The sequence below is a fragment of the Thermobia domestica genome, chromosome 4 (assembly GCF_964235325.1).
Source record: "Thermobia domestica chromosome 4, izTheDome1.hap1.1, whole genome shotgun sequence".
NCBI classification, from domain to species: domain Eukaryota; kingdom Metazoa; phylum Arthropoda; class Insecta; order Zygentoma; family Lepismatidae; genus Thermobia; species Thermobia domestica.
The window spans coordinates 36,168,523-36,240,611 of record NC_137457.1 but is presented as its reverse complement, the minus strand read 5'-3'; the positions used below and the strand labels follow the sequence as shown (position 1 = coordinate 36,240,611).

The following is a 72,089-nucleotide window of genomic DNA, read 5'->3' as shown; positions in this document are numbered from 1 at the left end:
GAGAACGCCAATTCAAATCGCTAGTAGAGGTTCAATATGCACTTGATACCTTCTTCACTTCTCTTCCCACCAAGTTCGACTGCGATGGAATCCATGGCCTTCCAGAACGTTTTCAGAAGGTCGTCGAGGCTGATGGAGACGATTTTTGATATTCCAGGTACGTCTTAGGTTACATACCAATGTTCGAAGGTGTTGGTGAAAAGGCGGCGGAACTTTCTTGGGCACTCTTAAAGTTATAATAATAATAATAATAATAATAATAATAATAATAATAATAATAATAATAATAATAATAATAATGTGTCCTGCCCAAAGGCAGATGTTTGACCCGAAGGTCCATGGGTATTGATTCCAGCTCGTACCAAGTAAGTTTTCTGGTAAACAAACCCCATGTGCATGGGTTTTTTCGGTGTTCTCCCATTTCCTCCCACTTTCTTCATTCAACCACTTCAATTATTTCTCATCATCACTGTCTCTCTTAGCGTTGGTGCATAACGTGGGACGTTAACTAGATATTTCCTTTCAATTTCACTTAATGTGACATTTAACTTGACATAGAAACGCAGAAAGGAAAAAGTCAGTAGTAATATTAATTACAATACCAATTAGTTAATATAGGGTAAAATTAAAATTTTATTACTATTTCACCTTCAATTAGTCACATTTATCATTCATACACCAACTTCGAATTGAATTCTACAACAAAGCTCTTTATAGTATTCCGTGTAGAAAATAAGTGAAGAATGTGACGACCCGACCCGAGTGACCCGATACGAGCTAACCCGACTGACCCGACCCGACAACCCGACCCGTAACCCGACCCGTTTGAGAGCACTATCAGAGGGGTACTATTTACAGTACAATTTATTTTGTATGGTTTAGCGTACTTTAAGGCTACCATACTTTTTGAAAACAGAAAAAACGGGACGTCTTACAAATTAGTAGTAAATATTGCATTTTGCATTAATTTTATCTTTCGAATTTTACTACAGTATCGCACTAGTTATACAACTTAAAATAATGTATTAATATAGTCCATACTCAGTGGCGTATTTAGGGGGAGGGCTTCCGGGCTCAAGCCCCCCACCGAAATCTTACTTACTATAGTAAAGTATATGAAATATCTTGCAGAATTTTCATATTTTCAGGCAAAGCATTCCCGGAAGTTAGCAAAGCCCCTCCCGAAACAAAATCGTAAATACGCCACTGTCCATACTTAATCAACAGTGCTAAACATTATTATAGAAGCTAGAAGCTGTTATACAATATAAACGCAATCAGTGAACATACAATATTTAGGCAAAAATTATATTTTCAATATTATTACGCATACCACCTTTATATGCTCTACATGTCTATAAAGAAAAATATCCAGATTTATGAAGTTGTTTCAAAATTTCAATAGGCTGATTTATTTTTGTTAACCTAAAATGCGAATTAAAAGAAAGCAATTTGCATAATTGTTTTTCTGAAGCAGAAAAAAATGTGTTTTCGGGGCTGGTCTGCAACGTCACAAGAATTTGTTGCCACCTCGGGGTATACATTCTTACTTTTAGTGATAAGAGTGCTACTTAGGAGGATTTAAACATTGCATGTTATATCCGGGGAAGCAGCGATTGCAATAATAATAAAGATTAGAATGAAGTTGTTCCTATAGTATTGTCGGAATTAAAAGCAAAAGGAATAAGTCGATTTTATTATATTTTCAGAAATTTTGATATGTAATTAATAATAATAATAAAGAAAAAAACAGGACAAGAAGGAAACTTTCTGCACACCGGGACAAATTTTAAGAAACCGGGGCGTATGGTAGCCTTACATACTTATTTGCATGCGGAGTGTCAGTACGGAGCCACTACGTAGCAGAGTTGAAACAAAAACCTCGTAAATAGGTTGCCAACTCAGGAAAACAAAATTACCGGCACACCCTCAAAATTCTCTGTACAAATGAGAAACTGAAGACTGTATTGATCGTTATTGTATTTACCAGATTGCCACTTGTTTAAAATTATCGAAAAAGATGAATAATACTGGATATTAATCTTTATGTAACAATAGTTGATTCATAAAATGAAATTTACTCTTCACTTCAAACAAAGGAAATTGCTTTAAAAAGTCATTTTCTACTCTCAATAAATGAATAAAATTCTTTTACAATAAAATATAAGTGTTATCAAATTTGTTATATTAAATAAATAAAAAAAAACTGCCATACATTAAAAAAATATCGATAATGTATAATACAACGAAAATTTGTGTTTGTAAAGGCACTGTTGAAAAATTTCGATGTTCAATGTTATATTCTGGATTGCAGATTCCAAAATACCGGTCAGAAGGGGTCTAATAAGAAGTTTGTACCGGTCACGGCCTTAATCAAAATCACAGCAAATACCGGCCAGTTAGCAACTCTACTCGTAAATCAGAATGCTGAATGCACCAAAATACTTCACCATGCATTCTATAGTTTCTGCAAAATGAATTTAATGAAGATGATCAAATAAAACAAAATACTGTGTTATAATTTTCCCTTTAACAGTCTACTTTGTGAATTTGTTATATCTTCCACTTATCAATTTCCTGTACGAGATGAGAATAACGGTTTCTGCGCAAGATAGAAAGAAAAAAATTTTTTTTTCTCATAAGGATTCAGTTCACGTAAGAAATAATGAATAAGTTTAATAATAAGAGCCGAGGAGTGATAAACTAACTCAGCAATAATGATTGTAAGTATAAATATAAATATAAAAAAAACAAAAAAAAACATTTAATTCCATCATCGTTAGGATGGATGCCATTAATTGTGTACAAACAAAAATTACGCATGCATATTTCTGTACAAACGATGTACAATCCGCGGCAAAAAACCTGCAACATGAGCATATAAGTTTATTGTGAAATGCCGAAGCCTTTTGCTCCAAAATAAGAGTGCACGGGAGGAGGTCGAGGTTTATCCTGGCGTGATCCGTACCACTTAGACATTATGTTCATTCCCTGTGCTGTTAAGCGTAGTTTCACAATAAACTTACATCCTCATGTTGCAGGTTTTTTGCCGCGGATTGTACAAACGATTACGAAAATTTGTGATTCAATTGGACATGTTGGTGGGAAGCTACCACTTAGAGAACCCCCAGTTTGTTTTCGTTCTGGCGGCGCCCCTAATTGTGTACAAACGAAAATTTTGCCTGAACATTTCTGTAAAAACGACGTACAAACGATTGCGACAATTTGTGATTGAATTGGACATGGTCGGGGGCTACCACTTAGACAGCCCCACTTTGTTTTCGTTCTGGCGGCGCCCCTAATTGTGAACAAACAAACATTTCGCCTGCCTGTTTCTGTACAAACGAAGTACAAACGATTGCGATAATTTGTGAATGAATTGGACATGGTGGGGGGCTACCACTTAGACAGCCCACTTTCTTCTGTTCTGGCGGCACCCCTAATTGTGTACAAACGAAACTTATGCCTGTGTAACCGTCCTCAGTTCGTGGTCCATTTATTTGTAACCGGCGTGGTTCTGTTCGCTGTCCTTGGCTCGTGGTATTACCAATAAGTATACTCCTGATACTTTAACTTACCTGGACAGGACGACGAAGACCTCTCCAAAGAAGATTACAAACTGTTTCCCAAAAAAGCTCGTCGGTCTCAATAATGAGATGAGCATTAGGCGCCGAGAGGTTCGGGTGTCTCGTCTCGAAAACCTCACGGACGATCAGACGGTCATCCAGACCATAACGCACACAGACATCACTCATACACACAACGAAAACACACTGGATTAATTGACACTATACTTATTTATTAGAACACTATTTTGAAAAAAAAAATAACGAAGAGAAATGAATACAACACTGGACACTAATGAATTTTGCCGCTGAAATTACGTTTTGCCCTATTCGGGAAATATAGCCCTTTCTATGTATATATGATTATAATTCAGGTATCACTATAAATACTTTGCTCACACCATGAACACACTTGGGGGATTCGCACTGGGGAAAAGTTGTCTGGATCGTCCCACGATGAATCCAGTTGTTACGCTGAACAGTCCTGCAGCGTAAAAGTAAATCTTGAGTAAATAAACGAAAAGAAGGTCTTCACAGTTGAATTCTGATATTGGAGGGCGCGAATATAACTTTTGAAACGCACAAGGTCTGAGGACCTAGGATTTCACTGATTGGGGCTAGCCGTAAGAAATCGTCCTTCACCGGCTAAATAGCTTGTGCCCCTTAACACAACTTATGTTTGAAGTTCAACGCGAGATGCGTGGTTGCATCTTCCAGACCTGGAGTCAAACTCCCTGAGCGTCCAAGCTCAAGCTACGGATTGCAATGGTCAACAGAAAAGTGTTGGCAGTTCATTTCAAAAATTACTCAGTTAACTCACCTGTATGCACATACAAACAGAATATAGAAAACAATTTCTGTTAATTTTAGTCAACTGCCTATAATGCACTAGACACGGCGATAACACTGGCGTGAGAAAGTACAGATAACGAACTGGAATACAACGCAGTCGGCGCCACTTCGGCTACTGGAACATCTGGTCAGTCCGTATTTCTCCAATCTATTATAATGTTTCCATAAGCGATTAAAGAAAACACTTAATTCAGTTCCCATTAACTATAGAATATATACTGTGCATATAATGAGTCAGGGAGAAACACTGAAATGGTTAGTCACTAACTGAAATGTTCTCAGCGAAAACAACGTTTTAAATATATATATGAAAAAACGATGAAAGACTTCTTTGTCCAATTGTGTGGGAAAGAAGCAATTCCCACCAAAGAAAGAACTTATATGCGTTGCAGAATAAAGTACAAATCGAAAATAATAATCACTGTCTTCACGAAATATACAGGGCGTCCACAAAAAAATACTTCTATAACCTGGTGGCGGTTATAGATTGGTGTCCGAAAGTGGAACGACCTGTCATGTGCACACGTAGACAGGTTGAGAACCCTTGGCCGTCTGACGAAGTATGAATAAAATTAGGTTTTTCACCTGAAAATTTAAAATAAGTTAGTTGGCAACACTGTCATATGGTGTGAGACTTACGTGCATAAACGATGAATGGTTTTTCACCTGAAAAAGAAAAAGGGCTATTTAAAATAGTTAAAGAACTAGTTCACTCACGACAACATGATGAGGTTCCTGCATGAGCAATGTCCAATCCAAATGTTCCATGAAGTAATAAGATCCTCTTGAACAATTGGTGCAGTTGGGTTTCCTTATCTTCCGTTTCCTCACATGTTGAAACCATGCTGTCTTCCTGTGTGAGTATCCTCCATGATTCTCCAACGATGAGTTGATGAGGGGAGAAGGGGATTTTTTTTTTTTTTTTTTTTTTTTTTAACACTGGTGTGAGAAACGAAGTACGGTTACAACACCTGTATGATAACTTTTTTTTTTTTTAAAGTTCGCAGAAAGCGTTTATAGGGCTATTTAATTCTTACTTTTTTTTTTTTTTTTTTTAACACACAAATACTTTTCGTAAAATGTTTAAGTGTTCCGTTTCGATCACTTTATTTGATATAATATGAAGTAAATACGTTATAGGGCTATTTAAATGTTTTTTTTTTTTTTTTTTTTTAACGCTAATAAATTCTTTTCGTAAAATGTTGAAGTGTTCCGTTTCGATCACTTTATTTGATATAATATGAAGTAAATATACACACACAATAACTATTCATGAAAACATCGACTTAAAGAATTATCTAATATCTCAATAAAATTAGTAAATATACTGATATCTGTATTTAAAATATAATAATATGAATGAATAAGCAAATAGCAAAACATGTTAAAGGTACTAAAATATTAAAATCATTATTAAAGTTTCGATATCACTCTAATATATTTGAAAAATATGAAAATCATTCAAAAAGTAAAATGAATGGAAATGTAAACTCATAATAAACTGACAATACATAAACAAAATAAGATTTTCACCTGTATGTCCCTTTTTTTTTTTTTTTTTTTTAACTGTGCCTCGTGTTGTTTGGCAGAAAAGAACGAAAAATCGTTTTTCAAAAATAAAAAAAATAAACTTAAGTGTCAAAATTGACGTTCATAGTAATTCCAACAAATAAGCATGATTCTGCATATCAAAGAAAAGATCGTGATTTCGTTGACATGTACGAAGAAAATTTGGCACGCCATAAGATCAAATGCCATCTGCTCGTCGAGACTTTAGTTCGATAATGCTCAATACAACAAATGATTTTATTCTGAAACAAAGTTATTATTAGCTTAAGCCTAAAATAATGGTTGTTGTTCACTTCCAAAAACGTAAACATTGTAGGGTTACCAGAACATATGGGTATTATCTGCAAGAGAACTTATTAATGCAGCGTTGAAAACTATACGGTGTTGATCCAAGTTTCTCAAAGGTCTGAATCAAGGAAGTTGACTCACTAGTCCAAACATTCCTGAAAATAAATGGTCATTACGCCATGAATTGACCAAAACCATAGGTGGGAAAATGTGTAATACTACACGTACTTACACACACAATATGCCATCGACACCTGCGAGGCAAAAAAACTAGAAACGAGGAAGGCCTGCAACCATAGGCACTTACAAAATGTTTCTATACATAACTGAAATATCAACACTAATATTCAGTAAAATACACGTATGTTCCCTGGAACATAACGTACATCATCCACCTGGAAAAAAATGTGTAAACACACAAAATGCAAATGCTCTCGTAGCATCGTAAAGATATGTCTCTATAAGACAAAACACGTGAGACCTATTAAAAGAAAAACATGGGATACAAACAAAAATATAGTCAACGACATTACAACTTTTTGGTCAGTCTAAAACATTAAGATTAACTTCCCTACAAAACAGCTGTAATAAGCTTCCTTAGGCATCTTCGCTACAAAATATTTAAACTGGTATTATTAACGCATTAAAATTCAGTCATCGAGCATACGAAATAATTGACAAATTAATTTTTCATAAAACATTATGGCTTCATGCTGTTGGAAAGAAAGAAAATAAGTTTATTTATCGGGATCTATATCAATATCTCAGAGACGGCTGAAACCTCATAAATAATGGGCCATGTCGATTTTTGAAGAAAATCATCCGTCATTGGCAGTATGGCTGAAACCTAAAGGTTTGTATTCCAAAACCTTTGGCCATGTTGATTTAAAAAAAAAAATCCTCCATAACAATAACAATTTTACTACTAAATCCCAAATAGTTTTGGGACATACTGTGACTAAAATATAATTTTCTGAAAATTAATGTATGAACTAAACATTGTAACGCATTAGCATACAAATACACATAATAAAATTACGGTTCATAAACATTACGATATTCACTAGAATATTATTAGACAAATATACTCAAAAAATCTAACCTAAGAATACGCATGCTTAATTACGGGTTACTATCAAAATGAAAACGAAAATCTAAGATTAACATTGAAAAGAAATTCGAGATTGATTATAAATGTAGAGTTTCATATTCTACGCATGAGATTACATACTAAGTTTCATTTACAAATACAGAAATATATACGTAACTAACAACTAAAAATTTTCTTATCCTGGGCATCTCGATACACATTTTTTTTTTCTAAAAGAAAATCAAACATTAATTCTAAATAACATGTAATAACATATTTAAGAATTTCGAAAGTGGGAAAGGATCCTAAAAAGGGATTTAAAATTTAAAACATTTAATAAAAATATGTTATAAGGCCAAAATATCTTCCCACTGGCTGAAGGTACGGATATCTCGCCAAGATATCAAACCGTTTTTGGATAAGTACGGTCCCTCTACGTATGTGATTACGTTAATTATTTACTAAAAGATCTAAATTCAAACATCTGAAATGAAAACAAGAAAAATTAATGACAGTGAACTAATAGTAAGTCAGTGATAAGGTTTGCAACACTCATACACAGCTGACTGAGGTATGAAGTGCTACACGGAGCAAAGACAAAAAGAGGAAAAGAATTAATCAGCTGTATATCACCCGTTATTCGTAACCATAAACACAAGTGGTTCTACAGTCTGGCGACTGCCTTATCGAAACAAGAAAAAGAAAGAAAAACCTGTTATCTGCTCATTGCCGAACGGTTAAAAGCTGGAAGCAAAAAGGAGTATTAAAAGAAATGCGTAATTCTTCCTTTCGTATCCAGGTGTTCTATCAAAAACTAAAAGCAAAAGGAAAGAAAATGAATACATGTTTATCGCTTAGAAATGCGTCGCTTTTCTGAAAGAAAATTCGTATCAGTGTAAGATTTTTTTTTTTTTTTTTTTTTTTTTTTTTTTTTTTAAATGACACTCACTTAACATCTGTTTTAATTCCAGCTCTCTGCATAGCTTCTACGTAATTGTAGTCCACCGGTAAGGTTAGGTGTGATTAATGGGATACACGTAGGCTCCCAATATGTTGAATTGAAGTAATAATGTAACCAAGGATCTCCTAAATAAAGAGATAGCAAACGGGTGGTTGATAAGTTATTAACCTGTAAAGGAGTTGAATTATTCTCATCGGACTTGTCGTTTCCGGATTTTGACAAGTTGACTTCTCCACTAGGTGAAAAGGAAATTGGTTCTTGAGTTTCATTAACAGGTGACAAATTAAGGTCATGCAAAAGATCTTCTGGTAGTTGGCGACGTGCCAAGGCCATCCAAATTTCACGGGTTTCAGGGGTAGGTTCCCATAACTTAGTCCTGTCTATCGAATGAAGTCCTAAATATTCACCTGAAGAAGGGTCAACAAGTTCAACAACACGGTCATTAATGACCTTAACACATAAAAGGGGTCCTCGGTACAAATCAAAAAATTTTGATATTTCACCTTTCAATAGACTACTGATGTTGCGCTGTTTGAGAAAAATCAAACTTCCTTGTTTTAAACGTCGTCGCTGTTGTTGACTATCGTTCCATCGTGCGTTCCTTTTTTCAATGATGGCTTTTCGTCGGTGGTCTGCCATAAGTAATTTATTCGACCAACTAATCCCGTCTTCCTTATCAAAATCTTCAGATACCTGTAAACCAAAATGCTTAAAAATGGGACGAGAAAAATGAATATTAAGATACAAACTTGCTGGTGAAACACCAAGACTTTCAACGATGGAGTAGTTATGTAACAGAACTGCTTGCGTCAGGTTCTCGGCCCATTTATTATGTGACTGACAACATAATAACCTAAGAGTAGATACAAGAATTTTATTAGAGTGTTCTGTGATGTTACTCATTGGGTGATACGGTGTTGTATGATGGACTTTAATATTGTACTCTTGCATTTTAGATAGAAACTTTTTGCTATGAAACACTGCAGCATTATCTGTCAGCACCGCCTGAACGATACCTAGATGTAGCATGTATATATCAAATAAACACTTGATGACTGAAGTAGCAGTGGCGTTCTTCAAGGGGTAAGCTGTACAATATTGAGTAAACACATCAACAGTAACCAGTGCGAAACGCGCACCATTTTTGCCTGATGGGTATGGGCCTAAAAAATCAAGGGCTAATAAAGCTCTAGGTTCTGAATAAGGATTAGTAGACAAGAAACGAGCTGGTGGGTGGTGATCGGATTTAAATTGCATACATTTCACACAATCCTTTAAATGTTTCTTCACATCTGATCTCATTTTGCTCCAATAAAATGATTTTGAAATGATCCGAAGCGTTCTGTCTACTCCCGGGTGGTCTAAATCGTCATGGTAAGCTGTAAGAACGTTATTCACTAATGACCTGGGAATGCAAATTTTATATGAGTCTGGGAAATGAAAATCTCTGTACAAAAGAATACCATTATCGAGTTTGAAAAATTTTTCCCAATTGCGTGAATTCCTTGGGAGCTCTTCTATCTTCTCGCCTGCTAAGAAGGAAATAATGGGGAGATAATCAGGATCTTCCTTTTGTGCGTTCTGTAACTCATCAACTGAAATATTTTTGATTTTGTCTTGAATAGCCTGTAAAAGATGAACACGTTTAGTTGGTAATTCTTTGGAAGGGAAGAGACGTGAAAGCGCATCTGCACAAAGGTTCTCGGAACCTTTCTGGAAACGTATTTCGTACTCCAGCTGTTGTAATTCCAGGGACCATCTAAGAAGACGAGTGTTCCAAGGCTTGGCCTTATCTAACCAACTGAGATTTTTATGATCTGTAATAAAAATAACATGGTGACCAATTAGCAATTGACGCCATTTTCGGACCGCAAATACGATTGCAAGACATTCGATCTCACTCACACTATAGCGAGACTCAGCAGGCGTTAAAGTCCGGCTAGCGAACTGGATTACCTTTTTCTGTCCATCACTGTACTGATATAGGACTGCACTGACTCCCAAGCGGGATGCATCCGATTCTAAGTAATAAGGTAAATTCAAGTCAGGGTGCGACAAGAGAACATCTTTACAAATATCTTCTTTAACTTGTTGAAAAGATTGTTCATGTTCTTCAAGCCATTGCCACCGTTTTCCCTTTTTGAGAAGCTGAAAAAGAGGTTGCATTTTTTCTGAGAAATGAGGAATAAAATTTCGTGACCAATTAAAAAGACCAATTACAGATTGTAAAGATTTAATATTGGTGGGTCTGGGTAAGTTACGAACCGCTTCTATGGTTTTTGGATCTTTTTTGATGCCTTCGGGAGTAATCAAGAAACCTAAAAAAGATATGGAATTAGTGCAAAACGAACATTTTTCAATGTTAAGAGTAAGATTGTATTCTCTAAACTTTTCAAAGATTTGTCTCAGCAATGCAAGATGTTCTTCGAAACTATCTGTAAAGCAAGCCAAATCGTCAATGTATCGTAAGATTTTAGCATGTAACTCTGGTCCCAATACTTTTTGGAGCATACTGTTTAAAACACTGCTACCATTTTTGTAACCAAAACATGTGACTCGATATTGGTAATGCTGGCCTTCGAAATTGAATGCTGTATATTCCTGGGACTTAGGAGTAAGCAAGGCCTGATTATAGCTACTTACAAGATCCAGGGAGCTAAGGAAAGGTTTACATTTTACTTTTAATAATAAGTCCTGTATGCCCTCAGATTTTGTTTGACGAAGTTCCACAAACTGGTTCGGCAAGCGAAGATCAACACATATTCTTGGTTTCCCGTTTTTCTTGGGAACTACAAGGATAGGATTGCTGTGAACAGAATTTGAATGACAAATTAATCCTAATTCTAATAACTTATGAATCTCATCTCGTACATCTTGGAGATACTTATGAGGGATGGGATATTGTTTACGTACCAGTGGCTTGTCAGTTTTCACCTCCATCTCATAAACAAAGTCTTTACAGAGACCTGGATAATTCGTAAAAATATCCCTATATTGTGACAAAAGAGAGTATAATTGCCTTTTCTGTCGGTTGTTTAAATTAAAAGTGCGGTTAACAGCATCTCTAATCTGCTCGTCTGTAGCACATTGTTTTACAAAAGTGGTAGCTGAAATAGAAAAATTGTTGTCTATCGTATCTCTCTCTTCATCTTCGGAGATTTCCTGAAAGTCAAAATTTTCTGGTAAAAGATTAATAATGGTTTTCAAATTATTATATTCCATGGAAATCGTACCATCCGAAAGATTAATTTGGCTTCTCAAAGCAGTAAGTGCATCAAGTCCTAAAATAAGATCCTGATTAAGAGATTCTGTGACATAAACTTTTACATAAACAGAAATGTTATCAATTTGAATAGTGACCAATGTGTAACCTCTTACTTTTCTTCTGGTTGACCCACTGAAATCCACTAAAAGTACATCATCAGCTGGAGTGAGTTTGGGTGACGTCACATCTGCGCTAATGCGTTTCCAAAGCGCTAAAGACATGAGGCATGTATCGGAGCCTGTATCCGCCAGACATTCAACTTCAGTATTACAAACTAAAACTTCAAGTTTAGCAGAGATAGGGTTGGGTTGCGCATTAATATAATGGTCTAGACAGTCTGTGTCCGATTCGCAATCACTTCTAGCTAAATCAGGATTATTTACACTACAAATGTGAGTATGCGATACCAGAAAATGCTTAGTTGGACCTACAGTGGGATAATATGTATTGGCCGGTACCCGGTCCTCAGTACCGCCTTTTAATTGTTTTCCGAGTGGCCAGAATTCCATTCATTACGTCGGTTTGACCGGTTTGAGTTGTTCCTATTGTTATGATTTTGCCTATTGTTGTTATTTCTACTATTATTATTCCTCCTTTCATTATTGGTACTATTATTTCGCCGATCCCTAGAATTATTGTTCTTTCGTTCAGGTCTAGTCTTAGAATTATCGCGCGAGTTTTGATTCCTGTTCCGTTCCTCACTATTTCTCTGATCACGTGATCTCGAGGGTCGGTTTCTATTATTTCTACTATGGTCACGTCGCGTACTACCTCGGTTCTGATTCCGATCAATTCTCATATTATTTACACGCTGATCCTGGTACCTTTGATTATTATTCTTATTATACGGAAAATTTCGTTGGTTACTTTGGAAACCGAAATTTTGATTACCATTATAATTATTACCCTGCTTGTATCTTTCTTCTCTACGGCTTTGCTGAGCCTGTAAAGTTTCTAATTTTTGAATTGCGGCCAAAAACTCCCTAATATTATTACATGAATGAAGAAAGAGTTCAGTTTTAAATCTATTAGGCAGAGTCTGTATTACATCTGTAAGTATGAGAAATTCAGGCAATTGCGGTGTCAATTCACGAAGTTTATTGAATTGATCTAGCGCGAAATCGTGTACGGAACTATGTACCTTGGGATCGAACCTAGTACTCTTACAGGTTGATAGCCTGTGTTGTACTGTAGCTTTTCCCGCGAAAGCTTCAATAAGTGCTTGTTTGATTTGCTCATAGTTAGTAAAGTCGTCTTTCCTGATATTGTACCAACTTAATGAAACTCCTTGCAACAAATGTGGAATGAGTTTAAACAGAGCTTTATCAGAAAGGTTGGCTAATTGAGCTGTAAGCTCTAGCTTTTGCAAATAATTGTGAATTGATTCACTGGAAGGATCACCCTGAAATTTAGGAAAACACTGTATTTCCTTAAGCATGACATCGTCTTTTAATTTCGTATTTTTTCTCTGGCGATTAGTGAAAGTAACATTTTTGTCGCGCTTGCGCCTTCGGTCACATACAACCTTGATTTCTGAATCATCACTTGTGCTATCACTACTACTGGTGTTCTTACACTCCGAATAGGCCGAATCACTATAATGCCTAACTTGTCTAGGAGTATCTGTTTCTACTCGGGGTTCAAATTCTGACGCTCTATTTTCGGTACTTTCTACTCTCTGGGCGAGCTCTACCATATCACGTCTAATTTCTTTTATGTTCTTATCTATTGCCCGTATTTCGGCGCGACATTCTGCATTAGATTCATTTTTTACCTTCATATTGTAATCTATCAGTTTCGCCTCTTCATATACCATTTTAATGTCTTTACCTTGCCTTTCTACGCGTTCAGAAATTTCCTCAATACGGTCATGCATCTCATCTAATTTATCAATTGTGTCTATATGTAAACTAACGCAGCGTTCCTTATTAGCCTGACACACATCTCGGGCTGATTCCAACTGCCCTTGGAGGGATTGTGTGTAATCGTGCAAGCCTCCTAAATGATTCTGAATTTTACAGACTTTTGTTTCTATTTGTTCTATACGATGACATGTTTCTTCAGTCTGTTGCCTAACTTCGACGCTGGTCTGTGTGGCGAGTTCGATTGCCTGTTTAGTACTATGACTGACTTCGTGAAGCTGGTCATGAATTTTAAGTGTTATGCCATCGTATTTTTGTTCGAGGATTTCGTTCCTTCGTTTACTTTCGACCTCCACATTCCTAATACTTTGTTCTAATCTTTGGTTATTTTCGCGACATTCCCTTTGTACAGCGTCTAACTTCTGACCTAACTCACTCTTTAGTTCTTTTTCTAATCTAGCTAGGTTTTCTTTATTCTCAGCACGAGACTCTTTACTTTCTTTCTCTAATCTAGCAAAATTCTCATCGTTTTTATCTACTTTTTGTTCTAATCTATCAAAATTCTCTTTATTTCTTTGTTCTAATCTATCAAAATTCTCTTTATTTCTTTGTTCTAATCTATCAAAATTCTCTTTAAATTGAGCAAAATTCTTTTTATTGTCTCTCATCGATTCTTCGAGAAGTGAACTCATTCTAGTTATAATATCTACTTCCTGATGTTCCATTATGGACAAAAGTAAAATTTAAAACGTATGATTAGAATAAAATATATTATCACCAAAACATATGATTAAAATCACCTGAAAGAGATTTTTTTTTTTTTTTTCAGATTACTGGTACTAAGCTGAAAGAGAAATGATATATTAAAATATTAATCTTATATGTATATTCGAGCACCAACGGTCTCGATTCGGGTCGGTAGTTCGGGCGTCATTTATTTGTAACCGTCCTCAGTTCGTGGTCCATTTATTTGTAACCGGCGTGGTTCTGTTCGCTGTCCTTGGCTCGTGGTATTACCAATAAGTATACTCCTGATACTTTAACTTACCTGGACAGGACGACGAAGACCTCTCCAAAGAAGATTACAAACTGTTTCCCAAAAAAGCTCGTCGGTCTCAATAATGAGATGAGCATTAGGCGCCGAGAGGTTCGGGTGTCTCGTCTCGAAAACCTCACGGACGATCAGACGGTCATCCAGACCATAACGCACACAGACATCACTCATACACACAACGAAAACACACTGGATTAATTGACACTATACTTATTTATTAGAACACTATTTTGAAAAAAAAAATAACGAAGAGAAATGAATACAACACTGGACACTAATGAATTTTGCCGCTGAAATTACGTTTTGCCCTATTCGGGAAATATAGCCCTTTCTATGTATATATGATTATAATTCAGGTATCACTATAAATACTTTGCTCACACCATGAACACACTTGGGGGATTCGCACTGGGGAAAAGTTGTCTGGATCGTCCCACGATGAATCCAGTTGTTACGCTGAACAGTCCTGCAGCGTAAAAGTAAATCTTGAGTAAATAAACGAAAAGAAGGTCTTCACAGTTGAATTCTGATATTGGAGGGCGCGAATATAACTTTTGAAACGCACAAGGTCTGAGGACCTAGGATTTCACTGATTGGGGCTAGCCGTAAGAAATCGTCCTTCACCGGCTAAATAGCTTGTGCCCCTTAACACAACTTATGTTTGAAGTTCAACGCGAGATGCGTGGTTGCATCTTCCAGACCTGGAGTCAAACTCCCTGAGCGTCCAAGCTCAAGCTACGGATTGCAATGGTCAACAGAAAAGTGTTGGCAGTTCATTTCAAAAATTACTCAGTTAACTCACCTGTATGCACATACAAACAGAATATAGAAAACAATTTCTGTTAATTTTAGTCAACTGCCTATAATGCACTAGACACGGCGATAACACTGGCGTGAGAAAGTACAGATAACGAACTGGAATACAACGCAGTCGGCGCCACTTCGGCTACTGGAACATCTGGTCAGTCCGTATTTCTCCAATCTATTATAATGTTTCCATAAGCGATTAAAGAAAACACTTAATTCAGTTCCCATTAACTATAGAATATATACTGTGCATATAATGAGTCAGGGAGAAACACTGAAATGGTTAGTCACTAACTGAAATGTTCTCAGCGAAAACAACGTTTTAAATATATATATGAAAAAACGATGAAAGACTTTGTAATCAACTGGAGGTCGGGTCACTGTTCGGGCAGCTATTTATTTGTAACCGGCTGTAGTTCTGTTCGCTGTCCTTGGCTCGTGGTATTACCAATAAGTATGCTCCTGATACTTTAACTTACCTGGACAGGACGATGAAGACCTCTCCAAGAAAGGTTACAAACTGTTTCCCAAAAAGCTCGTCGGTCTCAATAATGAGATGAGCATTAGGCACCGACAGGTTCGGGCGTCTCGTCTCGAAAACCTCACGGACGATCAGACGGTCATCCAGACCATAACGCACATAAACATCACTCATACAAACAACGAAAACACACTTGATTAATTGACACTATACTTATTTATTAGAACACTATTTTGAAAAAGAAATAGCGAAGAGGAATGGATACAACACTGAACACTGAGGATATATATCGATTTTAGTCGCTGAAAGCACGCTTTGCCCTTTTCTGGAAATATAGCCCTTTATATATATATGATTATAATTCAGATATCACTATAAATATTTTGCTCACACCATTAACACACTTGGGGGATTCGCACTGGGGAAAAGTTGTCTGGATCGTCCCACGATGAATCCAGTTGTTACGCTGAACAGTCCTGCAGCGTAAAGTAAATCTTGGGTAAATAAACGAAAAGAAGGTCTTCACAGTCGAATTCTGATATTGGAGGGCGCGAATATAACTTTTGAAACGCACAAGGTCTGAGGACCTAGGATTTCACTGATTGGGGCTAGCCGTAAGTAATCGTCCTTCACCGGCTAAATAGCTTGTGCCCCTTAACACAACTTATGTTTGAAGTTCAACGCGAGATGCGTGGTTGCATCTTCCAGACCTGGAGTCAAACTCCTTGAGCGTCCAAGCTCAAGCTACGGGTTGCAATGGTCAACGGAAAAGTGTTGGCAGTTCATTTCAAAAATCACTCGGTTAACTCACCTGTATGCACATACAAACAGAATACGGAAAACAATTTATGTTAATTTTAGTCAACTGCCCATAATGCACTAGACACTGCGATAACTTTGGCGTGAGAAAGTACAGATAACGGGCTGGAATACAACGCAGTTGGTGCCACTTCGGCTACTGGGACATCTGGTCAGCCCGTATTTCTCTAATCTATTGTAATGTTTCCATAAACGATTAAAGAAAGCACTTAATTCAGTTCCAAATAACTGCAGAATATATACTGTGCATATAATAAGTCAGGGAGAAACACTGAAATGGTTAGTCACTAACTGAAATGTTCTCAGCGAAAGCAACGTTTTAAATATATATATGAAAAAATGATGAAAGACTTCTTTGTCCAATTGTGTGGGAAAGAAGCAATTCCCACCAAAGAAAGAACTTATGTGCGTTGCAGAATAAAGTATAAATTGAAAATAATAATCACTGTCTTCACGAAATATACAGGGCGTCCACAAAAAAATACTTCTATAACCTGGTGGCGGTTATAGATTGGTGTCCGAAAGTGGAACGACCTGTCAAGTGCACACGTGGACAGGTTGAGAACCCTTGGTCGTCTGACGAAGTATGAATAAAATTAGGTTTTTCACCTGAAAATTTAAAATTAGTTAGTTGGCAACACTGTGATATGGTGTGAGACTTACGTGCATAAACGATGAATGGTTTTTCACCTGAAAAAGGGCTATTTAAAATAGTTAAATAACTTGTTCACTCACTACAACATGATGAGGTTCCTGCATGAGCAATGTCCAATCCAAGTGTTCCATGAAGTAATAAGATCCTCTTGAACAATTGGTGCAGTTGAGTTTCCTTATCTTCCGTTTCTTCACATGTTGAAACCATGCTGTCTTCCTGTGTAAGTATCCTCCATGATTCTCCAACGAGGAGTTGATAAGGGGAGATTTTTTTTTTTAACACTGGTGTGAAAAACGAAGTACGGTTACAACACCTGTATGATAACTTTTTTTTTTTTTTTAAGTTCGCAGAAAGCGTTTATAGGGCTATTAAAATTCTTACCTTTTTTTTTTTTTTTTTTTTTTTTTTTTTTTTTTTTTTTTTTTTTTTACAAATACTTTTCGTAAAATGTTTAAGTGTTCCGTTTCGATCACTTTATTTGATATAATATGAAGTAAATACGTTATAGGGCTATTTAAATCCTTTTTTTTTTTAACACTAATAAATTCTTTTCGCAAAATGTTTAAGTGTTCCGTTTCGATCACTTTATTTTGTGTAATATGAAATAAATACACACACACGATAACTATTTATGAAAACATCGACTTAAAGAATTATCAAATATCTCAATAAAAATTAGTAAATATACTGATATCTGTATTTAAAATATCAAAATGTGAATGAATAAGCAAATAGCAAACATGTTAAAGGTACTAAAATATTAAAATTATTATTAAAGTTTCGATATCACTCTAATATATTTGAAAAATATGAAAATCATTGAAAAAGTAAAATGAATGGAAATGTAAACACATGATAAACTGACAATATATAAACAAAATAAGATTTTCACCTGTATGTCCTTTTTTTTTTTTTTTTTTTTTTAACTGTGCCTCGTGTTGTTTGGCAGAAAAAAAACGAAAAATCGTTTTTCAAAAATAAAAAAAAATAAACTTAAGTGTCAAAATTGACGTTCATAGTAATTCCAAGAAATAAGCATGATTCTGCATATCAAAGAAAAAGATCGTGATTTCGTTGACATGTATGAAGAAAATTCGGCACGCCATAAGATCAAATGCCATCTGCTCGTCGTGAAAATCGAGACTTTAATTTAGTAATGCTCAATACAACAAATGATTTTATTCTGAAACAAAGTTATTATTAGCTTAAGCCTAAAATAATGGTTGTTGTTCACTTCCATAAACGTAAACATTGTAGGGTTACCAGAATAGATGGGTATTATCTGCAAAAAATTTATTAATTAAAATGTTGAAAACTATTCAATATTGATCCAAGTTTTTCAAAGGTCTGAATCAAGGAAGTTGACTCACTAGTCCAAACATTCCTGAAAATAAATGGTCATTACACCATGAATTGACCAAAACCATAGGTGGGAAAAATGTGTAATACTACACGTACTTACACACACAATATGCCATCGACACCTGCGAGGCAAAAAAAAAAAAAAACTAGAAACGAGGAAGGCCTGCAACCCTAGGCACTTACAAAATTGTTTCTGCACAAAACTGAAATATAAACATTAATATTCAGTAAACTACGCGTATGTTCCCTGGAACATAACATACGTCTTCCACCTAGAAAAAATGTGTAAACACACAAAATACAAATGCTCTCGTAGCATCGTAAAATATGTCTCCAAAAGACAAAATACATGAGACCTACTAAAAGAAAAACATGGGATACAAACACAAAATGTAGTCAACGACATTACAACTTTCTGGTTGGTCTGAAACATCCAATTAAGTTCCCTACAAAACAGTTATGTCACTCCACGACAATTAAACTTTCTTAGGCATCTTCGCTACAAAATATTCAAAATGGTCTTATTAACACATTAAAATTCAGTCATCGAGCATACGAAATAATTGACAGAAAATAATTTTCATAAATCATTATGGCTTCATGCTGTTGGAAAGAAAATAAGTTTATTATTCGGGATCTATATCGAATTCGAATAGTTTCTAGGACATACTGGAACTAAAATACAATTTTCTCAAAATTAACATGAAAAATAAACATTACAACTCATTAGCATACAAGTACACAATATAGTTACGATTCATAAACGTTAAAATATTCGCTGAAATGTTACTAGACAATAACATACACTAAAAAAAAAATCTAACCTAAGAATACACATGGTTAGTTACGGGTTACTATAAAAGAAGAAGAGAAATGAAAAACTATATTTTGCGATTGATGGCGAAAATACAGTTAGCTATGGAATATCCAATGGATTAGCCACATCCATTTTTGCAAGAGATCTGCAATTCCAGGAAATATTGCCTCCCTGAAAAAAAAATATTTATCCCCATAAAATATCCTACCCGAAGAAGTTCCCCTACGGTCGTTCAGTGGTCTAGAGAAGACAAAAAAAACTGTTAATTAGAAATTACAAGAAAATATAGAAGTTAAACATATTTCCACATACATATTAATATGTGGGGAAAAACGACCGTTCACCATCAGAATATCTGTTCATATAGTTCCTTCTACAATAAAAAGATTACTGCTTTCGTTCGGAGAATTATACTATTCACACGACATTCCTGCACATTCTATTACCAACAAGGAAATGTCTGTTATCACTTGTTTAAGGCTTAGCCTACTTTCCGTTCTAAACTTTTCTCTTCGAACAAAATATATCATGTCACATCCTGGAAATTCAAATAAAGTCAAAATCGGGTAAATGACGTAAATGAGGTTCAATCAAATTACAGTAAACACTTCAAAATGAAAACGAAAATCTAAGATTTACACTGAAAAGAAATTTAACGTTGATTATAAATGTAAAGTTTCATATTCTACGCATGAGATTACATACTAAGTTTTAATCATAAATATACAAGTGTACATATAATGAATAACTAAAAAATTTCTCTTCCTGGGCATCTCGATATTTTTTTTTTCTGAAAGAAAATCAAACATTAATTCTAAATAACATGTAATAACATATTTAAGAATTTCGAAAGTGGGAAGAAATCCTAAAAGATTTTTTTTTAATTTTAAAACACAATAAAAATATATATTATAACGCCAAAACATCTTCCCACTGGCTGGGGGTACGGAAATCTCGCCAAGATTTCAAATTGCTTTTAAAATGCAATTCCCCTACGTATGTGATTACATACTAAATTTTAATTATAAACATACAACTATATATATAAGTAACAACTAAAATTTTTCTGATTCTGCGCATCTGGATACATTATTCTTTTTTTTAAAAAAAAGAAAATCAAACATTTGTGAATAACATGTAATAGCATATTTAAGAATTTCGAAAGTGGGAAAGGATCCTAAAAAGGGATTTAAAATTTAAAACATTTAATAAAAATATAAGGACAAAATATCTTCCCACTAGCTGGGGGTACGGAAATCTCGCCAAGATATCAAACCGTTTTTGGATAAGTACGGTCCCTCTACGTATGTGATACGTTAATTATTTACTAAAAGATCTAAATTCAAACATCTGAAATGAAAACAAGAAAAAATTAATGACATTAAACTAATAGTAAGTCAGTGATGAGGTTTGCAACATTAGTATTCAATTGTGAGGCGCGACACGGAGTAAAGACCAAAAGCGGAAAAGAATCAGCTGTGTGTCGTTCGTCATTCGTAACCATAAGCACAGGTGGTCGAGAATGCAGCGACTATCTTATCAAAATAAAGAAAGAAAAACGTGTTATCTGCTCATTGCCGAACAGTTAAAAGCTAGAAGCAAAAATAAGTTTGAGAGAAATGCGTAGTTCTTCTTTTCGTATCCAGGTGTTCTATCAAAAACTAAAAGCAAAAAGAAAGAAAATGAATACATGTTTATCGCTTAGAAATGCGTCGCTCGCCGAGGAGAAAAATTTGTATCAACACACAAAGTCTCGGTTACTTTTTTTTTTCTTTTTCTATGATTACTGTTTCTACTTTGATAATTACGGTTTGTTCGTTTATTTCTACGATGGTTACTTCTACGTACAAATCTATGCTTAATGTCACACAAATTGCGGTTCCTGTCTCGTTTGTGAGAACTCAGGTTACGTGGCCGTGATTTACGACTCCTTCTGTTTCTGTTACTACCTTTTCGAGTGCGGTCTTGGTTCTGATTCCCTTTGAATTTCGTATTGTTTACGATCTGAACTTGGTATCTTTGCTTATTACAATAACTGTAACTTCGTTTACGCTTTTTCTCTCTGTAGTTTGTGGTAGTTTGTTTTGTGCGCTTACGACCTCTGTCGTCTACAATCATATGTTCGTGGATTTCACTACTTCTGATACTACAAGTGGTGTTGCTAGATACTGAATGAATAAAATCATTGTCAGATTTCTTACGAGGTTGGTTTAGACTACCTGTCTCTGGTTGGAGTTCAAATTCCTGCGTTTCCTTTTCATTAGGAGTATTAGTTTCTAGCTCAGATTTCAATTCCAATATTTTGTTTTCACTAGGAATATCAGTCACTAACTGAGGCTCAAATTCCGGTGTTTCGTATCCAGTAGGAACATCTGACTGTAACTGGGGTTCACATTCCGGTGTTTTGTTTTCAGCGCTCTTTCTTTCTTGGTCATTTTCACGAAACACGTCCCGTAAACCGTCTATCTTTTGCCCTAATTCGACAAAATTTTCTTTATTTTTATCCAATTTTTGCTCTAACCTAGCAAAATTATCTCTATTTTCAGCACGGTACTCTCTATTTTTATTTATATATTCCTCAACATCCTCTTTCATTGCTTTCTTTAATCTGTCAATATTCTCTTTAAAAAGTAAGCTTATCTTAGTAAACAAATCTGCTTCGTTGTATGCCATCTTCAACAAGATAAAGCTTAGAACATACAATTAGAATAAAATATGCTATCACAAATCAATATGATTAAAATCACCTAAAAGAGAAGTTTTTTTTTTCTAGATTACTGGTACTAAGCTGAAAGAGAAATGGTATATTAAAATATTAATCTTATAAGTATTCGAGCACCAACGGTCTCGATTCGGGTCGGTAGTTCGGGCGTCATTTATTTGTAACCGGCAGGAGTTCAAGTCGCTGTTCGGGCGTCCATTTATTTGTAACCGGTCCTGAGTTCGAGTCGCTGTTCGGGCAGCTATTTATTTATAACCGCCTGGAGGTCGTGGTCCATGTTCGGGCTGTCATTTATTTGTAACCAACAGGTGTTCGAGTCCCTGTTCGGGCGCCATTTATCTGTAATCAACTGGAGGTCGGGTCACTGTTCGGGCAGCTATTTATTTGTAACCGGCTGTAGTTCTGTTCGCTGTCCTTGGCTCGTGGTATTACCAATAAGTATGCTCCTGATACTTTAACTTACCTGGACAGGACGATGAAGACCTCTCCAAGAAAGGTTACAAACTGTTTCCCAAAAAGCTCGTCGGTCTCAATAATGAGATGAGCATTAGGCACCGACAGGTTCGGGCGTCTCGTCTCGAAAACCTCACGGACGATCAGACGGTCATCCAGACCATAACGCACATAAACATCACTCATACAAACAACGAAAACACACTTGATTAATTGACACTATACTTATTTATTAGAACACTATTTTGAAAAAGAAATAGCGAAGAGGAATGGATACAACACTGAACACTGAGGATATATATCGATTTTAGTCGCTGAAAGCACGCTTTGCCCTTTTCTGGAAATATAGCCCTTTATATATATATGATTATAATTCAGATATCACTATAAATATTTTGCTCACACCATTAACACACTTGGGGGATTCGCACTGGGGAAAAGTTGTCTGGATCGTCCCACGATGAATCCAGTTGTTACGCTGAACAGTCCTGCAGCGTAAAGTAAATCTTGGGTAAATAAACGAAAAGAAGGTCTTCACAGTCGAATTCTGATATTGGAGGGCGCGAATATAACTTTTGAAACGCACAAGGTCTGAGGACCTAGGATTTCACTGATTGGGGCTAGCCGTAAGTAATCGTCCTTCACCGGCTAAATAGCTTGTGCCCCTTAACACAACTTATGTTTGAAGTTCAACGCGAGATGCGTGGTTGCATCTTCCAGACCTGGAGTCAAACTCCTTGAGCGTCCAAGCTCAAGCTACGGGTTGCAATGGTCAACGGAAAAGTGTTGGCAGTTCATTTCAAAAATCACTCGGTTAACTCACCTGTATGCACATACAAACAGAATACGGAAAACAATTTATGTTAATTTTAGTCAACTGCCCATAATGCACTAGACACTGCGATAACTTTGGCGTGAGAAAGTACAGATAACGGGCTGGAATACAACGCAGTTGGTGCCACTTCGGCTACTGGGACATCTGGTCAGCCCGTATTTCTCTAATCTATTGTAATGTTTCCATAAACGATTAAAGAAAGCACTTAATTCAGTTCCAAATAACTGCAGAATATATACTGTGCATATAATAAGTCAGGGAGAAACACTGAAATGGTTAGTCACTAACTGAAATGTTCTCAGCGAAAGCAACGTTTTAAATATATATATGAAAAAATGATGAAAGACTTCTTTGTCCAATTGTGTGGGAAAGAAGCAATTCCCACCAAAGAAAGAACTTATGTGCGTTGCAGAATAAAGTATAAATTGAAAATAATAATCACTGTCTTCACGAAATATACAGGGCGTCCACAAAAAAATACTTCTATAACCTGGTGGCGGTTATAACTTCTTTGTCCAATTGTGTGGGAAAGAAGCAATTCCCACCAAAGAAAGAACTTATATGCGTTGCAGAATAAAGTACAAATCGAAAATAATAATCACTGTCTTCACGAAATATACAGGGCGTCCACAAAAAAATACTTCTATAACCTGGTGGCGGTTATACCTGCACATCTCTGTACACACGAAGTAGAAACGATTGCGATAATTTGTGATTGAATAGAACATGTTGGTGGGGGGCTGCCAGTTAGAGAGTCCCCCACTTTGTTTTCGTTCTAGCGGCGCCCCTAATTGTGTACGAACATACATTTTGCCTGCACATTTCTGTACAAATGAAGTACAAACGATTGTGACAATTTGTGATTCAATTGGATATGACCCACACAGCAAGGAATATTTTCTCAACCAAAAGAAAATATTTTCCTTGGTTTCCAAAAGGTTTTCCTTCTCTGGAGATTTCCATGCTGGTTTCCCTAATGTATTCCGAATATTTCAGGAAAATATTTTCCCAAAAATGTTTAGAAAACATTTTAGAAATTACCGAAAGTACATTTTGAGAATGCTAGCCGGAAAGTATATCCAGGAAAATATTCACAAAATATATTAGAAATATTTTATTGGATGTAATCTAATATGTTTTCACTATTGAGAAGGAAAATATTTTCGAAATGATAATAAAAATGTTTTCAATATATGATACGGGAAACAACGAAAGGAAATATATTCCATATATTTGAAAAATGTTTTCTAATAGGTTATTTGTAATATTTTCTATTTTTACAAAAAAACATATTGAATATATATTTTTTAAAACGTTTAGAATATTTTAAAAATAAATTCTTTCGTAATATAAGAAATATTTTTCAGAAATGTTTTAAAAAGGTTTACTTAATTTTAACAAAAGTATTTTGGTAACCTTCTGTTATAACTTAAATGGAATATTTTCGTACAATATTTTAGTCTTATTTCCAGAATATTTTATCGGATTTTGAATATAAAACTCTAAAACAGGGAAAAGTAAACATATTAAAAATGAATAGAAAATGTTTTCCGTTATGTTTTCGAAAATATTTTGTGTTTTTAGTGAACAACATTTTCTGATATATTATAGAAATATTTTTACATTGTTTTCAGAATATACTCTTCCGTTACTGGAGAAAATATATTTCTTGCTATATCTGAGAAATATCCCAAATACTTACCGGAAATATTTTTAGAAAATGTTTGGAAAACATTTTATGAAGTACAATAAGTATATTTTTAGAACGTTAGAAGGAAAATAATCTAAGGAAAATTTTCACAAATTCTACTATTGTGTTGAATGTAATGCAATATGTTTTCAATGTTGAGAGAGAAAATGTTTTCAAAGTAATACTGAAAATGTTTTACATACATGATATAAAAAACAGAATAGGAAATATATTCCATAGATTTTACCAATGTTTTCCAACGTGTTACTCGCAATTTTTTCTATTGTTACGAGAAAACGTACGAAATATAATTTTAAAAATGTTTCGAATATTTTAAAAATAAATTCGTTCGTAATATGAGAAATATTTTCCAGAAATATTTTTAAAACACCTATTAATTTTGTATGGAAATGTTTTTGTTACCTTCTACTGTAAATTAACCCTAGAAAGTCCAAGAATTTTTTTTTGTCTCAAGTAGGTCCAAGGGGGTAGGGGCTCCTCGAACCCACAGTATAACATACTATAACTCACATAATGCCATCTAACAAGAAATGAATATAGAATAAGCATTCAGAACTTACTCGTGGCTGATATGTTGTTTCCCAACATAAAAACACAATCCTTGTTAAATACAAACGAAAAAATCTAAGTTCAGGAAATATACTTGTAGAAAATATGTCACATGGAAGTCCAAGGAGGGGGTTCGATGAGCCCACTACTTAAAAATAATTTTTAATTTTCAAGTTACTAAATAATACCGCACATTAATGATGTGGATTTAACAAAGAAGTAATAATAGACAACAAATAAAATTCTCAATATTTTAATCAAGACTTACGACGGAGTTTCTCAGGAAATATACTTGTAGAAATTATGTCACATGGAAGTCCAAGGAGGGAGTTCGATGAGCCCACTACTTTGAAATAATTTTTAACTTACCAGTTACTAAATAAAAATGCACATTAATGATGTGGATTGGATTTATCAAAGAAGTAATAATACACAATAAATAAAATTCTCAATATTTTCATCAAGATTTACGACGGGGTTTTTTCAAGAAATACAAACGAGCTTGGACTTCCTAGGGTTAAATAAAATATTTTCATACAATATTTTAGAATTATTTTCAGAATATTTTATCTAATGTTTAATTAAAAAAGTTAAAACAGATTATTAAAAATGAATATAGTTTGATGTTTATGAAATATAGTTTGTGCTTTTAGCTAATAGTATTTTATTATATATCAAAGAAATACTTTTACATTATTCTCATAATATATGCTTCTGTTACAATAAAAGTACATATTCCTTGTTATATCTAAAATGAATTTTATCGGAAATGTTTCTGAAACATTTTTCTAATTTAAATATGTTGGAGAAAGAATATATATATATATATATAAGTGTGTGTGTGTGTGTGTGTGTGTGTAGAGAGAGAGAGAGAGAGAGAGAGAGGCAAGTTACCAATACCAGCCCCCTATCCCTAATCCGGCACCCCAGTCTCTAGCGTCTCTATGAAGCATAAACAGCCAAGTGTTGTGCTGGGCACATTACTTACTCCGATTAAGAAAAGGCGCTGTCATTAGAAAGTAATCCTACAAAGTTTGGGGGCTGAGAATCAGTAGGCATTGTGATTTCAGTGACTTGCAAGTTTTGGTAGTGCCACAAAAATCTGAAGTTTCACGATAAAGGAGTATGGGTAGGCAAAATTTTCATTATAGTAGCTAATTAAGGAACTACAAAGTAAGTAAATACGTGTTTAGTAATACATTATAAGCTTTAATTGCGAAACTATTACGTTTGTTTCCGCTACAGTTTAAAGTGGTATAACAACTACATGAGCTCCCAGCGGAAATCGAACCATGGTCTCCCGTGCTCAAGGCGTATATGCTAACCATACAAACGCGAAGAAATTCACAAAAGCTCACACACACACACACACACACACACACACACATATATATATATATATATATATATATATATATATATATATATATATATATATATATATATATATATATATGCAGGGTGTCTCAAAAGTCCCTTACCACAACTATTAAAATCCGAATGGATGTACTTTCAGCAAATTTGATATGGTAGGTGAACTTGAGGGTTAGGGGGACACTTTCTGGCGTAGGGTACGCGGACGGTCGCCATCTTGAATTTAACTTTTTTGTTACAAACGCTACGTGGGTCATGTGATACATGACCATAGGCTAGAATTTCACAAGAAAACCGAATCTGAAGTCAAAATGGATTTATCTTTATGCGGTAAACAGTTATCCACAATTGCAAGTGTGACTTTCGTATTACATACTGTGCTCAACATGTTGTCCGTGCTGGGCAACGCACGTGTTCAGACGCTTCTTCCAATTACTATGGACACGTATTAAGGTTTCTGAGGATATTTGTTCACAGGCAGCCATGATACGTTGTTCCAGATGGCGAACATCACGAACTTTCACAGCCTACACCATAGCCTTCACAGGTCCCCACAGGTAGAAGTCAAGGGGGGTTAAGTCGGGTGATCGGGCAGGCCATTCCACTGGTCCATGTCGACCAATCCACGTCCCAGGGAATCGTTCATTCAGGAACTGACGCACCTGGATGCCATAATGGGGAGGTGTACCATCTTGTTGGAAGAACCTGGGGAAGGTACCATCTTCGGACATCAGAGCTGGCATTATGTTTTCCTGCAACAACGCGAGGTATCGGTCTGCATTTAACGTTCCTGGAATGAAAAACGGACCGACGATCTTTGTTCCCCATATGCCTGCCCATACCATAGTTTTCCCTGCACCGGTCATTTTCGAGGGATCTGTCCAAGCGGGGTTGTCACGGGACCAATAGCGCATGTTTTGCCTATTGACCTCACCATTTACGTAGAAATGGGCTTCATCCGAAAAAAGTATCTGCATAGCGAACTGCGGATTTACCCTCAATTGCTCAATAGCCCACTCGCAAAACTGAACGCGACGATCGGGATCGTCCTCCTACAAATGTTGCTGCAATTGCATTTTATATGGATGCCACTTATAACTTTGGAGCACTCTGTGCACTGAACTGTGACTCACGCACACTGCATTGCTAAACGACGTGTGCTTCGCTGCGGCGACTTCGAGAAGGAGGCCAGCACGGCAGTAGCTGTTTCTTCGTCCGTGGCTGTCCTTGGCCGTCCACTACGGAGTCTATCCACAACTTTTCCCGTTTCTTCGAATTTGGTCAATAACCGTCTCACTGCAACATGCGATACAGGTGTTCGTTGTGGATGACGCGCATTGAAATCGGCAGCCACAGCGCGGGCACTTCTCGCGTCCCATATTTTGATGATCTGGATGCGTTCGTCCCTCGTTAAGGGCATGATTCACAACCTGCAAGACAAAAGAAACGCAGTCAAATTCACAACTTCAATTGTGGATAACTATTTACCACATAAAGATAAATGCATTTTGACTTCAGATTCGGTTTTCTGGTGAAATTCTAGCCTATGGTCATGTATCACATGACCCACGTAGCGTTTATAATAAAAAAGTTAAATTCAAGATGGCAGCCGTCAGGTAACCTACGCTAAAAAGTGTCCCCCTAACCCTCAAGTTCACCTACCAGATCAAATTCGCTGAAAGTACATCCATTTGGATTTTAATAGGGGTGGTAGGGGACTTTTGAGACACCCTGTATATATATATCAGGGGCGTCATTTAAAGGGGGCAGGAGGGGGCAATTCCCCCCCCCCCAAGATTTTGAGGAATACATACGCTTTAATCGATTGTCTACTAATGTACTAGTACAATACGAGAAAGTCTTATGTTGGTGGTGCACTTGCACCCCTCAAGCAAAATCTGAAATGACGCCCCTGATATATATATATATATATATATATATATATATATATATATATATATATATATATATATTGTTGAGTTGATATTGAGTTAACGTCCCTTTTAGCAGCGAGGCGTGGACCTACTGATTAACGTGGAATCCGAACTAAATGTGGATGTCTTTTAGGCCGCGCCTCTATTACTTCCGAATGCGATTGCGAATGCGAATTTCCCAGCACGTGTAAATAAATTGGAGAGGCCTCGACTAGTTCCGACCAGCAAATTGTGAAAAAACCGACGAAAAGATACGAATGATCCCAACCTGTTGGGATTGTTCGTCCGAATACGTGCGAAGGAGATTTGTCTGCAGAGGAATTGAGCGCTACGAGAGAAATAAAGTTTGTTTTGCGTGAAAGCAGACGACGTTGCAAGGTGCGGAGATAAACTAAAAAAAATAATAATAATAATAATAATAAAAATTAAGATAGAAGTAGATGTTCATCGTTTAATAAATTGTGCTATTGATAAAATTGCATTGTGGAACCAAGCTTATCCAGATTATCACAAACGACACGTCGTGAACAAATTATGGGCAGATGTAAGCAAGGAACTTTGCGTGGAAGGAATGTATATTTTTCTTTGTTTTGTCTTTAAAATATGAAGATTTAATCAATACATGAACTCCAACTTTTTATTCAATTTATTTTTCCTTTCTGTTCCTTAAATAATGATTTTAGGAATATATGTAATTATTGACAAATATGTTTGAAATAGCAAAAACGGGTTCCTTTTACTCATGGAGAAAAGTTACTTAGAAAGTAGATTGATTCTGTAATCTCTAATTTTATTTAGTTAATTTATTTTAAAGTGAAAATAGTAGCGGTTACCACGAAAGCATAATAATAAAGGGAGCGACATTCAGTCTATTTTGCACACAAAGGAAATGCCATTCATCCTTTGAATGTGCAAAATATGTCATTTATCCGCATTCGTCTTCTTCGTGCTCTCAAGATTTTAAGGTACGAATTTTGAAGCAAAAATATTTCACATTGAAGGGTTGAAAGAGACATTGCAACTTGATTCTCATTCGCAATCGCATTCGGAAGCAATGGAGGCGCAGCCTTATACGTCATTCTATTACCTGTAGTATGCAGCGCCAGGGGAAAGTGGAGCTCCTTCGTGGCTAAGCGATTAGCGTACGCGCCTTTGGCGTGGGAGACCCGGGTTCGATTACCGGCGGGAGCTCATGTGGTTCGGATTCCATGTTAATCAGTAGGTCCACGTCTCATATAGCCTCGCTGCTGAACGGGACGTAAAACCCAAAATCACCTCACCGCCAGGGGAAAGTATATGAACCAGCGTTGCCAGATCTAGCATAATGATGCTAGATCTAGCATAATTTGCATTTCTTGGGATCTAGCATCTTGCTTTTAGCATCCTACCCAAATCTAGCATAATTTCAGCAAGTTTATCAAAAAGCCGTAAAACCTGAAGATGAGAAACAAGTTGGTCGTGGGAAGAAAAAGAACGGCAGAAATGTATCCTCTTTCATCGATTCATATAGTCGGTAAACCATACAGGCAGTCTTATTTTCCGAAGTAAGTTAAAAATGGCTTTGGGCTTTTTTTTTTTTTGTGGCTTAACCCACGGTTTACTAATTCTTTAACTGCGAGGCATGGTCGGAGCTATGGGGGCCATTATCCCCTGCCAACTTTTTGACAATTTCACCATCTTTATTTCTGACTTCATGACCACCTTTTTTCCTGAAATGAAAGGTCAGGGACCGACCAAAAATTTGCCCCCCGCCAGCAGACAATTCCCAACTCCGTTTATGCTGCTAGGTAATTTTCTTTCCAAATATGTAAACAAACACTTTGCATTCATTTATACGATATATACGCCATTGAGTCTGGCAACGACTGCACTAGTTTAGTTGAGTTGAAGCTTTGGTGCGTGAAGTATTGAGTTCTATCCACGCATTCTTGAGCTCTGCGTATTTTAAGTTACGTTATCGTATCTCAACTTCGTTCTTTTTTCTTTTAAAACTCCTGATATAGTAATTATGAGGATCTAGCATAATTTGACCGAGTCTAGCATAATTTCGATCAGGTTTTGGAATAATTCCGAACTGTCAGTCTGGCAACGCTGATTTGAACCAGCGAGTTTTGAAAACAAATGAGTGTTAGATACTGGTGCATCATTCATTTGTGAAGATGAATACAAATAACTTGCTTGAAATATTCCTTCCATTGAAGAAAATAGTAACAAGTCAAAATGTTCAATAGACATCCCATAACGAATTTAGCATTTGGAGCCTACTAAGACTACATTTAAGTCGGAGGCGAGAAAAACACTGTTAATAGTGATGAAGAAAGAAAGAAAGAAGCTAACATTTGAAACAAGTAAGTTTTTATTTATTTATATATTTATAACATTTGACAAATTTCTTCCATTTTCAGGTTAGGGTAGAGCTTTGTATTTCTGTTAACGGCTTAAGTTTAGAGTTGCCCCTCAACCCCAAACTGGTTTGTGATTTATGCACGGGTTAATTTACAACGCCCGCTCCAGCAGATACTCTCACTCAGAAAGGAGAAATTACACATTAATAATTTTATGAAAAAGAATCAAAACTTACCTAACCTTAAGCTAAACCCTACCCTACTTATTTATATCTTACTCTACTTTACCATACCCTACTCTACTATATTTTTTCAAAGGGCCCTACTTATCGATGCGTAGTTGGGGCGTGACTTACCCTTATGCACTGTAATTTTTATGTTGTACGTCCATACCGTCCTTATACTGACCTCTCCTTATGTCAATCTGCACCGCTTTTTATAACAATCAGGAAAATTTACAGGAGAAATGAGGTAAGAAATGATAATTTGAAGTTTTTATTTGATGTTTAGGAATTTAAGTTCGGTATGAGAGTTATGTTTAATACGAGAAAAGATATGTGGAAGTTAGTACTATTTGCCGGATGCGGAAGCATTCGCGGAAGGTTTCAGCAGCATGGTAGTTGTAAAATATGGCGAACAGGTGTAATGAATGCTCAAAAATAATGAAGAAAACCTTTTAAATTTTTGTAAAGCCAACGGAGTACTAAAGTTAAGTGAAATGTAATAACTTTTAATACTTTAAGCACTGTTTTTTGTATGTTGCAAAGTCCAAGGGTACCTACAGACTGGAGGGGCAACTCTAAACTTAAGCCCCAGTTTGTGCTAGGTAGCCACTGAAAAGCGCGAGTGCTATCTAACTGAGTCAGGGCAGAAGTGCAGCACGAAAGCCCGAGTGATAAGGGTGCGCCGGTAGGGAGCAGGTGCGTCATCGACGGGGGTTACGCGCATAAACGATGATAGTGGAATAGCACACTAACAACTATTTATTCCGAAGTTGGTCGTCGCCTACTTTTTGGCTAGAAGTGTAATAATTGGTTTCTTTCTTTACCAAAGTTTTACATTTAATTCACATAATAATGCCGAGTGAGCGTTAGCGAGTGGAGACGGGTTAGTGCCCCGCAGGGCACGTTGTTTTCTGTTTTTATTACTGCTAAATGGGAAGACGGGCCTGTGTTCTAGAAGATTGCTGCCTTCTTGGTTATGTCACTAACCGTTACAGTAGACAATATAACTTTCTCCACGTTTCTTTATATTAGTATATATAAGGGTTGGCGAAAACCATGGTTTTTATTGAAAAAAAAAAACAAAAAAAAACGTTTATTTTTGGTTTAAACCAGGTTTGTTTGATTTAAATAATTTGCTCTATATATTCATATCATATATGGACAGAAATAAGTTTGTTTCATCTTGATGTTATTATGCAAAAATCGCTTCTCGAGTTACATCCGAGAGAAATTGTCCTCCATTTGAACTCGGAACCCGGACTAATTAGCCACAAATGCGATACGTCTGCCGACTCACTCACGAAGGAATCCTCATAAAAATACGTTGAACTGATCTTTACATGCTTCTTGATATAATTGTCAAGAGTAATTTCAGAAGAGCAAAAAGATAAACAGCTGCACAAGTGAAACTATTATACAGAATTACATATGGACAATTTCAAAGTACTACGGAGTACAGAAGAACTAATTTAGTTCAAGTTAGTTAACAATGACTTTTATTGATCGAAATTAAAGAAATACAACAACTTAATTTGCATATCAGTAAGAAAAGTGAATAAAGATACGAATTATTTGAGTCCACTTTGGCTCAGACTCATTTATACATAAATAGATACCAGAAATACTTCTTATTTCACTAACTGCCTCTCGTGGGGTCTGTATGACCCCCCCCACACACACTCACACTAAGTACGGCATTTCGAAGTATTTTATCAATAGTAAACATTGAAACGAAACAATATTTAGTATTTTTCTTTGATTGCAATTACATAACAATAATAACAACTACAAAAAATTACAAACATTTATAAGCTTAAAAAGAAGTTGCTTTTGTAGTATAATCTTTTTGAGTAATGCATGGGGAATTTAGGTTTGAATATAACACGAATAATGGGAGTGAAACGTGATAACCCACAAATGTCTGTTCATCAAGATTTTACAAACACTTACACTTTTACGAACATTTTTCGTTTTTTTGGTTTAAACCAGTTGTTTTTTTTTGAAAAAACCAGCTGGTTTAAACCAGCCAACCCTGGTATATATATATAGGATGTAAGAAAATTTAAAGCATCAAACCTACAGAGGTTATTTGCCATATCAGAGCAAAGAAATAGTTCATATGGACCTGTGGTCAAAAGTCCATACTTCCGAAGCTATAGACTGTCGAAGACATAAGAAAATAAACTTTAAAAATCTATAGCTTCAGTGTGGGACCGAGCGCAGTCAAGGAAGACATCACTTAAGAACTAGTATGTGCCCTATTCAAATACCCATGTTTCAGAATTCTGCGGTGCTTGCATATCAATGGACAGTTTATGAGCACTTCAACTTTTCTGAGTATTCCTCAACTGGCTCTATAAAAATTAATGTGTAAGTGCCACAAGATTCTGAAATATGGATATTTGGATAGGGCACGTAGTAGCTCTTAAGTAATGTGTTGACTCGACTGGGATCGGTCTCACAGTAGTGGAACTCTGGACCTCTAAATTTCCTTTTCCCACGTTTTCGGTAGCCTGTAACTATAGACGTTTGACCACGGGTCCATATGAACTTTTTTTTTCTTTTCGTGTGCAGAGTAAGAATTAAATGATAACTTAGCTGCTGGTAGTCGAATTTCGGTTAAAACTACGCTATAAGTCGTGTAGCCGAATAGTAATCGAGCAGTACTCAGTGAAACTACACTTTGCCTTTTCCTGGATTACTATGGTACGGAAGGTATAATCGTTGCTTTCCCGTGAAAAGTTGTAGTGACGTTTATGGGGAGTTGCCAGCTTGGTTACTCGTGGCTCGCTGAGCGCAGTGAATGGTGGCTGGTGATTTGCTATCCTCTTACCACACCCCCAGTGACGAGCAGGTCCAAGTGCGGGAAGCCAACGACGCTATACCTTCTAACCTTTAGTTACCAAGAAAATTGTCAAAAGGTGTTAACCAACTTACTTAGTTACATTAAGCAAAAGGAATAACAGCTGTACAGTTTTGCGGTAAAAATAGCCGTCTCGTCTTTGTAATTGCTCATTGCACTTAATTATTGCCGGTACTTGGGCTGTTATAGACAATTAGTTATTTGAACCCCTCTTCCTTGGTTGCAGGACTCAGTTATTCAGGATAAATTAACACGTCTCAATTGATCTTTCTTTTCGAGTATCAAAATTCTTATATAATATTAAATTAGCTGCAGTATGGGATATTTCGAAGTAAAGTTTTCTGGTCACAGTATGAAACATCCTCAGATATGCTAGTTGTCATTGTCATGTACGCGATGCACTAACCAATTAAAGTAGCGTCTACTAATTACGGCTCTCGATTAATTTAATCGTGTGGTTGGCGTAATCATAAATATATTCATCTTTAATAACAATTAGTTGCTCTCGTATAAGCGAATTTTAAAGGGAAATGTAGACATAGTAACTCCCACAGGATTTTTTTACAGGGGGGAGTGGGCAAAAGGACCGACATACAAGCAAAGTCACGGATACAAATACCTAGAACCACATAATATTTAATGTAAAATACAATTATTACAACTCACTGCTAACTTTACTAACTGTTGTGTGTGAATAAAAAATTTAGCATATTTTAATACTAATTAGGAAAATCCATTGTTAAAGCAAGTGCTCCCTGCAGCGGGCGGCTATGGTTACAGAATACAGTTTTAGTGTTATTGATACTTCGTAAGTGAAATCCTCATTTAGTTGGGTGAGGAATCTAGAATACGATAGTGCTATGATAAAGAAAAGAGTAAGTTTTTATATTTTTTAGGTATGTTTTGTATTTGTAACCTGTTCTTCTTTCCGAAAGTATATTCTCCTTTAGAACAACTTAACTCTGTGCATCAGAAGTGCAGAAGTACAACTCTTATGTAAATCAGGCGCAAATATATATGTATTAAAAAATTGCAAGTAAAGATTACCATAAAAAAAGCAATGATAGAACGACAGTGCCAAAAAATACGAACCAACCAGTGCTAGATAGCCACTGAAAAGCACGAATATTATTAACAGAGTGAGCACAAGGGCGTAGCAGGATGAGCTTAATGTGCTTCCGTATGGAGCGGGCATGTCAGCGACGGTGGATATGCACGTAACCGAAGGTAGTGTAAAAATTTTATATCCCATACAACTATGCCTTACATATAAATAACATAAATAATGGTTTGCGCCTTTCATTTCAACTCAGCAAAAAAAAAAAAAAAAAAGTAGCATCACCATCTCAGATATTGTTGGAACTTTTTTATATAGCAACTAGACATGTTTTTTAAATGACACGTATTTTTTGTTGTCGGAAAAGATTTTCCCGCCAAGTAATGGGCCATCAAAACGGGAAGTACAATTTACGAATTTTAGAGGACGTGGAAAATTGTAAACTTCGTAGCCTCACCATTCAGCTATGGAGACAGATAGTTATAATTCTTGTTTTGGTATGTACACTCATGACAAAAAATATTGTCGCATGTCTATAAATATGTTGTTCTAGGAATATAATTTGATAACGAATTCGTCCGGTATTTCTTATAATGTAGTGTGTGTATAATCGGGAAGGACGATGTATGTGGCAAATTTCATGTCAAAAGAGCAGTAAATAAGAACAATAAAACGAAAATAAAACTTTCTTGTCAATTTAGCAACATTTTGTTTTACTCATTCTAATTTTCGTGTTTGTAATTCTTTTCTTCTGAAATTTACTACGAGTATACATTTCCCGATTATACATGTAGTATCAGTATCTATAGTACCCTGCAACATCATTATCAAATTATATTCTTACAAGAAGACAGTTATAGATATGCGACAATCATTTTGGACATGAATGTACATACGGATATAAATAAAATATATTTTATTATAGTTTGGTTTGCGCATGCGTATCTTTTGGTACATAAATTAACAAATGAACGTAAGTTTATCTGAAAAGTCGAAGGTTATGCTTTCTTTCGAGCACTTCCGGTTCGAATTTTAAAATTCTATTTTACGGTTGGTAAGACCTAGTAACCCGCTTCTCGAAAAAAAATGTGTTGCTTGTGTGTGCAACCATTTTGTCGCAAAAAATTCGAGAAACCGTCAAGTTTTCAAAAATCACCTTTCTCGAAATCACCATAATTTAAAATCCTGAAATGTTATCAAATTGTTCAACTTTACATGAATAATAAACACACCAAATAGCATTGTCGACCAAGGCTTCAGGAATGAACTACAGCCTCTTGAAGTTAGCGAGGTTTCATTAACTTCAATATCACCATTGGCAACACTGAACACAATGAAAGTGCAACAATTTGATGATGTTTGTGGTTCACATTCATTAAATAAAGAATAAAAGTTTTTCCTGGCTCCTTTTTATTATTTTGATCAAAAAGACTCTCTGAAATAATAAGATGAGCCTCCCCCTACTCCGTTTTCTTAAACCGATGTATCCTGAGGTGAAAATTACGATTACGAAACAAATTTTAAACTTACTTAAAATGGTTTTCGGATACAAAGTTTCACTGATTTTTCCACTCTGAAGTAATTATTTGCTTGCTTAGTCTTTTCTTCGCTAATAGCATGTCACCATGGCAGATGCTCCAATAGGTGTTGGTGCACTCACAACTCGTAGCACGTTGTCGATAGTCACAAAACACTTATATTCTCTGCTCTTATTCTCTTCTGGAAACGTGTACCCTGTTGAAGGTCCATGTGGAAACAAAGAAAAAAAATGAAATGAAATCTTGGGCGTTTTACGTCCCACGTTTATGCCGGTTAGGCTAAAGGAGACAGTGATTATGAGAAATGAGTGAAATGGTGGAATGAAGAAAGTGGGAGGAAACGGGAGAACTTCGAAAAACCCACCAGCACGGTGTTTGTCCACCACAAAGTCCACACGGCGCGAGCTGGGATCGAACCAGGGACACTAAGCACCGGAGGTGAACGCTCTACCACTGAGCTACCGCGCCTCCTGGAAACACAAAGAACACTGCAATTTCATGTAATTTATGATTTATTGATAATATTTCTGCTATCCATCACTGGTTATCATATATGCATGTAACAAAAGTTCATTTTTGCAGATTTCTTAAATCTACACTTTGAATTGCAGAAGCTCGATTTTGGGGAAAGCATGAAGTTAGTCCATGATGACCCGTTACTGCCATAAAAGCCAAAGATGACTTCGGTAAATACCAGTTACCGGTCGCACACTTTCCCACTTTTTTTTTTAATTGTCGAATTCGGTTTTTGGCAACAAGACGAGAGTAATACCCGGAGTTGGTACTTGCACTATACTCACGAATTTTTCTGCAGGTTTAATACTGTGAATCTGTTTTTCGTTTTCCCGTGTTGCCACATTCTTATCCCCCCCTCTCCCCAATACGTCGCAGAGGCCCTTACCACGGCCGGTTTAACTGAAAAGCCACTGCTTTATCGGACCTGTCTGCATCTTGGACATCTGAAAGGAATTTTTAAAGTGGAATGCAGCTCCATCAGAAATCACTGAAACGGTTTATGAAATTGTAGACACTTATTCTCACGTGTTCGAACCTTTTTCTATAACGTATATTATCGCTTTTCTTCGAGTATTTTTAGAATCTTATTCATGGCTATGAGTACGAGCCGAATCGTGTGTTTTGTCATCGCTTATTACGGCAAAACTGTCAGTTGTTTCATAATAATATATCACTCCCGTAAAGAAGGACATTTGCTCGTTTCTCCAGTGATCATTCTGAACTTCCCTTTGCAGAATAACAGTCCAATTTAAGCGAAGTCCACATGCAGTAAAATAGAATTTGTATCTTGAAATTTTACACGATGCTTTGCGGTAACATTTTTTTACACTTTCATTGTTTTCATTGTTGCCAACTGTGACTTCAAAGTTAAAGAAAGTTCGCTAACTTAAAAAGGCTGTAGTTCATTCATGAAGCATTGGTCGAGAATGCTATTTGGTCTTTATTATTCATGTACAGTTGAACCATCTGACAAAATTTAAGAATTTTAAATTATGATGTTTTCGAGAAAATGACGATTTTTGAAAATTTGACAATTTCTCAAATTTTTTGCGATAAAACGGTTACACACAGAAGCGATACTTTTTTTTGTGTGTGTGTGGGGGGGGGAAGCGAGTAACTAGGTCTTACCAACCTTGAAAACGGAATTTAAAATTCGAACCGGAAGTGCTCGGAAGAAAGCATAAACTTCGACTTTTCACATAAACTTACGTTCGTTTGTTAATTTATGTACAAAAAGATACGCATATGCAAACCAAACTATAATAAAATATAGTTTATTCATATCCCTATGTGCATACCATAACAAGAATTATAACTCTACATGTCTCCATTGCTGAATTGTGAGGCTCCGAATTTGACCATTTTCCACGTTTTCTACAATTCATGAATTGTACTCCCCGTCCTTGATGGCCCATTACTTGGTGGGAATTTTTTTTCCGAAAAAAAAATATGGGTCGCTTAAAACACGTCTAGTTTCTATTAAAAAAAGTTTGAACAATATCTGAGATGGTGATGGTACAATTTTATTTTTATTTATTTATTTATCTATTTATTTTTGCCTCAATTGAAATGGAAGGCACCAGATATCTAATTTAAGTTAAAAACAATGTACGTTTCTCATTAATTTTTAGTTACTATAAAGATGTGACTTAAAATTTGTAAAATACTGTACATATATTAATTTTTTGCATTTTCTTTTTATATAATAGATTATTAAAACACGTGGTACAAAACATAAGAAATGTTTATTAAGTACTGACCTGTTCCGAGAGATCAGAAAAGATGAATACGAGCTGGTTTTGGAATGAAAATGGTGTTCTTTATGCTATGTATTGGGTAGTTCAGGAAGTGAGTATTTATTGAATGTTTTATTATTATTATTCGATATGCCCATTAAACCATATAGTTGAGACTCTATTGTATTGATAGAAAGTTGAGACACTATAATATTAATAAATTTTCATAGAAATAGGCACTAACTATACATTTAAATAGAAAGAATGTGTCAAATAAAATTTACTGTAGGTAGCCAATGACACCCCAAAATAAACAAACTTCTGTTCTTTATAATATATCGAACGTAAAGAAACGACATTGGTTGATTTGGCGCTTTATTGATGCATTTCGAAAGAAAAAAGAGAAGCAGGACACGAGGCAATGCTTCGAGAAGACGATTTGCCCAAGAAAAGAAGAAAATTCCCGACGAGAGCTCACGTCGTGGTTCGGATTCCACGTTAATCAGTAGGTTCACGTTTTGTATGGCCTCGCTGTTCACGGGACGTTAAACTCAAATTCAACTGAACTGAAAGAAGAAAATAGATTCAAGCTGATGAAAGAATTCGCCGTACAGAATTTTGAAACTGTTGACATTGCAGAATAATGCTGGATTTGGCCCATAATTCCGTCATGGAATGTTAATGTCATGGTAATTGTAACATAAGACAAAGTAAATTATTCAATAGGTATATTAGATTTCACTGTTGTTTTCTTTCCAATTATCTGTGTTGCAAGTACGTAGTAATAAGCAGTAATGCAGTGTTATGAATTGCTATGAAGTTATGAATATCCTTTATGTTAGAGATATTGTAAAGATAACTTCACAGAAGTTTACTTTGGGGTGCTGTAGGATGCCTACAGCAAATTTTATTTTAGCCCAATATAGATTCATGCTGAGAAAAATTTCTGCCGGTCATTGTCTCCGATTTTCCTGAAATTAGGATATATCATTCTAAAAACAAAATAATTAGACCCATCTTTTTTTGCATTATACAAAAAAATATTAGAACTAAATTAAGCATTTGTTGCAACTGAGACTTTCAGTGACTGTTTAAAGAAAATGTGGATCAAATTTAACCTTTCCGAACTTCTTAATTTTAGGTTGTGCAGTTATTTTTTGAGTTTTAGTGATATTAATGCCTATTTTTAAGGCTTTTAGTACGTAATCATCCGGTTTCTATTTTTGAAGTACAATATAACCCATTTAAGTAGATTAACCTATTTAGATATACGGCTTTGCGCCCAAACGTCTCGCTCCAAAACGTCCTGCTCCGGTATCACAGGGTGGTATACGAGCAGAAGGCTGGTGTTATTTATCACTAGCCTTTAAGATATATATATATATATATATATATATATATATATATATATATATATATATATATATAAGTGAGCATAGTGAGAAGGACCATATATACTTCTACCTTATTAATTTATACAGTATGGCGCTAAATTCGGTGTACAAAAGCAGAGGGGTGATTCCTGAGAGTAAAAAAAAAGTTCCAATAAACATAGGGCGAAAACCCCATCGTTTATGTGTTATAGGCTGCTGAAATCATGAAAAAATGAACTTTAAAGGTTCATAGCTCCAAAACTTTGGGACCTACCTTGGTCCGGTCAAGACTTCACTTACAACCTAATATGTTCCCTATCCAAAAATGCGTGTTTCAGAATCCTCACGTGCTTCCACAACAATGTTTATAGAGGGAGTTTGACTACGGGCCTATGATATAAAGTATTCTCCAACAACCTCCATAAAAATTGTTGCGTGAGTACCTTAGGATTCTAAAACATGTATTTTTGGATAGAGCACATATTAGTTCCTAAGTGAAGTCTTGACCCGACTTTGGTAGCTACCATAGTTTTGGAGCTATGGACCTTTAGAATTGATTTTTTCATGTTTTCGGCAGCCTATAACACGTGAACGATGGGCTTTTCGCCGTAAGGTTATTGGAACTTTTTTGTTTGTTTTACTCTCAGGAAACACTCCTCTGCTTTTGTACGACGAATTTAGCGCCATACTGTAGGTATCGTTTAAAAAATGTAAATATTAAGCTAGGCTTAATCTGCACTTTTTTAAAAAAGTTTTTATCTCTATTACTTTATGGCAGGCATGCATATAGCGGAGTTGGGATTTGGGCGCCAGAGTCCAGCGGGCAAGCTCTGTGTCGGTTTTCTACTTTATTTATTTGCAAATACTGAACAAAAATTCAGAATAAATTAAATCTTTTAAAAGTTTTTTTTTTCTTTTTAACTCTTTTTAAAGCGAGCTTATCTTCTTTATCTTTTAAGTCGAAGCAGGAAATATAAACCACCGAACGATTTCTATGTTTCAAACTCGTAACCCAGCTGAGTTACTTTCCTTCCTTCGCTCAGTAATACTCATGCATCTACAATTTCCATTTTCATCCTAAGTTAAGTTTATTGTGTTCTGTAATATCATTATTTTAAGTTTGGATCATAGTTTCAATTCTATATCTACACTATAACTTTATTCAGCGTACCAAATTTGAGTGATATTTATTAAGATATTTGGTATATAACTTCCAAAAGTATAGGAAACAATGTTTTAGTATTTTGGATAGCCTGAGGTAAGATAAAAAAAAACCGCATAAAACGCTTCGTTTGACTTAACCTTGATTCTGAGATATCTTTTGTTTTTAAATTTTGCCACACATGCTACAAATAGTAATTTTACAATTGCTTTATTTTAGGAGTCCACTGTGTTTGGAGGCTATCAACCGAGATGATTTCAAGGTACGCCGCACACAGGTACTACATAGACGGTACCAAATTTGACCGTAAGTAAGGATGAATCCCAGAAAAAGGAAGAAAGTGTTGTGACTCACCTAGCATTTCAAAGTGTCTTCCTATGTGATGAACTATCATCAGCCTCCCATCATTAGCGCGCGGCTTGCTCAATTTGCAGATTCGACGAAAAACGTTGTATATATAGAGAGTTTGGCATAGAGACATTTAGTATAGGAAGCCCAAAATTCATAGCGTCAACATAACACCAATTTAAAAATATAGACTGAAGATCAAATTAATTCTTTCTGACTGTGATTTATTATTTTTTTTCTATTGGCGTAGCTCGCTTCGTGTGATATGTATGGTACTCAATTAAGCTAATTTGCGTGCATATTATGCTGTTTTAATTTATGGCAGTTAAATCACACTTCAGATTCAATGTATAATATACCTACTTCGTATCGTTAAATATATTCTTAGATGAAGGTGACAGAGAACTTTTCAAGAAATAGTTTAACTTATTTTGTGTGTGTTGAGGGGAGGGGGGACGTAAGTAAACGCATGATTCTGCTGCTTGGTTTTCGGTGATTGGTACAGTCATCTTCTGAACTACAATACTAGGGTGTGGGAAAGAGTTTGTAAGATGCAACTCTGTTCAAACTTTTCTTACAAAGTGTTTTATTTTATTTTATTTTTTTTTAAATGTTAAATAAAACTTGTTAAAATTGATACACTGATGAGGTGTGTATACATTTCAAACTATTATAATGTACGGTATGCAATTAGTAGACTTAAATTAATATAGACTTTTTGTTTATGTATTCACAATAAATATATTGTGTACTACAAATGTATACTTAATGTAAAATTTAATAGATTATTACTGTAATTATTCTCAATAAATCTACAGGATTTTATTTTATGTATTGTCTTTTGAAGGTTCATTCCTTTATTTGGCTTTCGGTTTGTTATGTAATCATAAGTAATGTAGGATGGTGGAATTTAGATCATTTTAAGGACAATTTCTCTATTATATACGATAACTCAAAGAAATAATCGATTGTATATCGCATTAAATATTTACATGATATAAAATAAGTTATTTTCCCCATTTATCATGTATAAATCTTACCACCAGTGGGGTTCTGTAGTATAGACACTGGTTGCCCAAGTACTTTACAAGTTGCGGTATAGTCAATGCGGTCTGGTTGCTTGAGCACTGACTTCAGGAGTGGTAGAATGAATGACTATTCGGAAACAGTGAGTAGCCTAGTGGTTAATGCATCGATACGGTAAGTTGAAGTTACAGGTTCAAATCTTCGTCCAGTCTTGCATTTTCTTTCCTTTTGTAATTATGTACTTTAGCTTAGTAGACCTGATTCCTTTATACTCGAGTTATTCCATCATGACTCAACACAAGGACGACATGAACCACTCACATGTTGATAACTGGGATGTCTTCCTTGTGCTGTCATTTATTCTACGCACTACAATAGCTGTTTTAGTGTTGTGTAAAACACAACGAAGAGCACAATTAAGACACCTCGACTGTGGACATCTGAGTGGTCCACGTCGTCCTTGTGTTAAGAGTCATGGTGCAATAAAATGGTTTCATGATGATATGATCACGTTTTATAGTGATTCTTTATAATTAAAACTCATTAAATACACGTGCTTGTAAGTTTCGTATATTTTTAATACTTCTGTAAGAAACTGTACTATAGCATTTTTTCTTTTAGTTCCATTAAGAATACTTTTCACAAAATGCATGTGATTTGTTCCGATTGTTATTGTTCCTCCATATTTTTAAATGAATATTTACATAGATATAGAATGTGTCCGAGATAATTTAGTTTTCTCCACTTGTACTGCACAGTGCCCCCTGTGGTGTCGCCTTGTAATATTAAGGGATCCCGGGTACATGACAAAATATTTAGAAAATATTTTCTGTACATGATAGAAAATATTCAGAGAATATAAGGTAGACAAATCAAAAACATTTTCAAATTACTTTTCTTGGTGTTTTGTAGCAGTAGCAAATGTTAAGAAAATATTAAACTAGTTTCAGACGAATTTGTGCTAACAAAGAAAATAATTACGATTTATTTTTCAAATAGCAATTGATATGTTTTTGATTTGTTATTGTATGTAGTTTCAGAACGTACTTAAAATATTTTTTAACATATTCTGGTTTTCGCAGAGAAATATTTTAAATTCTTTCTGAATATTTTTCCGTCATTACCACCATAACACCTACAGTTTGAAATACATTTCTTTCTTCAACCTATAAGTTAGAATACTAGAATTTATTTCCACAAATTTATGTGATGATGGAAGTTTCCGTGTTCTAAACCGGTTCCAACATACACAGACTTCTACCATCCCATCAATTTGTAAAAATGAAATCCAGATATTTTAACTTACAAGAGTTGGAAAAGTGTTCAGTATGCATTTCCTTCAGTATTGAAGAAAGAAATGTATTTCAAACTGTAGGTGTTATCGTGGTAATGACGAAAAAATATTCAGAAAGAATTTAAAATATTCTATGTGAAAACCAGAATTCGTTAGAAAGTATTTTAAGTACGTTCTGAAACTATATGCAATAACAAATCAAAAACTTATCAATTGCTATTTGAAAAATGAATCGTAAATATTTTCTTTCTTAGCACAAATTCATATCTGAAACTAGTTTAATATTTTCTACTGTTACAAAACACCAAGGAAAATAATTTGAAAATGTTTTTGATATGTCTACCTTATATTCTCTGAATATTTTCTGTCTTGTACAGAAAATATTCTCTAAATATTTTGTCATGTACAGAAAATATTCTCTAAATATTTTCTGTCATGCACAGAAAATGTTCATTAAATATTTTCTGTGATGTACGGAAAATATTTTTTGGTATGAGTGGAAAATATTTTAAAATTGTTATTTTACAGAACATTAATTTTTGTTAAAAATGTATTAGAAATCTTCAGAAAACATTTCAACTAAGTACCCAATACATTGTAAAAATATTTAGAAAACATTTCTTTATTTTAGACAAATGATTTTCAGTGTTATTGGCAAATGATTTTAAAATATTCCATGCGAAACATTTTAAAAACCATTCCGTTAACATTGTATAAAACGTTTCAAATACATTTTCAGTAATGTGTGGAAATGATTCAGAAAACATTTTTTGGAAAACTTTTCTAACGGTGTATAAAATATTTCTACAACGTTTTTGAGTATATTGCGAAAATATTTTCAGTATCATTTGGAAAATGTTTTCAACAACATATGGAATATATTTCCTTAAGGGAAGTAGGATACATTTTCTGAAGGAAAATAATGGTACGTTTTAAAAACGTTTTGAAAATATTTCATTGCTGTGTGGGGATGGGGTGAGCTACCACTTAGACAGCCCCTCACTTTGTTTTCGCCCTGGCGGCGCCCCTAAGTTTGTTCAAACAAACATTTCGCCTGCACATTTCTGTACAAACGATGCACAAACGAATGCGACAACTTGTGATTGAATTGGACATGGTGGGGGGCTACCACTTAGACAGCCCCCATTTTTTTCTGTTCTGGCGGCGCCCTTAATTATGTACAAACGAAAATTTCGGGTGCACATATCTGTACAAACGAAGTACAAACGATTGCGACAATTTGTGTTTGAATAGGAGATGGTCGGGGACTACCAATTAGACAGCCCCCAATTTTTTTGTTCTGGCGGCGCCCCTAATTGCGTGCGAACATACATTTCGCCTGCACATTTCTGTACAAATGAAGTACAAACAATTGCGACAATTTGTGATTCAATTGGACATGGTGGGAGGGGGGCTACCACTTAGACAGCTCCCAATTTTTTCTGTTCTGGCGGCGCCCCTAATTATGTACAAACAAAAATTTCGCTTCACGTTTCTGTACAAACGAAGTACAAACGATTGCTATAATTTGTGATTGAATAGAACATGTTGGTGGGGGGCTACCATTGAGACAGCCCCACTTTGTTTTCGTTCTGGCGCCGCCCCTAATAGTGTACAAACGAAAATTTGGCCTGCACATTTCTGTACAAACAATGTACAAACGATTGCGATACTTTGTGATTCAATTGGACATCGTGGGGGGAGCTACCACTCAGACAGTTCCCCATTTTGATTTCGTTCTGGCGGCGCCCCTAAGTTTGTTCAAACAAACATTTCGCCTGCACATTTCTGTACAAACGATGCACAAACGAATGCGACAACTTGTGATTGAATTGGACATGGTGGGGGCTACCACTTAGACAGCCCCCATTTTTTCTGTTCTGGCGGCGCCCTTAATTATGTACAAACGAAAATTTCAGGTGCACATTTCTGTACAAACGATTGCGACAATTTGTGATTGAATAGGAAATGGTCGGGGGCTACCACTTAGACAGCCCCCAATTTTTTCGTTCTGGCGGCGCCCCTAATTGCGTGCGAACATACATTTCGCCTGCACATTTCTGTACAAACGAAGTACAAACAACAGCGACAATTTGTGATTCAATTGGACATGGTGGGGGGCTACCACTTAGACAGCCCCATTTTTTTCTGTTCTGGCGGCGCCCCTAATTGTGTACAAACGAAACTTTCGCCTGCACATTTCTGCACAAACGAAGTACAAACGATTGCGATAATTAGTGATTGAATAGAACATGTTGGTGGGGGGGCTACCAGTTAAACAGCCCCAATTTGTTTTCGTTCTGGCGGCGCCCCTAATAGTGTACAAACGAAAGTTTGGCCTGTACATTTCTGTACAAACAATGTAGAAACGATTGCGGCAATTTGTGATTCAATTGGACATGGTAGGGGCTACCATTTAGGGGAACTCCCTCGAGAGGAATCACTCTACTTATTTATTGCAAAAAGCAGAATTTAAAAATTCGCATTCGTCCAAAGTTATCGTGTGAAGTAACAGCCGTTTGTATGTACGTACTAATATTGATAAGTTCCACTACGCGATCCCAATTAATAGTTCATATACCCGCGCCACACACACACACTAGCATTTGTACACACGATAGTATACCTGGTAGTATCCACACGCTTACGCCGGAACTAGAAACAAACAAACACACACACACACACACACACACACAGGGAGAGAGAAAATCTTGTTGTACCTTTATACTGAATGCACCATTACTCACAAAATCAGTTAAAAAAGAAAAAAAGAAAAAAGTTGTAAATGAAACTTTCAAAGATTGGTACCACTGCTGCGTGTCACATATGAGATTGTTCCATAATGATTGATTCGTAATATGATGTATATGGGTTTCTTAATGGTAGTATAACAAAATGCCTTCAAATTGACCACTAAATAAAAAGTGAAATTTATTTCTCAAGTTTTGTAAAATCGAAGTCGGTGGGCATTATGGGAACAGTCTACAATAACAATATATGCAAATAAATATTAATATACTTCACCTTTTCCAGTGGGTGCAAGAAAGCTTCGAATAGTATTTGTTGCCACAAGCATTAGCTGATGTAAATATATATATATATATATATATATATATATATATATATATATATATAGATAGATAGATAGATAGATAGATAGATAGATAGATAGATAGATAGATAGATATATAGATAGATAGATAGATAACCGTGACTGAACTTACTAGTTACTCTTCAATTTATTAGAATAAAATTTCCAATATTTAGTATTTGTATATGGCTGATTGTCGTTACTCATTCTTTTGGTTGGGTTTATATATTTGATGTTTGAAGTGCAAATTTTGGAAATTGTGCATAAAGTGTACATTAACGGCGGAGCGAATGAATATGATTTCCTACGTAAAAACATTGATATTTTGTAAATGTACAGTATATATGACTGTAGGTTGTATCGTTTAGATATTTCAATTCGTCGGTTCCCCCAAAAAGTACTACCCCACTTCTGCGACTTGTTGCTATATTTTTATAGTGCAGCACATATTTACCCTACCTTTACGAATGAACGAGTATATATAGAGGTGGGCATACGCTATATTTTTAAAAATTGACCAGCGTATACCTTGCAAAATTCAAGCATTTGAACATTCGTAATATTACATGAACTAAAACTTTTAAAATGGAGCGGCCTTTAAATATTGACCAATAGGACTGAAATTCAGCAGATGACTAGAAGAACAATATAAGCCATGTGGAGAATTATTTTGAACAAGGTGATTTTTTGCATTTGATTTTGGACCACACACACACACACACACATATATATATATATATATATATATATATATATATATATATAGATAGATAGATAGATAGATAGATAGATAGATAGATAGATAACCGTGACTGAACTTACTAGTTACTCTTCAATTTATTAGAATAAAATTTCCAATATTTAGTATTTGTATATGGCTGATTGTCGTTACTCATTCTTTTGGTTGGGTTTATATATTTGATGTTTGAAGTGCAAATTTTGGAAATTGTGCATAAAGTGTACATTAACGGCGGAGCGAATGAATATGATTTCCTACGTAAAAACATTGATATTTTGTAATTGTACAGTATATATGACTGTAGGTTGTATCGTTTAGATATTTCAATTCGTCGGTTCCCCCAAAAAGTACTACCCCACTTCTGCGTCTTGTTGCTATATTTTTATAGTGCAGCACATATTTACCCTACCTTTACGAATGAACGAGTATATATAGAGGTGGGCATACGCTATATTTTTAAAAATTGACCAGCGTATACCTTGCAAAATTCAAGCATTTGAACATTCGTAATATTACATGAACTAAAAGTTTTAAAATGGAGCGGCCTTTAAATATTGACCAATAGGACTGAAATTCAGCAGATGACTAGAAGAACAAAATAAGCCATGTGGAGAATTATTTTGAACAAGGTGATTTTTTGCATTTGATTTTGGACCACACACACACACACACACACACACATATATATATATATATATATATATATATATATATAGATAGATAGATAACCGTGACTGAACTTACTAGTTACTCTTCAATTTATTAGAATAAAATTTCCAATATTTAGTATTTGTATATGGCTGATTGTCGTTACTCATTCTTTTGGTTGGGTTTATATATTTGATGTTTGAAGTGCAAATTTTGGAAATTGTGCATAAAGTGTACATTAACGGCGGAGCGAATGAATATGATTTCCTACGTAAAAACATTGATATTTTGTAATTGTACAGTATATATGACTGTAGGTTGTATCGTTTAGATATTTCAATTCGTCGGTTCCCCCAAAAAGTACTACCCCACTTCTGCGTCTTGTTGCTCTATTTATGTGCAGCTGATATTTGTTTATATGCTATGCGTACATTGTACTCCCAATTTTGATAAACGTGTTTTTCCTGACACACTGACATGTATATGTATTCTAGTACTTTGTACTAACACTTGTACTAAAAGCAGGTTGTGACAAAAGTACGACAGTAGTTTACTGGGATGTACTCATGAACCTTTACATACCCATTGTTACAATTAATTATTATCATTGTATTGGAATCTATTTGTAAATGAAACCCCGTTTCAAGGCTTCCGTAAAAGTAGGTAACAACCCTGCCTTGCCATGCTACTACGTAGTAGCTTGCTGCCGAGACCGGTTGCTCGAGTGAGTAGCTGACGTCACAGCGAAGGCCTCCTCCTCGTGGATGAGGAGAGTCCCTTCCTGTTGACTGGAAGTCTAGTGAGTGTAATGTAGCGGGAAAATAGCAGTGCTTAAAAAAGAGAATGGGAAAGTTAGAAAGTATTATACATTAATTAATTAAGGGTTGCATATTGTTTATGTTTGACTTTATGGCTTTGGAAGACTGAAAAAAGAGCAAATGAAGGAGGAAATAACACTTAAATCGGTGTAACAGATATTTGATTTAAAAACTAAGAGTAAGTTGTTACCTTTGATTTAAAAACTAAGAGTAAGTTGTTACCATTTTTGAGCCTCATAAGCTTTAACTGTAAATGGGCGACTCACGGAAGAGGTGAGTGAGTTAGTGAAAGGTTCCTCTATGTTATTCCTCTTTTGGTATTTAGTTTTTATTCTAAAATTTTAGAGGAGTCAGTCACTGACGCTATTCACTTTCCTTCTCAATTCAAGCTTCCATTTAGTCTCATAAATTTAATGATAGAAAATGAAGAATTTAAACTAAAGCTAAAAGATAAATTAGGTTTAAATATTTGAACATAAACCCGCTTCTATTTCGGAACCTTGAAGGAGGATTTCATAATTTAAAAGGGAAAGGATTTGTTAACCATCTTTGGGAAAAAAAAGTAAGACAATTGAGAGCATGAGAACTTCGTTTGGTTTGAATGCAACAAGGGGCTGCGGTGGGTCAGTGATAGGGCGTTCACCTCTGGTGCTTGGTGTCCCGGGTTCGATCCCAGCCCCCGCTAAGTGAGCTTTGTGGTGGACAAAAACCGTGTGCGTGGGTTTCCTCGGGGTTCTCCCGTTTCCTCCCACTTTCTTCATTACACCATTTCATTCATTGCTCATTATCACCGTCTCCTTTAGCCTAACCGGCATATCCGTGGGACGTAAAACTCAAAGATTTCATTTCGTTTCATTTTTGAATGCAACAAAAGTGTTCGTTCCCATTTCAAGACTGGATTTGTCTTGTAGTGGGGTAGGGTAACCGAAGAATCTTGCAAATCGTGATACATAGATGCCATTTGGTGACGTGGTAGACCAATACCAAAGATAAAATTTAGATAATCACCCCAAACATCAAACCCTTTATTTGGCTCTGTGACGTCACCATACAACATGGCCGCCCGAACATTACAGAAACAACGTTTCTCACAATAAAGGCTCAGAAACCGGTGATTACAAACGATACACTTCAAATTTTGAATTCGTATTAGTCATATTTGCTAATAAAAGGTACACTTTTGTCACGGAATCCTGTAATTAGTATTATACAGGATGAAACAAAAGTCCGTTGAAATCGGCCAACTCCGTTATTATTGCAGAAATAAAGAAATTTAAAGAGAGCAAAATTGTTGGAAATATGTAATCTTTAATTTAATATGTTGCAACGTTTTAAACTGGACACACTTTGTGCTGTTCAGTCACCCACATAAGTACCTGGACCTCAAGTAATGGAACTATAATAGTCAAAACTCCAGGTACATATCTAGACGACCGTACAATGTTATGAACCCCAATGTTAAATATAAATGTAATTAAGATTACCTATTGCAATGCACATTTGCAGAATTGACGTTGCAGAATTGATTTACGGTGCTTGCTTATAGAATTCAAATGATGGAATGTGCTTGGCTAGGGCTGCATCCATCGTGCGGAAGCACATGTGTAAGGCTTTCCCACAATTCAATGGGCATTTTACCACAGCTTGCCAGGAGCAATAAGTTCCACAATCACTAGTAACACGTGTACGGATGATTCTTGAAGGTCGTAATATTGCAAATGAAGAAGCTGTTGATGTAAGCCGTGCTGCATTGTCAGTGTATCAGTTACTGATACGCAGTGAAACGAGAAAAAATACAAGGACAGGGAAATGTACGCCATACACTATCTAGCGAGACTCCGCTGCCCCTGTACATTGGATTAATGATCCATTCAAAAGCGCGGAACAGAGGAATCATAAATAGACTGAATAAAGTAGGTGTGAGTGTATCATATGATCGAGTTCGGGAGGTATCGGCCACCATGGCCAATGCACTGTGTGAACAATTTGGAACTAAGAAGAGAGTACATCAAGATAACCTTCAAACAGGCGTTTTTACCTGTGCTGCCATAGAGAATATCGATCACAACCCGTCGTCAGCAACCTCTATGCAAGCATTTCACGGCACAGGGATATCTATAATTCATCCATCTTATCCTCGCGGCGATACTGGGGTTATAATCAACAAGTGGTCCGGCAATGCAAAGGTGACTTACCTGCATGGTTCACAAATGTTCCTCAGATGTCAATGCTTAAATAATATGCGCCTCTTTCTACCGTCAATAGTGTTGAATTACCGCTACAGGAAGATATTTTGTCAAATATGTGGTTGAAAGCAATCGAGATTATTGACACAGAGAAGGCGCAGTATTTCTGAAGAACATATTACCTAGGCAGCTTTCCATTCTCAGCAACTTCGTGACAAGATTCAACCTACAACTAGGTGTGTTCTACTACCCTTGTTGCCAGACTCCAAAAACTCGTTTGCCATGATTCGTCATTACACTGACATAATCATTCAGATTGTGTCATCACTTAATCCTTCCCAAGTTCTCGTGGTTACCTGTGATCAAGCCGTTTTTGCTGTAGCGAAGCAAGTTCAGTGGTCCCAGCCTCTTCAGTATGAGGAAGACAAGATAGTAGTTATGATGGGCCAACTTCATATTGAAATGACAACTACAGAAATGTTGGGTAACTGGTTGACTGAGAGTGGGTGGACTAATCTTCTAGTGGAAGCAGGCGTAACCACTGCTGGAAAAGCAGATAATTACTTACATGGATTCCACTTGAAGCGAGCGAGATATGCTCACGAAGTGACATCTACAGCCCTGTACTAAATGCTGAAGATAGCATACTCAGAAAGTGCATCTCCCGAATGTCCCCAAAGAATTGAACAGTGGGTTAAAATTAGACAGAGTGAATGGTGTAAATATTTGAACTTGAAATGCTTCTCTGTAGGCTCTTGCACAGCTTGCGTTCTGCAGATTTTGAACTCTACATCAGTTCCCTATCAGAGTTGTGTCCCTGGATGTTCGCCTTGGACCACACGCACTACGCACGATATGTGCCAATATTTGTTAAGTCATTACAGGAGCTCTGTTCCAGACATCCTACCATTTATTAAGAGTTTGTGAGAGGAGGTTTCGTTAGTACTAAGACAAGTCGTCCTCATTCTTGTATGGACCATGATCAAATGCATGAACAATGCAACAAAGTCGTCAAGTCTGAAGGCGTAGCAGTTGGAATAATTGACAATTCTTCAGCGCTCTTGAAGCGGATGGTGTCTGGTCTAGTTATTGCCAATCTCATTTCCAATTTTGAAGAAGAAATAAATTGTTACTTGATGAAGGTGATTGTCAGACTCGTCACGTAGACACTCTGGCTGCCAATAAACGATTTGTAAAAGACGTCTCAAGACTGCTGTGTACATTTTCAGAAGACGACAGAAATCCTTTCACGCAAGACGGCACTGACCTTGTAAGCATAGTGTCTGACGTAATTATGAGCGAAGATGCAATTGCATCTGTGTACAATGCTGAAACGCTTGGCAGAGACCAGTACAACAGCTTCAAAAAACGCTTAATGCAGTGAAGTAAATCAATTTTTGAACCAATTCATCGAAATAATCTAACCCTCCACCGCAAACAAATCACAAAGACCACTGTCGCACACCGCAAGGTTAATATCATGAAAAATGATTGTTCTCTTTTCAGCGGAATGTTTGTCGCTTGTCAGAGCCGACAAGGCGATCTTTCTGACTTCTAAGCTCATGAAAATTTGGAGTATCCTCCATCAATTTCTGACGATGGTTTCATTCGCAAGGGAACTAAGTCAGATGTTGTTACGTGTCTGGAAAAGTTCGGGAGATTCCCAGCATAATGCTCCCAAGGCCACATGTGTGATACTTGATGACTCTGCTGTCATACACATGTTGAAACCATCTCCTGCAGAAACCTCCCGAGATTACTTTGATACGAAAGTGAAACCATATATATTATCAATCCTCACGGACAAAACTAGAGTGGACTTTCTTTTTAACCGCTATCTACCAGGCAGCCTGAAAACTAAGAGCGTCGAAAACGAGGAATTTCGCCACGAGTACGAGTTGGGGACTCTACGCGGATTGATAAAAATTGGACCACGTTTCTGCATAATGAAGACACAAACGACGATTATTCCAACTCATTGCAGACTTCTTGTCAAATATTGACACAACAGAAGGCATGACTGTTGTCTGCACTAAAGACACTGGCATTTGGAGCATGCCCAATGTTGATGTTTCCAAACTCGCACCCTATACACATGAGGAAGCCGATACGCGACTACTTCTGCATGCCAAACAGGCCAGTGACTCTGGTCACCAATCGATTATCATCAGAACAGTTGATTCTGATGTGGTGGTGCTAGCTTTACATGCCTTTTACAACATAACCCTCTCTCATCTATGGATTGATTACGGAGTTGGAAGGAATTGAAGATACCTTCCTGTCCATGAGTATGCAAAAAAAGCTTGGAACCAAGATTTTCAAAGCAATTCCGTTCTGGCACGCATTCACTGGCTGCGATACGGTATCAGCCTTTGCAGGACGTGGGACGAAAACAGCCTGGGAAGCTTGGCAAGCAAACTCATATGTCACAGATGCATTTGTAGAGTTTCCACAGTGTCCTTCGGAAATTGCAGACAGTTTTTTCGGGGAAGTGCAGCGCTTTACTGTGTACTTGTATGATCGCAGAAGCACCGCAGAGAGTATTAAAGAATGTCGGAAAATGCTCGTCACCAAGAATGGTTATTCACTGAAAAGTGTACCTCCAACTGAGGGAGCACTACTTCAGCATGTGAAACAAGCAGTGTTTCAAGGTGGATATATTTGATTTTAGTGGCATAAGTTAAAACCTAATATACCCGATCCTCAGCAATGGAGCTGGAAGAAAGCTGATGCTTCATACTCACCTTTATGGTCTTTACTGAAACAAATGTCTGAACACTGCCAAGAGCATTTTCACTGTGGATGTAAATCACTGTGTTCGCGTGCATGTAAATGTACTAAGTTATCTCTTCCCTGCACACTTTTGTGTGTGTGCGGTGGTCAGTGTAAAACAAATACTTCCAATGGAAATTAGTGATCTGTGAGTGACGGAGGTATGCTAATGTTAGAGGAAAGAAATATCGTGTAATCTGCACACTCTTGATAATCTTGATACCAGAGGCGGCTTGTGAGGGAAGTTGTACCGGTAAAAATTAATGTTTTTCCCTTCAAATTAAGTAAAAAAAATTAATTAATATAATAATTGTTATATATAACAATCAGTAAATTAGGAAAGTTTCCATCTTTTAGTTTTAATAGAAAAATCCAAATCTTACCTGTGTGATTTCACTCGCGAGCCGCCTCTGTTTAATACGCGTTATATAGTGACATTTTTTTCTATTATGGCAATGTGGAAGACTTTGATCAATACATAATTCAGTTAAACCATCAAAATATAGAATATATCGTTTGTAATCAACGATTCATATGCCTTTACTGTGTTTCTGTAATGCCCATGTCTGCCATGTTGTATGATGACATCACAGGGGCAAATAAAGGATTTGATTTTTGGGGTCTACATCTAAATTTCATTCCTAGGTATATATCTACTACATTACCAAGTGGCATATTTGTGTCATGATTTGCAAGATTCCCCTATCTCGTGACGTTACCCTACTCCGCTATTGCACTCTTTAAAGCTTTCCAAGTTCTCATTTTCATATACAAGATTTAATATGTTGAGTATATACATTTATTATTGTTGTCTTGAGAATTTTGTTACAATAAATTGTTAACTACCTTGGAATTTTTGGGGTTTACAATTTCAGTGCGTAGTTTAGATCCTTACCCCACTAATTTGGTTCTCATTAAGAGGAAAGGTATTTTTGCATATAAGGTAATAGGAATTGAAGTAGAATATTTATGGAAAATATTGGTTGCTCCATTACACGTAGTTCAAAAGTAAACTTGTATTTCCATGGATTTGTCCTGCGGTTCCTTTAAGAAAAAAGGTTTTTGAAGGTAGGAGCTAGAGCTGGTCTACCGAATTGGAGGTTTGCATGTGGCGCTGAATTATTTATGTTGTGGTTATTCGCAACATTATACTGCAAAATCTGTATTTTTAGCGAATAACATACCCATCTCTTCAGTGATTGCGGAATCTCCACAACGTGCTTGTTCTTCCTCCATAGGTACAATAAGAAACTGAAAAGGTATAATAAAATAGCAGTGATTCGAAGTAACAGCGTTGTAGAAACTTCCAGAACCTATTTGAGGCACTCTTCTTGTGATATTTTCTTTACGGAATAGCGTTTTACCGCATAATAGTACATCCTTTAGTAAGACCACGTCCAAATCTAGAATCATTGGAAACTCTCAGTGATTAATGTGACACTTAGTGATGAATCTTCATCCAATACAGCTACTACTCAAACATTGACTACATGTTGAAAAAAATTTAGAACTAGAATCCCGAAAGTGATAATTGGCAATTTGTTTACCTAATGTGTGACTACTGTGCCATTCCTATTAGTATAAACTTGCACTAGTGTTGATTTTATGAGTATACGAAAATACTGACACACAAGATAGAGAGACGAATTGTGTATATATATTCGAGAAGTTTTCTGTTTCTAGTAGTACCCAGCAAACGTCTGATGAGGATCTTCGCTAGAAGATCAAAACGTCACGTGTAAATGTGTTTTTATAGTAAATAACTGCCGTCTTGTTCAGCAGTGTGTTTATTTTTCGGAAATACTGAATATATAATGTACGAACACATTAGTGAATCCCAAAATGCATATGTACGCTAAAACTAGCGCGAATGTAGATACAATATAAAATATAAAATGTATAAGGTAACAGCATCTTCGAGAAAATCATACTTGTATATGATTACTATAATTCACTTCTCCTTGGAAAAGCGTTTATAAATATAAATACTTCTAACAAAAATATTAAACCAAGGAATTAAAACATTTACATTCGTATGAATTTCTTTTTTTCAGAGAAACTTAGCAATATAATCTCAAGGAAAAACAATAATAATAAAGAACAAATAAATATTTAGAACAAACATCGTAAAACATCGTATTCCAATTACTTCAGAGTACTCCAGGGTTTTTTTTACTGTCATGCTGTCTTTGAACAATTCTCTACATGTCATGTATTTCGTGTGTTACATTATATAGTCTAACTTTATATTTTACTGTATAATATCTTATTGCATTAAATTATCATTTTGCGTCCTTTCCCGATTTTCAGCACTTCAGAATGGTAAGTGGAAAGTTATACTTAATAAGTGAGTGCTATGATAGTGTGTGATTTTAATGAAGTAATTATTTTTGTTTCAGTAGAACATTTATCATATTTGTATCAAGGTATACAATTACATACAGTAAGTAAAATACATAAATTTGTCTCAAAATTAATACATGAGAAAAATGTTTATTACTTGATTATCTTTCAATTTAACTTTCCATTGTATCTGTGTTGAAGCGGCAAACCAAATTATCACACAAAATCACATAGTTCATGCACTTTTCGCGGTGGTAGAGCGTGGGATCGTATCCAACGTTCAGTAACAACAAATATATATTTTTTTTAATTCCTTCTATGTGGTTCTTTTCATAATGGGTATATAAGTTTGAACTGCATACTTTAACAAATGAACCGCAGAATTGGTTTTCTGTCAATGAACATTATTCTGTTGAAACTAATATTGACAACTTTAGTACGACCTAAATGAATTAAATCAGATAAGTGGCAGTGAGCTGTAGATGCTCAAGAATCTTTAACTTTCCATCCCCACAAGCCGTAATCAATACTTATCTATTTCAAAGTTCACCGGTTCATACTATTACAACCGGGACTGTTTTTCATGTTTGCCCTGCATATTGCTAGTTTTGTACTCTTTGAGAAAATATGAAAACCTCTATTACTTTGAAACGTACTTTAACCTTTATCCGGGCAACCTGGGCCTCCCAGGCCCAGTAACATAATTTTTCTCGAATTTCTCAAAAACCATACATATTTGGATGGCATAAAATTCTGAATTCTTCTATCTTTAGTCGAAGTTAAAATTATGAGCATATCGAGTTGGTAAAGCTAATGAATTTCTTTTTAAAAAAATATTGATTTTTTCCTGACATAATAGGGCAACCGAGGCCTAAGAGGTCCCGTATAACTGTAAAGCAATTCCTTTGAAATATAAGACCAAATGGTGACATAATTATATATTGAACACGTGGCTATTGTAACCTTTTGTCGGAAGAGTTTGTGACAACAGGCATTAATTTTTGCGTGTCCTGTACTTCAAAAAATATATTGGGCCTCACAGGCCTCGGTTGCCCGTCTACATTAGAAAAATGTCTTGCCCGGATAAGGGATTTATTGCTATTCTGCTGGGCTTACAAAAGTGTTACACAAATTATTGCTGCTTGCCAAAAACATATATATTCTAGATTAGTCGGAACATTATATGTCAATAGGCATTGAATTTTGCGTAGGCCCCGGCCCCTGACAGGCCCCGGTTGCCCGTCTACGTTAAAAAAATGTCTTGCCCGGATAAGGGTTAGAAAACATAAACAATATTATAAGGTATTCTCTTACGATTCATCATAATTTTTTTTTATTGTTTTAATATTTTGGTACGTGTACGGATATATTCTCAAATGCTTGTGGGTCATTCTTCCCTTGTGATACTCTTCATTTCCCCCGAAATACTTATCATTTCACGTAGTAGGATATATTTTAAAAGGTCAACTCATGAACGACAATTCGTATGAGCAAAAGACAAAGGTATCGTCCAAAGTTTGTTAATCTGCTTATTAATGTCCGTGTTTGTAGTGTACGTCTTCAAACTTGCTATTAAAGTCAGAGTTATAATAGTATATTGTTATAGTAGTATAATACTCCACCCATCTCTGGTTTGAATTTTAATTGCGATATCCGTATCTTGCTGCGAAAAATGCTGTACCTAATTAACTACGGTACAGGTAAAATCCTTAGCCCTATTCTTCTATATGATTTTGGTACAATTGATCCACGATTGTCAAGTACTTTCCACAGCAGTAAATCACCAACTAAATGCTAAATAGTAAGATTTAAAAGTCTTTGCATTTCTAAGACTATAAAATATATCGACCATTCAGACTTTCTACGATGTTGAACACTTGCTATGTTTAACCTTCTTTAACCTTTTTAACCTGCCTTTAGAATTTTTTGCCATCCCACTCCCCGCTTGTCAGGTTCCTCGCCACTATCTAAAGCAAGTAAGAGAGTCTCCAGATGACTGAAATAAGCATTCGTACGTTTAGCTGGATTGATCATTTCTTTCGTAGATTACCTTTTCTAGACAAAAGAAAACATTACGAAATTGTGTACATTCATACATGCTTTGATTATTTTCATCAACTTGGCGATGGTGCACAAATCCCTATCATTGTTTTCGTGTGTACCTCAGAATATTAATAAGGTAGGGATAGCAACTCTAGATTCTTTACTTTCATCTCCCACGGAGTTCTCTAATACTTTTGAGTGTACATAGAAACAGGGTTCAAATTGGTTAGACGAATCTTCTCTTAAAATCTCAGTTTATGCAGCTTGTATCTTCATTCAAGGAGGCTGCAGTTGTCATTTATGAGGTATTAAGATATTGGTACAATGCTTTTTTTTCGGAGATAAAAAATCTTCTTCTTTTAACTGCTATAGTTTTATTCCAACGATTCTCCTATTACAGACTGATTGCCTTTCGTGTCTGCACTGCTAACGTCATTATTTGCCATTAATGCTCTTGACTATATTAAGTGAGTTGTAAATTTGTACAAACTGTGCTAAATTATCTTCCAATGGAATTATTTTGTTAAACATAAGACGATCTTAACAAGCTTAACAACAGATCTTAACAACATTAAATGTGGATCAATTTCTAACTCAATGATTTTAGGGAATGGATAATCAGTTTGCACACTAAAATGTGTTTCACTGAAGTGTCAGGTTGTATATGTACACTGAACTCATGTAATACGATATCGAGAGGAAACATTTTTTTCGTGTTACATTGGGTATGTCTAAACTTCAAAGAAATTAGTTCATTTGACATACGACTGTGGCCTGTATTTTCCTAATTTTTATTTATGTCACTGGATAAAGTACGGGACTTTACTACGGGCGAGAGATTATCTCTTACTAAGTTCTTTATATGAGTGAGTACTTTGTAAATCTTGCTCTTGACACTAAGAAGGAATTTTTTCATTCATTTTCAGCCTTTGTATTTGAGAATTGAGATTTCTACATATACTACACAGACTGTTTGAATGCTGTCTTTTCCAATATTTGATATTTAACAAAGACCTATGTAAGCTATTGTTGTTATTTTTCAGTCGTTTACCAATGATGAAGAACGTGTCTCCAGCTGAAAAGTCACCACCCTTTTCGCCTAAAGTAGCTATTAGACTTGAGAAAAAATGTTACTTAAATGATAACCTGTGCATAAATGTACACGACACTATCGGCGTAGGTGAAAGGTAAAGGAATATGAAAGAAAACAAAAGCAAATAAGAAGAAAGAAGGAAAAGGTAAAAGATAAAACTATGATTCCTTCTTGAAGAATAGTTCAGTAGAAAAGATAGGAGATAAAGAATTACAAGAAAATGGGAAAGGAAGGATAATTAAAGAAAAGAAGGAGAGAAGAAAATAAAGAAGAGATAATTGGAAGATTATTGAAATACAGTTAAAAGCCTGCAACACGATGCTTGTGTTAAATCTTATCAATCTCTGCATAGAATATAGAAAGAAAAAAATTCCATATACATGCTGCAACTGGACACATGTTACTACATACAGTGCTGATCCAGCTCAAAATCTATTCACGACACACATTGCTTTGATCTAGTTCGATAGATGATAAACTATATTACTTTTTGTGATATTTTCACATAAGTAGATTATTTCGGATTATGTTCGTGAAGTCTCCTCTACAGAGATTAACCACTTATTTTGAGTTCGAAATTACAAATTTTAAAGTGGTTTCAATAACTGAATGTTGTAAAATATGCTTCCTTATAAGATCTAATGAAGGTTATTTACTTTCTTTAGAAGCTAAGAGCCAATTAGTCAATACGTATAAAAAAAAATTCAGATTTTATTAATAGCTAGTAGTCATTACTGCTAACCTTTAACTCGTAAGATAACTACTTTTTCATTCATATTTAGACTACACTACCATATAATGTACAAAACAACATAGTACATCTAGGTATATTAAATATATTATTCGAAATTTTATTAAAAGAAAGGCATTAACTAAAACTGGACAGAAGTTTTTATTACAATTAGGGGGAGAAAAGTAGAAAGGCAGAGGAAAGGGTGCATATGTAAGTGACAATTCAAATTTCGCAAGCATGAAGTTACAATCCATGATATATTTTACCGAGCTATTCCAGATATTAGACGCGGTGTCTTTTGTAAATCACGCTTCTTCACTAAAGATTATCTGTGTTTGAAATACAGGATTATGTTTACACATTCGAAGAAACCACTCACAGAAGTTCACACTTAAATGATAACACTGGTATACAAAATTTTGCTTATTATTATTTCTTGATGAATTTTAATGTATTTTGACCCCCTGAACACGAATCTGGCACTTATTTTTAGGTAGTGTCACTATTTTCAATGATATAAGCATGTTTTATTTTTCTCCTATACTGATTTATGCAGAGTAATTTGGGTCCTTTTACTTCGATACTCGCTAAGTGGTATCACATTTGTTGTTAAAGATAATTGTTCGGAGTACGAAACAGAGAGTATAGATTCTAAAGATACATGGCAGAATTGTAAATTGATTAAATAGAGTTATTCAAGTGTGAAGCTGATTTTGGAGAAAACAAAATATAAGGAACATCAATGGGACGTGTGTGGGGATTTCAAAATTATTGGTTTTCTTCTTGGGTTGCAAAGTGGATATACTAAATATTCCTACTTTCTATGTCTGTGGGACAGTCGGACAACTAACCAGCATTATGATCAAACCACGTGGCCTGAAAGAACGGAGCTTATTCCAGGAACACATAATGTGATAAATGAAGCATTAGTACCCAGGGAGAAGATTCTCATGCCAACATTACATATTAACCTGGGATTGGCAAAACAATTTGTGAAAGCTCTGGGTCGCAATTCACCTGCCCTACGATGTATCAAACAAATGTTTCCAGCTTCATCAGAGGCAAAAGTTCTGGCTGGCATTTTCACAGGGCCTCAGATTCATGTCATGCTTAATAGTGGTCCACTTAAACAAAAAATGACGGAGTTGGAAAGAAACGCTTGGGGGGGCCTTTCATAAATTTGTGACGGGATTTCTTGTGCAGAACCAAAGTGAAGCGTTTGAACACCAAGTTAAGACACTCATTGATCAATATCGACCATTGGGATGTAGAATGTCTTTAAAATTACATATGCTATATTCATACTTGGATTTCTTTAGGGAGAATTAAGGAGATGTTAGCGAAGAGCAGGGGAACGTTTCCATAAGGGCATTGAGGTAATGGAAAGCAGATACCAAGAAAGGTGATAATTTGCAATGATGGGTGATTATATTTGGGGGTTAGTCCATGACGAAGTAAACGTTTCCCACAAAAGAAAAAGAACCACTAACTTTCACTTTTGACTACGGAATTCCAGTACTTGATGAACACTTTCCTCCAATCTCAGTACTTTTGTATATAATTTTTATAAGAAATGTAATATTCATATATTTTAGTATTTATGTATTGTTATGTAGATTTTTGTTACCCAGAAAGTTGATGTCCAAAATGTTTTATGTTTGTAATTCCATGTTCCTATAAGACACAATTGTATAATATATTACTGTTTAAGTAAAATCTAATATGCTTATAGCAAGACAAATTTTGACATTACGGGAAAGTAACTGTCATACTCGTGTTCAGCGGGTGCAAATCATTAAGAAACCAATGAAAAATCAACAGAAGCACGACTACAATGTTTGTGTTATGCTTGTAATTCAATGTTCCTATAAGGCACAATTGTATAATATATTACTGTTTGAGTAAAATCTAATATGCTTATAGCATTACAATTTGGGCAGAGGAGGGGGCAACCGCCCTCTACTGAGTTCGAGAAATACGAGATATACATTTGCCTGGTTTCACATATTGTCAACTAATATATCACGATAAAAGTGAAACCTTTTAGATGGGCGACCATGAAACCAAGCAAAATAAAAAATCATGGCGCTGCACGATGATCACAAAAAAGTAAGAGCCAGCCAATTACTTCTCTTTACCGTTAAAATCCTTTATGCGACTATGTTCATATTCATGCCTTTTACGATGGTTGGCTGATAAGTTCTCGGCCCCACCCCCTTCCGAAATTACTACCCTGATGTAGTTGATGTCATATGAAATGCTCGTCTTTTATATGTTTATGTGCCAAATTTCACGGTTATACCATGAGCGGTGTTTATTTTACAGGTAATTGAATGAACCATAGCGGAACCAGATTTCAAATTCACCAAAGAGGAGTTGCGAGGTGTAATGAAGTTCTTCCTGCAAAAGAAGTCGCCCAAGGAAATTTATTGTTGCATGCTAGACACACTGGGTAGACAGAGCCCTTTAAACTCCACAGTGAAGAAATGGTGTGCGAAGTTCAAGCGTGGTGAATTTTCTACAGAAGATGGTGACAGGTGTGGCAGGCCAGATTCATGACATGATTTTGAGTAGCAGACGGATTTCACTTCAGGCTGACAAAGTGCACATATCCAAAGGACGTTTTGAGTCAATAATTCATGATCAGTTGGACATGCTCAAGGTTTCAGCGAAATGGATTCCGAAATGTTTTGAACGCGGATCAGAAACGTGAACTGTGAGATCATCGCAGTTGATTCTACCGCATTTTACGAACTTCAAGGACGATTTTTTGAATCGGCTAGTTACCCAGGATGGAACGTGGCTGCATTATTTGATCTGATAACCAAACAGCAGTCATGAGACTAGCGCTACTCAGGATCTCCAAGTCCGAAAAATTCGCAGGGAAGGTGCTTGCCTTAATATTCTGGAATAAGGATGGTGTTTTGCTCTCATACTACCTCCCAAAGGGCCAAACCATAACTGCAGAGTATTACTGCAGTCTGCTGGCTAAGGCAAAGGACGATATTAAAGAAAAGCGCCGGGGAAAGCTGGCACGTGGTGTCTTGTTCTTGCAGGACAATGCTCCTGTCCACAAGGCTAGCAGTACCATGGATTTTCTGAGAGACCTATGGTTTCAGTGCATTGACCACCTACCTTACTCCCCAGATCTTGCCCCTTCTGATTATTATCTGTTTCAAAAACTCAAAACGGCAGTGAAAGAACAGCAATTTTACAGTGATGAGGAGCTGGTAACAGCTGAGGAACAGTTTTTTGCAGACCTAGAGACATCTTTTTTTGGAGGGGTTGGAGAAGCTGCAGCATCGGAATGGCAAGTGTGTTAACCTTCGAGGGGACTATGTTGAATTGCCTCATACTTTCATACCTACAGCTCAAATCCTTCTTGGTCGGGCCGAGAACTTATCAGCCCACCCTTGTACATGTTGTGACAGCACTAAAAAGCAAATGGTTGTGGTCACTTATAGGGATTTGACACTTATCATCAGTCATTTCTGTATGCAGATACAGTTGCATTCAATATGACTAACGTAGCGAAGGAAGAGGCCAACTGCTGGTTAGATTTCCGTATTTTGGTTACACTACTTTTTATGTTATGGTTTTCGTGAGTTTTTTCCGTACTCATATCACTACACAAAAGGCCATGAACTATCCTAGCTTCGAATCAATTTTGACCAACTTGGGATACTTTTATTCCAAGGCGACATGTGCTATTATTCATCCGTTGTAACCAATATGAAGGAACCTCTAAAAACGAGTTTTCATTTATTTGTATTTACTTACGATATTACTGCAATAATTTCGTATGTTCACACGTCACATCAAAGGAAGGAGGAAGTGAAGAAAGGGATTATTTTCAGTCGAAATTGTGCTCTGTTCCGTGACATGTCCATGTGCTTCTGATACGTTCAATGAAACTTCAACCATCGTGGCTGTTTGTCAATACCATGTGCCCTACTTCTTATTATTCCCTACAACGTGACCCAAATGAGCAAGAAACTTTCCATATTGGTCAACACAATGAGCAGGTGCTTCTCCAGAAGTGTCCATGGGTTTCCTCCTAGTTCCCCTATTCTCTACTGTATTTTCAATCCCGCAATTCTCTTCATATTTTTTCAAACATCCGCCTTCTTTAGCCTAAAAGTCAAAAACGTGAAATGTTAAGGTATATCAAACATACCTGGGAGGATAAGATGACAACTCTTCTCGAAATATCTACCGCATTAGCTCGACTTTTTCCTTATTTTGCTACATAACCATTATTACCATTATTGTTTCTTTTATGTGTTATCAACTCCCATCCTTGTAAACAATCTGAAGCTTGCTACATGGGAGGGGAAAAATTGGGACCTAACTAGTAACTCAGTTACAATGTGCATCTTCTGGCAACAGGTTAGTTCTGTGATAAAGCGACGTTTTGATGAAGAACATTATATAATTGTCCTTATTTGGTACTCGATTTTCTTGCGGCGAATACTACCATTTTCTCGCAAATGCTCGTTGGATCTATTCTTTCACAATCATTACTTTTTATTAACTTCTATCTTCTTTATCAGACATGTCATGATAGTTTGTCACGAACCTCCAGATGTAATGATTTAATTTAATTTTCTTTTATTCACTAGAATGAGTCCGTAGTTATACTACCAGGTTAAGACGAAAAAAAATCGCCATTTTGATTTTGTTCACATCATTCATGTTCTCTACAAGAATTGTTGTTGCCTCGCGAAAAATTATTTCCTCTGTCACGAATTAGACACATCTGTCCTATCCCAATGTTTGGGATCCTTTGGGGGAAGCCGTTGCCACGCAACTGAATGACTCAGAATCATACGTTTTTGGATAGAGTAGATTATAAGTCTCAGAAAATAACATGCCGACTCAGTGTAATAGTTAACAATTTTGGAGCTCCAAAGTTTATATTTCCACGGTTTTGGACAGTTCTACCTCTGAAATTATGCATTTTGACCACATGAGTAGTAAGGGGATGAGCTGATCTTACTTTAGAATTTGACCATGAGCTTTGTGAAATCATAGGTCAAAGGTCAATGACCTTGGCCCAGGGTCAATGACATAGTGGTAATTAGGTTCAATTCGTCTAGATTTTACCAGGCGTACCTTAGCACTCCCCCTAATTTTTGGTAGGGGTACATAGAACCACCCCCTTAAATTTTGGAAATTTCCAAATCAATGGAAACCTTGGACCAGGATCCATTTCGTATTGGGAGTCCATTTCGTTCCCTTTTATGGGTAGAAATTTGGCAAAAAGTCAAACGTCTTGAGTTTTTGACCTAATTTATCTCCTTTCATGAGGTTATATTACCTTATATAATTATATGGTCGTGTAGGCTCCATTCACTTTCACAAAACCTGGGTACATTGATGCTCTCCTTTAAAAATTTGGGAAAGGTACCTTGGCCCACCCTTCAATTTTTGAAATTGCCACATTTAAGCATTTGATATAATAGTACAGGACCCTAATATATATATCACTATTAATTTGTTTATCCGGCTTGTTCCCTTTCATGGATACAAAATTGCCAAATTTTAGTACAAGCACGAGCTCGATTATTGACTCAATTTATAAATGATGAGGCCATATAGGGTCATGAGGTATGGGTATTTCCTTGGGAAGCGTATCCCTTTCAAATGTGGGAGTAGTCGAAAACAAAAATTTGGGTGTCAAATATTAGTATGGTCACGTGATCGATTATATATTTTTGATGTGCGAGTCTTTGAAACGACGACGAGTTCCTGGTCAATGTTTTCTATGAGTTACGTGGAATGATTAAACAAGCTTCATGACATTTAGTTTTCGTCTTATATTGCTGAGAGCGTTACTTTGAATCTGATAACGTTTTATGTATCATATTGAATTAAAAAATAAAAGCACATAGATAAGCGTAAATTGTAGTTTATTCATTTTTCTGGCTCCTTTCTCTTTTTTGGTACACTAAGGTATTGACAATGTTTGTATATTGAGCTGGGTTTCTACATTAGATTTCATTCTTGTCTTCTTCTTGATTGTGATGATTTGTTTCCATGCTTTGCAGCATAGCGCCGGTTCGCAAAGGTTCCTATTGTAAATTCTGTAAAAAAAAAAAAAAAAAAAAAACGAGGAAAGAAGATGGTTAGTATAGAAATAGATGATGATAAAGTAAAACATGTAAAATGCACTATCAATGATAAATATAATAAAATTACCTGGAATGTATATTGCGGTAGTCTACAATCATTAACCGAGGGTACCGTTGTGAACAAGTATTGAATTTCAAGCAGATATTTCCTTTGGCTTTACAGTGCAAATAAAAATAAGCATAATAATCTCATACGGAGGAACCAAGATTTTGCATTTTGCTATTATTTTATTTATAATACATGCAATGAAGTTATAAGAACACAACATGTTCTGATACATAAAGAGGAAGACCATAGCTGTCAAAATATTCTCCATAACCACGATTATCGATATAAATTGCAATCTAATGGCTTCCTAATTTTGTGGATGGGCCTGTATTGGCAGTGATTCCCAGAGGAAGAGAAATCCCTGAGGGCAACTCATCGCTTGCAAATACTCCGGTAAAATGGTTTTTGAATAATGGAGTACCGTTTAAGGCAGTATCTAATTTTAATTTATTCAACATCGTGAGTGGAATGATACATAACGTATACGTACCTCGTTATTTAAAAGTCCAGAATAATGTTGCGCTGGTGGTTTATCTCTAGAAGTGAGGAAAACTCCACATGCACAATACAGTATGCAAGTACTGCTATTTTCTCTTCGAAACGAACTTCAAGTCGGATGGCTCCATGTTGTTGTAAGTACCAATAGTGACAATCTAAAGCAGAAGAATCGGAAGTTAGGTCAAATACAAAGAGTGTATAACCATTCTTGTAGTCGGCTCTTGAAATATTATTTCCAGTGTTGGTAAAATGTATGCCTGAGCCTGAGAACAAAGTGTGGTAGGATGAAATGAAGAGATTCTCTTCAAAGCTGGGCTGCAGTGGTTTTGAAAGTACGCCTTTTCCATCCACGTGTAATATAGAGAAATTAATGTTTAGATGTTGCAATTCAAATGGATTGCTGGAAATAGTTCCACTGGATGATAAATTCGATGTAAATCATACAATACGATTTGACAATGTTCCCATAAAGGGGTTACCAATAGTTTTGTATTGTACATATTTGGGGATGGTAAATGATATCATTTGAACTCTTGTCAGAGGATACTTTGCTGGAACAGAATGCGCAGGATTAAAGATTTGTAATGCATGACTTCCAAAAGTATGATTAACAGGATCCATGGTGACAATTCAAAGCAAAATTATCTCCAAGAATGAAAGATTCTATAATGTCACAGTAGACGTGCGTTTGTGACGGTAGACCTAATCGTACATCAGGTGTATATTGCCCCTTTTGCATATCTTTTAAATCACTTTTCGGTTCAAATCCAAGCATTGAACCAACACTTGGTGAGATATTTGTACAGAAGTATGAATTTCCTTCTTGGGATGTTTTATGAGACATATATTATTAGTTGCATCGCGAGATATAAATGAATTGGTTTCTTTAACGATTTTCCTTTGGCTTGAAATAATTTCTTTGCAGTAAAAAATGATGCAGGATGTGCTTCATCAAAGTAAATGGATTTCAACTATTTGCTCATGGTTTATACGTTGACTGTTGTGGAAGGATATGTTTTCTTTTAATCGCACTTCTAAAACATCATCGTCATCATCATCTTTTTCTTCTTCTTCTTCGGGAGAAAATAATGCTTGCGCAGGTTTCGATGGTCCTGATCCTTCAGATGCTGTTGTACTATTATGCTTTAGAATATAGTTCAATCTTCGTGGATTATCAATCAATTCTTGACGTGTGTTTGACGATGCAAGGTAGTTGCAAAACAATTCCCAGCATTGTCGAATCAAATCAGACATTAAATCTACAATATTGGATACATATATTTATTATCATTGATGTACGCGGTTTCTTTATATCCCACGTAATTGCGTCTTCTTGTTTTAAACTATGAAATAGTAATTCGGCTTTCTTACGATACATTTGTGATATTGCGATAAACATTTCTTATTTCGTGCTATCATCAAAATTCGGACTGTCGTCCTCAGGTTTCATTGCTGTAATTCTAGGTGGTATTCATTCTTCTTGTTTGTGTATAACATAAAGATATTTCTGTAATATTCTACTGTACTGATTCAATTTTTTCTTCAACACTTAGTTACGATGAATTCAATGTAGATTGCTTTTCACGCTTGAAATTAGATTCACGCTTTCCACTCACACTGGATGGTGATGCATGCTTTCGCTGAAGCATTTCTGGTTGCACTAGGGCCATCTTCTTGCTATATTACATGATGTTTATTGTTTAAACACAATGCTGGATAACACACTCCCTAAAATAGGTGCAAATAGTGCAGGTAAGAATCCTCCTTGTTGTACAGCTAAATGTTTCTTCTTTTATCCAATGATTTTGTATTGTCCACGAGATAACGAAGCCTGTTCTTGTAACGCTTTAATCTTAACTTCTATGCACTTGTCAGTGGAACATTGCCCTTTAGGATATTATACTAACTTTCACAGATACTATGAATTAATGAAGCGCCTGCATTGGCAATAATAGCTTTACGCAATCTTGGTTTATCTTCGTACATAACACATAGAAGATCAGCATGCTTCACTGTAGGAGGTGACAGACTGTCATTATTTTCACATGCACAACAATTTAAACGTGTATTGTTGGTACATAAACCTAATGATGTAAATCGTCGGGAACAATATTTGTACGAAATATCATTTTATCTGGTGTATCTTGTTTAAGATCCATCAGTAAATAGCCATATGGATTTATTGTTGCGTCTGCATAACTTTCTTCTAGAACCAGTGGATGCCCAGGCATGATTTGATAACTCGTGCTTGATTTGTGACTTATCACGTAGATTTTAAAACAACATCAATAACAAATAATTTAAGCTCATATTTCTATTTGTTTACTTTGATGAAATACATTTTGTATTATAAAAATCACACTAATATTTCGATGATGTGATCCTTTAGTGATCAAATCAACAATATCACTTCTATTCACTTCTCGCATATAGTAAATAATAATATTCAGATGTGGTCCATCTACAGTCTGAAAATCGTTCATTCGTGGAAGTCCTTCGTAAAATTCTACTGGAACCGGCATTGTTGCATTCACGTCTCGCCATTCTGCATAATACCAGAATATCTTACGAAATTACGTATTCATCATGCTTGAGAGATGAGACAGTAATCGCTTCACAAAATGCATTTCCAACACCCACTAGGTTCAGCGTGAATACATGTAAATGGATGTTCCCACTGTGTATCCATGATAAAGACTAACACTTTGTTTCAAATATGAGGCGTATTTAAAGTGACTTCAAACTTAATTGTTTGAAAATTTTGTTTTAGTTTGTAACTTATTACCCTCACTGTTAAATGTTGGCAAAGAAACATAAAACCGTTTATTTTTTAATCGAATAGTTGAAAACAGTTTACTTGTTAATCGAATAGTTGAAAACTGGATAAAGTTTGACATTTAACCTTGAAAGTTGATCATCATCTGATCTCAAAATTTGTTTGAAATTGTATTCGCTTGAAAAAGTTTTATTTGAATTTTTTTCTGATTCGAAATTTATTTCAAAATTTTTGTTTGAATTTTTTTGTTTTCAACTTTTAGTTTGAAAAAATTTTCGTTTCAAAATCTTTATCGAAATTTGTGTTTTTAAATTTTGTTTTGAAATTTTTTGGTTTGAAAAAATGAAATTTTTTGTTTCATTTCTTTGAATTTTGTTTCGAAATTTTTGTTTGAATTTTCTTGTTAAAAATTTTTAGTTAGAATACCTTTTGTTTCGAATATTTTGTTTGAATATTTTTTGTTTGAAATATTTAGTTTGAAAAATTTTTCGTTTCAAAATATTCTTTAAACTTCTTTATTTTCAAAATTTTGTTTTGGATTTTTTTTAGTTTGAAAAACTTTGTTTGAAATCTTTCGATTCAATTTAGTGTTTTGAAACTGTGGTTTGATTATTTTTAAATTTGAAAGTTGAAAAAAAAAATGTGAAACTTGTTCGAAACTTCCACCTAGAGAGCATTGATCAGGGAAACGATCAATAATACATAATCGATCACGTGACCATACTAATATTTGAAACCCCATATTAGTTTTGAACAATTTCCAATTTGGAAGGGGATATCCTTCCCAAGGAAACACCCATAATTTATCACCGTGTATGACCGTATGAAAGATTATAAATTAAGTCAATAACCGAACACCTGGTTGTACTAAAATTGCGCAATTTTGTACCCATACTATGATACTATTTATTTAAATTGGACAATTTCCAAAACTGAAGGGATGGGCCATGGTACCCCTCCCAAATTTACCATTTTAAGTTTTGCCTGGTGGAGCAAGATTGTAAAATGACATAAGAGTCTCACATGCTTCATTAGGATATTAGTATACCTCGTATACAATATACTGTGTAATTCATGTAATATTTTTTGTAATTCGTAATTCAAATTCACTGGGACGTAATTGTCCCATACCCTCTCCAAATGACACCCTTGCTGAAAAACATACATTGAAAGTATATACTGCTTATGTTTTCTGAACTTTAAAACAATACTAATAATCATGTACAGGTTTCCCTTACTCTTCCTTACTGGAATGGTCCACTCTATATCCTATCGTTCAATGTGGTAAGCGAGGAGGTGGGTAAAGATGTAGCTTCATTGAAGGTCATGGTCCTGTTGAAAGAAACTTTGTTATCTGTCAACCAAACCAAGACGACCATACATTTCTGAGCACGAAATTTAGGCAAAAAGCTCGTCTTGAATGCACAAGTATACAGTTTATTGAAATTACCATTCTCAATAGTTTCAAACTTCATGATTCTGATTCAGAATCATATTTGGTAATATCTTGAACACTGTATTAGAACCAAAAGAACAAGTTTTATTAAATAGTGGAAAACAGTTCTTAATTATAAATAAACTGAATCTGACCTGTACGTACCGTAAAGTGAAAATTCCAATGTTAGGAAAGATTGATTTAGTGTATGTATTCGTATTTT

The 72,089-nt window shown here is 35.6% G+C and overlaps 1 long non-coding RNA gene across 2 annotated transcripts; it reads left to right on the top strand.

Annotated features, from left to right (window-relative positions):
* Positions 1-31,242: 31,242 nt before the first annotated feature.
* LOC145683290 (uncharacterized) lies at positions 31,243-42,380 on the top strand. 2 transcript variants are annotated; one of them, XR_014131000.1, is made up of 3 exons: positions 31,243-31,374; positions 39,279-39,417; positions 42,060-42,380. It is a non-coding gene; the product is annotated as an uncharacterized LOC145683290 (long non-coding RNA). The 2 variants fall into 2 exon arrangements; XR_014131001.1 differs by lacking the exon at positions 31,243-31,374 and adding an exon at positions 35,560-35,685.
* The last annotated feature ends 29,709 nt before the right edge of the window (positions 42,381-72,089 follow it).